We start from the raw sequence: 70575 nt of genomic DNA on the forward strand, positions 1-70575 counted from the left end.
AGTGAATGGAGCACTGGGTGTTATACACAAACAATGAATCATGGAACAGTACATCAAAAACTAATGATGTAATGTATGATGATTAACATAACATAATAAAATTTTTAAAAAAAAGAAGTAATATCATCAACAATTAACCAACTAGTTCACTGAGGACCTGAGACATGGTAGACAGAAGTCAGGGTGCGGTGGAGTGAAAATGAATAGGAGTGGAAACTCTAAGTGTAAACTAGTTAGTGAGTCTGGTACAAAAGAAAGGAAGGAGGAAGGAGAGTAATTGGAAGCAGACGGCCTGATGGCTCCAGGCATTCTTTGGCCTAGAGCTTTGGTGCTGAATTTTTTCTCTTCAGAAGATGCTTCTTACAGACATCCATGTGACTCACTGAATCACCTCCTTTCAGTCTTTGTTCAAATGTCAACTTCTTACTAAAGCCTATTCAAATTCCCACCTTTCTTCCCACCCCCCTCCCCTCCACGTGCACAAATCCCCTGCCCTGATCCTTCTTTTAAACATTTACCTTAGTAATTTTCTAAATTTTATATAATTTTTACTTTTTTCTTGTTTATTATCTCCTCTCCTAGAATGTAAACTCCATTTACCAGAAATTATTTCTGTCCGTTTCATACACTGATATATTCCAAGTACCAAGAACAGGGTATATGCCACATCGTGTTACTTGATAACTATGTGTAGGATTAAAAGAAGGGTTATTTAGGGTTGGGAAAGACTTGAGGACATTTATGTGCTAATCTTGACTATTCTCAGGAAAAAAGGTAACCCCTGATTAATGAAGCTCAGGATGGTAAAAGCAATCTTTATGACATTTCCTTTGTACCTCTTCCTAGAGTGTATATAACACATATATAGTAGTAAGCAGGTAAAAGCAGTTCAGAATGAAGAGTGAAACTGATTACCATTTTGCGCTTGCTATTTGACCTTTATTTCTGGTAACTGTCTGCACTGCCAGAACAGCTATACCAAATTCTGTTGGTGCTTTTTCTGTGGAAGATATTCATCACTTTGGCAACAATACATTTCAGAAACACACACTGTTTGAGCTGGTACTTACTACCATGGAAAAGCAAAGGTCCAGTTAATTCCATTTAATGATACGGTGTATTGAATTAGCTGCACCTACACAGTAAGATAAAGTACCAAATGAGAATTGCCAAAAAGAGCTGCTTGCAAGAACAGGTGTGTCATGAGGTTTATTTCCTTTTACAGTTTAATATTCAATAAAGATTAGGGGGAGGGAAAAATTGTATTAAGTGAAATTAAAGTCAAAACAAATATTTATTAAGGGTATCAAAAGACCTAGAGAAAACTAAAGGCATAAAGAAGATAAGTAATCTCAATCAATATTAACACAAAACAACTATAATAATATGTTGGAAGAGGTCGCTGGGAGGATGTGACTACTAGTTGACCTTGAACTGGATCCCCAAATCAGAGATTCCTCACTGCCCCCTTTGCCCCCATCCCTTGGAATGTAGGTTCTGCTTGCCTCCCCTCTTCCCAGAGTCTGCGCCAAGGATACAGCCTTGAAGTAGTGATGTGGTGTTGAGACCATCTAGATGGTATATGTGATTGAATCCAGTTAACGTATCTATATAAACTTTTAAGATTTGGTGGGCAGGTGTGGAGATCTACTTGTCTTATTGCCACCCAAGACAAGCCCCCTGCCCACCTGGAGAGGCCTGCATCTTTCTTCTGACTTTCCCTCTCCTCTGAGGACATGGGCCAGTTTCAGATTACACCTGAGAGGCTCCCAGGAGCTTGCAAACTGCAACATAACAGTAGGAAAAGTATGAACTTGCTCTACTCCATATCACCTAACGCTTTTCTAGGTTCAACCTCCTAAGATTTCTTTGGGCCTTTAATCTTTTTTCACCTTCTGATAGTGTCTTGTGGCTCTTGAGAGTCCTCAATTTTGTTTGGATTGTTTGGGGATCTTACTTTAAAGTCACTGATTTATATCTGGCTATTGAACGATGCTTGCAAAAACCTCTAGTCTCAGAGGACCATTCTTAAATGATCAATGTACCAGTACACACAATATTTGTTTTTGTCTTGTTTTTTGGTTTCATCGTAGGCCTCATCGTAGGTCTCATCGTAGGCCACTTGGATCACGTACGTAAAATGAAAAAATATATACTTAAACGCTTAAAGGTAAGTTCAAATAGTTTAATACATGAGGCTTTATTTGTATTTGGTAAACAGCCCTAATTTCATAAAGTTTACTTTAAAATTTTTTAAAGAGTTCTAATATGGGTTAGTTTGGAATTAGAAGCAAAGGATCCTCACTTTTCTAATCTGAATAAAAGTCTAAAAGTCTCAGAATGAAAATGACACAGAATATCATTTTGAAAAGAAGGAAATAATAATAGAAAATACTACATTTCACTGGTAAAAACAATTTAGGAAAAAAAGTGTTGGTCAGAAAAATAACCTAATGAGGAAGAAATTGGAACATTTGTTAGTTAAACATTAGGGAGAATTGCTAACATAGTAAAAGAAACAAGGAAATCAAAGCATATCACCGCCATTTCATAGAGCATATTACTCAAGAAACCGAAGACACTCTGCTCCATTGTTTGAAGAAATCATTTTCTGATAAACCAAACTCAAGAGCTCAGTGTTTTGGTCTCTCGAAAACTTCCATTTTTGTGCTCTTCTCATGGAGTGTCCTACCAGCTAATGTCACTACCAGCTAATATATTAAAATTTTAGGCAAGCGTGTTAATGTAGTTCCAGGCTTTTGGGATGCCAGTTAATCAACACACTGTTGGCAAAGAGCAATGACTGATACCCTGAGAACTCAGGGAGTACAAGCTCTTCTTAGATTACTCTTTATGAACTTAATTACTACTGCAATACACTTAATCATTCCATGTCATATACGAGTTAATGGATGTTCTGAGAGTCCAATCACAGTCCAACGCAATGATAAATGTGCTGGAACAACTTGCCTTGCCTGAAGGAGAGTCAGATTGAACTAATTTTCTAATTTAACAATAAAAGGATTTAAATAGGACAAACAGCCCTCCATATTAGAAAAACAAGTCAAATTGGGGGCCTGCATGGCTCAGTCAGTTAAGCAACCAACTCTTGGTTTTGGCTCAGGTCATGATCTCAGGACCCTGGGACAGAGCCCCGTGTGGGCTCTGTGCTCAGCGAGGAATCTGCTTGAGATTCTCTCCCTTCCCTCTCTCTCCACCCCGCCCCCTGCTCACACATGCTCTTTCTCTCTAAAATAAATAAATCTTTTAAAAAGCCTAAATTTATATTAAATAAGAATTTTGACAAGCCTACCAGAACCTTAGACATATCAATGTCAGTCAGTAGTTTTTATTATAACATTCTTGGATATTAACACAGGTTTGCCCAGAGCACTGATTCTCTGTGAGAACAGCAAGTCAAGACCTGTGCAGTCTGGTATTTCCCTTTTCTACAAGTCATACATGGGAAGAATTTGTAACTTGAAAGTAATTCTGTCGACTTCAAAGAATTCCAGGTTGAGTAGGACACTGTCGCTGTTGTCCAAAAAGCTCATAAGAACAACTCAACATCTTCACATAGTAACTGAATGTTATTATAAAGGGGGTCTGTCCAGGGATTTTAAAGTAATAAAGGAAAATACTTTTCAATTTTCTTCAAATAATTTCCATGAAGAAAACTGTCATAAGTGTAATCTTCTTTAATTAATCATCCATAAAGGAAATGATTAAAAGCACAGTCCCTCCAAAATTTAGTATATAAAAGAAAACTCTAATTGACAAAAAACATATCCATTAGTGTGAAAAAGGATTGGACAATACAAGCTACATAAGATACTGCTCCTCCTTGTGAAAGACAATTTGGGAAATATTTCTCTCTTACACTAGCCAATACTCAACCCAGAGTACACAGGCGAGGTCAGAGGGGACATTTCAATAAGAAGCATAAAATGAGGCACCAGATTCATTATGGATTCTGATTGTTTAGAATTATAAAATTTAAGGACTAAAATGATAGAGGAGAGAGAAATGAAGGGAGGATACAAAAAAAAAAAAAAGCAGGTACCTTGAGTTTCTTGGTTCCATCCTTTCCTACTTCTTCCAGAGAACCTAATTCTACCAATTAATATATAAATACGCTCTAGTACCTCTCATGCATGAAAACGGAAACCTCCATTATGCTTTACATGCCTTCCAAACCATTACCCTATTTCTTTTATCTTTACCACAGATCTTTTAAAAGTTGTCTCCTCTCTTTGCATCTTCCCTTGTATTCCACAAACTGGAATATTGTCTCTATCTATACCGCTCTTCTCAAATTGCTGTCATGTGGACCACAGACAATCTCTACTCTGCCACATCAGTGGACACATGTTTCAATCTTCCTTTTGTTTGATCTTTTTGTGACATTTGGAGATTCTGACTACTTAACCTATTTTGAAATTCTATCCTGGGACACTGACTTCTGCCTCTCCTAGTCTGCTGTCCGCTATTTGTCAGTTTGTTGGTGGGCACCCATTTCTCCAACTACCCCTAATGTTTGTGTCTCATGGTCCCTCCTGGCATTAGCTCTTTCTCTCATCTCCTCTAAGTTGGATGATTTCATTCATTTTCATAGCTCCATACACATTTTTGGCAGGGTTCCTAATATTCTGATTCAGCCTTATAAGAAAAATTTTTCTTTTGACTCTTCTAATGCTTCAAACTGACAGTTTCATCCTATCCTTTGGCTGCATCCCATGAAATTAAGTATGTTTTATTGTTAAACTCTAGTCAGTCATCCAGAAGCAAATAGTTCATATAATGATTAAATACAGTTTTAGAAAACAATAGAATTTCCAAATCCCTTTATGAAACTAAGAAAATCTGACAAAATAGCCCAAGCCTAGTTAAATATAATATAAAGAACAGACCTATACCACTTACAAATAAAATTGCAAAAGGCTGTTAAATATCAGCAACTTGAATTTAGCATTATGGTAAATTTATAGTTTCTTTAAAAATACAATAAGAAAAAACATGACCTTGTAAATAGATTCTCAGCAGTCATTTGATAAAATTTAAAATCCATTCTCAAGCTCAGGCTTGAAAATCAAACAGATATGATTTAGAATTATACGTTATCCACTTATAGCTGTTTTTTCCACTAGACAGGTATATTAACCTTTTTTGGGTCCTAGTTTTATTAACTTTTAAAATGGGTCTAGATTGCCTTAAACCCTTGTTTGAAATACATCTCATCCTTTCCTTTTCATAATATTCTTTATCTTTAAAGTCACACATTTAACATATGTTTTCCCCACCAGACTGAAACCACCTTGAAGATACGCATGTATGTGTGTGCATGATCATTTACAGAATTTGCAGGGCCCAGTGCAAAGTGCAAATGAAAGTCCCCTTGTCCAAAAATAATTAAGAATTCCAAGACAGTGATCAGCAGAGTATTAAACCAAGCAAGGAGCCCTTCCACGCACAGGCTGCTGTGTGACTGCATAGAACACGTGGAGGCTTTATGTGTATGTGGTATGTCTGTGTGTGTGTCTATGTTTGAAATACGTTGAGTATTATGCCTGGAAAATTAAGCCATAAAATTAAACCATAGGAACCTCAAAAAATACCCATAGACAGAAAGATAGCTAACATTCAGATCTCAGACTATAAACAATAGTCATATTAGGTTGAGCAAAAATAGTTCAGATAATTAATCAAGAAAATATTTTCAGGTTTACCACTGATTGACTAATTTGACTGAAGATTGAAAAAAATTAAAAAAACATTGATGAATCTTTAACAATTCTCCCTTTAAGTAGACATTTATATCATTTTATTTCAATGTTTTCTATTACATTGTATAAATCATTCTGAGATGATGTCTTCCCTCCTAATATGTATTGGTTGTAAGTCACAAGTATGTACTGTTTTGTTTCTGTGTTGACTTTCCTGCACAATTCATTGAGTCTATGAGTGAACATTATAATAACCACTCCATTTCTCTAAGCATAAAGCATTAGCATATAAAAATTCATAGAATGTTTAATCCTAGTCCATCTGTCTTTTTTAAAAAAGATTTTATTTATTTATTTGAGAGAGAGAGAGAGTGTGAGCAAGGGAGAACAGGAGCAGGGGAGAGGGGCAGAGGGAGAAGCAGACTCCCCAGCTGAACAGGAAGCCTGATGTGGGACTCGAACCCAGGACCCTGAGATCATGACCTGAGTCAAAGGCGGATGCCCAACTGACTGAGCCACCCAGGTGTCCCTGATCCTTGTCCATCTGTCTTATAAAAAATAATGTTTAGCTTATCAAAAATATCAACCACTAATTTAAGACTTCATTTTGGAATTCTTTCAAAATGCTGTTAATCCTCTCATACACAGAAAAATAACATTTGGGGTCAGAGTTTAGGATAGAATTTACATGTCCTCTCCTGGAGCTCTGAATAATTTCCTTTCATGATTTCCAAAAGTTTACTTATGCATAAGCCCTTATTCTGCCGGGTTTTATGGTGACTTCATGAAAAAGGAAGACAGATTTCCTCTTGAGGAAGTTATTGATGGATGCTCTTTTATCTGTCCCTGAAAAGTATTTAAAAAAAAAAAAAGTGCAGGCTGTGTGCAATTACATACCTCAACGCTGCTGTCAGGGATTTTAAACTAATAAATAACCAATCTAGCTGTGTTTAGTTATAGAATTCATTTTTAAAAGTCACTCCTGTTTTTCCACTCCCCACCTTCCACTCTAGGATCCAGTCAAATGGAAATACCTGACTTTTCCCACCCCATTCTGTCTCCTGTTCTCATTTGCTTCCCTCCTTCTCCTCCTCTTTCCTTCTATTTCCCTTCTGCCTTTACATATTTTCTCTTCATGCATGTTCTCATTCATGCATTCTCATACAGTTGTTCTCTCTCATTCTGTCACTCAACAATACTTTCTGAATACCTGTGTACTGGATACTATTCTAAGTGGACAGAGGCTTGGCTGAGCACAGGGAAGAACACAGCAGGAGCGGAGTGAGTCGTGTACCAGAGGGGGTCAGAGAAGACAGTAACTCCCAGATCACACAGGACAACCTCAAAGGCTTGGTGCACAGTGGCAAGTGGCCAGAGGGTGGTCACAGAAGATGGCATTGCATACATCAAATATCTTGCGGCTATGAGGAGAGTGAAGGGGTCCTAAGCAAGAGTGAAAGCTGGAAGATCCCCCAGACAGCAGGGTTTTAATGGTTTGCCCATGTGCAATTCACAGAGTGGACAGATTGGATTCAGGATTTATTTTAGAGGTAGAGTTGACAAGACTTGCCTATGGATAGGATGTAAGAAGTGAGACTAAAAGAGGAAATGGAGATCGAAGCTTCAGGCTTGAGCAACTCTGTCTCACTCTCATTGTTACTCTCTTCTTTCTCCCTTCTTTCTTTTCCTCTTTTCTTTGTTCACACTATAACTGAATATGGAATGTTCACATCCCTAGGTTAGTTCCCGCCTGAGTCTCAATTCAGAACTCAGAAACCCCAAAAAGCTTTCCTGAGGTCCCCCACAGTGGGGCAAAGACATACCCACATGATACCTGACCCTGTCTCTCTCCGGGCATCAATTTCCACATTGTTCACAAGGACGGCTAACACAGAGGCTGCAAGCATGAACTCTAGAGCCAGAATACAGGAGGTTTGTGTCCAAGCTCTGTTACTAACCAGCTAAGTGAACTCTGGGAAGTTACTTAAGGAAGTCTCAGTTCCCACATCTGTGAAGTGCGGATAAGGAAAGTGTCTACTCATAGAAAATTTTGCATGAGAGGAGATATATATATATATATATATATATATATATATATATATAATGCTTAACACAATATTAGTACAGAGCAAATGCTAGATAAATGATAGCTGTTATCATCATCACCCTTACTACTTTACCCACCTTCTTTTAAGCAGGGTTCCTGCAGAATATCAGAAAACAAATTCAAACAGGAAATACTAAAATAATTCAGGCTTAGAAAAAAAATTAGCTCCTCAGTAAAACAGAGTAAAAATGGTTAGTATGACTTATTGGTCAATTCAGATAAATGCATAGGTGGGAGTCATAGTTATCAACTATTATCGTCAGTCTCCATTTTCTCAACCTAATCTGGGTTTTGTGTTTCGGGTCCAAACATACCACTTACCAGATTAGATGCACCCACAGGATTATTTTTCTTTGAGGTCTCACCTGGGCAGGTGCATCTACAAAACACAGGGCAGAAAGAGACTGATGACAGAGGTTGAGGGGCGGAGGGCGTGACCCTTTTAATCTTTCTTTACTTCCTTTTTCTTTTTTTTCGAGACGACTCGGCATCGTCCACTACATCCGTGGCAAGACCTGCGACGCCTCCTTGGTGGCGTAGGCTTGCAATTGCCCGCTTTCGCCCTACACGTTTGTGGCTTCCACAGATTAGCAACCAATACATTTAGATCGCAGTCGCCTAGCTTTGCCAAGACGGTTAGAGGTCATTTGGAAAGTCTTTTGCCTCGAATTGTTCTCATTCCGAAGGCCAGCTCATTCCTCCTGTGGGTGGTGCTTCGGAGATTCGCGCCCTCCTCTGGTCCCGGTTCAGGTGCACAAGAAGAGCTAGGGGAGGACGCAGGTGCTCAAGAGAGGTGGGGCGGTGCAGGCACCTCGGTGGTGAACCCAAAGATCAAACCTGCAGACCCGGCGCAAAGTAGAAACTGAAAGTACACTGCCGGCTGATCCTACGGAAGTTATGGGAAAGGCAAAGCGCAGAGCCGGGCCGTGGTGTGTGCCGCCCCCCTTGGGATGGATGAAGCAGCAGGCGCGGCGTGGGTGAGAGGAACCAGCGGCAGAGGCCGCCCTACCCGGCACGGACTCCCGGCAACTCCGCGGAAGACCAGGGCTCTGGCAGCGACTATGGGCGGTGAGAGCCTGCTCCTGCTGCAGTTGCGGTCATCATGACCACGCCCGCCTCCCGCAGACCATGTTCCATGGTAAGCGCTCCTCTCCCAGGCGCACCAGTCCGCGCGCCCGGCACGCCGGGGGAACTCCAGGACGCGTCGCCGGGCCCCGCGCCCAGGCGCGTCCGGGAACAGCCCAGCCTTGTACTTTGGACCTGCCGAGAGCACTGGCTCTCCCACCGGCAGGCGTCAGCCGCGCTGCGGCACCCTGGCCCACAGCCGCCACTTGCAGTCGGGACTGCTGCGCCTAGCCCGCGGCGAGAAGCCGTCCCCGACGCCGCCTTCGCGTCCCGAGACGCGGCGCTGCGGCGTCCGCGCTGCTCAGCGGTGGCAGCCCGCAACCAGGTCGCAGAGGTGGCCAGTGGCTCGCCGTCGGTCTCCCCGAGCCAGCGCTGCCCTCTGTCAACCCGGCGCCCTGGCCGCCGTACCCGTGCTCCTGGCGGCGCCCAGTTACTCACTGATGCCCGGGTAGGGGCCAGTTACCTGAGCTCGTGCGGTTCCCTACTCTCTAGAGAAGCGAAAGCGAAGCTCCCACGGGACGCGCTTTTAAACCCTAGGGGGACAGGTCTCTGGAAAGCCCCGTTTTGCCCCCTCAGCGAGGCTGGGGGTTTCCGACTGGGGCAGTACCTCGTGCCCTTTGCCGGGAACCCAAGTCCTCGGGCTGGCACCGAGAAAGGCGAGTTTCGGGTTTCTGTTTTTTTCCTATATGGGTGCTCCTTGGTGGAGGCAGGATTAAATAGGCTTGAGTCTAAATTCTAGACCTTGGCCGAGATCTAATATATTTTTATTCGTGTGGACTACGGACAAGGGCAGAGCTGAGGCGAGCGAGCTGGATTCCCATACGGCCAAGGGAAAGAGCCAAAAAGTTTACTGGATGGGAGAAAAAGGAGAAAAGGAGATGTGAGGGGCGAAGATCTAGTGAGGGAAATTAGAATATTTTATAGTAAATACTTCCTCATGCAAAAAAAAGGGGGGGTGGTGGAGGAGGGTGCGGGAATAGGGAGCAAATTGCTCTTCCGTTTCATGCCTGGCCTGTGCGCTTTGCAGGCTACACCGTTAGATCAAAAGAGCCTTTCCTCCCTCATAGGTATTAAAGAATCTTGACTTGGCATAGCCAAGAAGTACCAGATCAGTAACAACATAAAGCGGGTGGGGTGGGTAGAGTATGGAAGACGATTATGGAAAAAGATTTGTAATGGGTGCCCTCCAGAAGTTTTGTATAGAATTAGAAATTAGGTATATCCCTATCTGCCTCCAAATGCCGTGGATCTCCTGCAATTCTTTCTTTCCTGTAGCTCTTGGTTCTAATCCCTGCATCAGCTCTGATTTGAAATGGCGAGGTTAAAAAACAAAAACAAAGAAAGCGAGGATGTGCATTATTAACAAGGAGCTTTATTTCCTGAAGTGTATCTGTATTATTCACCTACCAGAAGCTATTTGCAAACAAAACATTAGAATTCTAAACTTCTGATAAAAATAGTGATTATAATGTGTGGCTTTTGCATTTCCAAGAGATTTTACAAGAAGCTTAAGGATAGAGTTACTCTTTAAACTTTTCCTTTGCTGCTTCTCTGGGGAGTTGAAGTAGTTGAGGCCCTACTATGTGGTTCTCAAGGGTACTATCTAGTTTAGATAATTTAATCACGTTTGAGGACCAAAAATGGAATAGTAATAAAAACAGGGAACCGAGAGAAAGATGAGAAAGCCTGAACAGGTACAAAGGAGAATCACACATGGTACCACATCAGTGTTTCAGTATCTTAAACAAAAATGGAAAAAACTATTTCATAGGATCCATTTATATGTCATATTCACATTCATGCACATGAGATTATTTTTTCTGGTCTAACCTCTGACACATAACCTGGTGTCATAAGAGCAAATATTTAGTGTCTGTTTTTCTTGAAATAGGAGTGTATGATGCAGTGTTTCAGAGCTTGACCAGGAAGCACCTTAGTGGAGTTCATGTGGAAAAAGATGGGTTTTTGTACATTCCCTTGACTGCACACACACACACACACACACACACTTGTTTTTGTAGGAAGCAGTTCAGCTCAGTGGCTAAAAGCTGCGTTTCTAAACTCTTTAACCTGTCTCATACTATACATGTTATATATGGGGGGAAAGTTTCTTTGTTCCTTAGATTCTCCATTTTCAGAACTGTGAATAATTGGTAGTACTTACCCCCTGAAGTGGTTATGAGATTAAATGAAATATTGCATGCAGTCTCATAGGATGGCTGCAGAAATGTCTTTAAGTGTTTATCATGGGATTTGTGGATAGAGTTTACGGAGCAGTGTTAATATTGATTGTGGCAGAAATTAGATTTATTTATATGAGGATAATCAAATTTATGTTTGTAATCTTAACGAGCTGATTTCCATACAACTCATGGTTGTTTTCTGTTTATTAACTTTTTCTTCTCTTTATGCACAAATTGCCAATTGTGCAGAATTGCTTGTGCCAATTGTTCATATTAAAGCCAAGTCATATTATATATTCAGAATTCAGATAATGTTTTCTATTCCATCCTGAATATCTTTTGAGTATTTCTTTTAATTCCCAGTGAAAATGGGTCTATGAAATGTTTATAGTGGACATTCAATAAGCACTTACTTGTCTTAAAGAGGGATGAAAGATTGCATTTGATAGGCTGTAGAAACTAATTTATGTTCACTTTGACCCCATAACTTATGCAGCTGAGGATTGAATGTATTATTTGGCTTAAATTAAAAACCAACAAGAATTTTTTTTTTAGACAGCCATCATTCTGGTGTAACCAAATTCCCTGTTGAGAAACAAATTCTCCAGTTTCAATCCCTTCAGGAAATCTAAAGACAAAATTCCACAGGCCCAAGCTTGCCTTGCATTATTCCTTATGGTCTGTCTTTTCTGTAATTTAAAGAAAAGCTCAGGGTCATGAAAAGGGTGAATGTCTATGCATAATCTGAAACAAAACAGAATAAAAGCAGAGTTTTTTCCTCTTGTGACAACAATGTCAAAAGCATGCTCAAACTAGGCAATATTAATATGTTTATTCTCTGGATGGTGTGGAGAAAAGACTTCAATTGCAGGCCAAACTGCAGTTGTTAATTTGAGAGGTGGGAACATGTGAGATGTGGGTCTGAAGCCCTGGGTGTGTTTGCAGTATTGTCCATGAGGCAATTTCAAGTCTAAAGAAATACTTTATTGGGATGGCCAGGGAGATTCTTAGAATTAAGGTCTTGAAAGTTGAAAGGGACATTAAGGGATCATTTAGTCTAAAGTTTTCATTTTACAGATCAGTTAAATTAAACTTAAAAGATGCTGTCATTCACTTAGTCACACAACCCATTGTCATACAACCCCTTGTCACACCAAGACAAAAACCCCAAGTCTCCATACCCCAACCCTCTGTGTTTTGTTTTGGCTTAATCCATCTGGAGCTAGCCTATTTAACAACAATGGCAACAATGGCTTTGTCTTTATAGACAGAGCAAATTATGTTTCATTTTTTAAAAAAGATTTCATTCATTCATTCATTCATTCATTCACTTAAAGAATGCACATGCAAGAGAGGGCAGGGGCAGAGGGGGAGAGAGAAAGAGAATCTTAAGCAGACTGCATGCTCAGAGCCTGAAGGGGGGCTCAATCGCACGACCCTGAGATCATGACCTGAGCAGAAATCAAGAGTCAGAGACTTAACCGACTGAGCCACCCAGGTGCCCCAAGGCAAATTAAGTTTCAGGATTGAGAAACTAGTTGTAATACATGAAAAAGACTAAGTTTTCTACCAAGCCACCATTGAAAGCACTGGTAAATGTCATTCAATGAATAAATGGATCGATATGAACTTGGGGAGCACTTACTGAAAGTTGGGGTGAAGAGGAAACAACAGGTAGTGCTCATAGAAAATAAAACAACCTCCTTTGTCAAAACGTAAAAGATGGACCTTTAAAATAACATTTATGTAGAATAAAAAAAGGTCTCTTTTTTCATTCTAGCATTTATTTTATTATATTCCCCTTAAAACTCATTTCAAGTTATATGCTATATAAATTATCATCTACTCTTTCCAAAGTGTTCCTTTTTGGACACCTGTAAGAAGACAGAGAAAATGAAGTTTGGATCTATGCAGTCTGTACAAATCCAATTACAAAGTCAGGATCTAGTAAATAAATAGCAATTGACTCTTCGTTGAGAATCTTCAGGATGAAGGACCAATAGTACAAGAGAGAGGTAGAGCTATGTAATATTACATAGAAGTGGTTTCATTCAGAGGACTAAAGTAATTACATGTTATCAAAAGATTATGACCATTTCTGGTGAGGCAGTAAACTCAGGTTAGAATCCAGACCTGGCACCTATTATCTGGTTTTTACAAAAGATCAATTTGTAGGACTCTTTTGATCTTTACAGATAGGTATAAGGTAACAAAATGCTTAGCACATGTTGGGTACTCCAACATAACTATCATCATCATCATCATCATCATCATCATTAATCTCCTAAGTGAATTTTGCGGTATGTGTATAGACTCTTAATGGCAGCTATGAATCAATTCCATGTCTTATTTTGTTTCTCTTACTTTGTCAAGTGTCCATGATATATGGAGATGAGATTTGTGTTTGTTCTCATACCTGCTATTTAGCCTGCTTTCTCTATTTGTAAAAATATGGGTAACAAACAGCTCATCATTTATTGGGGAGTGCTACTGACTTTTATATGACAGATAATGATACAATAGATGATAATATTATTGGGAACTTTATGATGTATTTAACATATGTCACAATATTAGTTCCTTGGGTTCCAAAGAGTATTGTTTGTAGTCCTAATCAAAAAAAACACAGGTGTGGAATGTCTTGCACTCATCAAGTACAGTTAAACTTCATTTGGAAAATTAAGGAGATATATTGTCAACGTAACTCAAGAATTTGCAGAAAGATACAAACAAGACATTTTGGCAGACTTATGAAGAAATACATCTCTATATAACCACATTTTAATGTCTCTGGGAATAACGGGCTCTCCATCAGTGCATTATTACTGCCTGAAATGATACCATTTATAATTTCATTCCTTTCGATTAGACAAATGCCTCTAAGTAGGAAGGCTTATCAAAAACAGATATAAATCATTAGTTACCAGGGTGTGAAGTTATTTTATGGGTTTTTCTAACATGTCAAGAAGCTAGACAAAGCTGTGTTTGTAGAAAATATGGGTCTCTGGACACATAGAAACAAAGAATATACTGAAAAGATAGAGTGTCAAAATGTAAATGTCAGCTTTGTCACAGTTCTGGGAAGGGTTAACCCTTTAAGGTCCATCATTAAAAAGAAAGAATATAATCACAGTACCATGGAAATAAAGGTGCAGTGCTGCCTCCAGGAAGAGGCTGGGTACTTGGACAATCATCAAGGTTTACATAAATATACATGCCATAAATCATAAAATTTCAAAAATGTGTAACTGTTTTTTACCTGTAGTTTACCTGTTTACCTGTAGATGCCTTTTCTTGTAGGAATGTTCAATATAAATCAAAACTGAATAAACTAATTTATACCCTAGAGTGTTATTCAAAGGCAGAGTCTGCTTTCATCACACCTGTTCAGTGCTTTTCCAAAGAGTAATTTTTAAGTAAAAAAATAAAAGAAATCTAAACTCTAAAATGCAGCCCTACCTTGGTTGTTACATAATACTGAATTTTAGGGTCTTCCCACACTATCCAAAAGCCAAGGTGCATTTCAAAAAGTTACTAGAAATAAATGGTCAGGCCGATTGAAACAACACAAACGATAGAATGACTTACAACATTCAGCTTATTCTTACTCACTGTTCAATTTAGTTTCTTTTAGGTATATCTTTGGAATTCCTCCCCTGATCCTTGTTCTGTTGCCAGTAGCATCATCCGATTGTGATATTGAAGGTAAAGACGGCAGAGAGTATCAGCACGTTCTAATGATCAGCATCAATGACTTGGTATGTGCTTGTTTGTTTTCCTCACATTTTAACAGTTTCATATTCAAGTGTCTGTATTCCTTGAAAGAAAGTGAAATAACTAAAGAGCAAAATTTAAAGAGCTACTAGCTACCTATTTTTATAGTTGGCATCATTATATCTTTTTAAAATAATTCTTTAGTAGGCCTTCAGATTCCCACAGCTATCCATTTCCTCTCAGTTTCCTTCACTACCACATTTCTTGTAAGCATAATTTAGCACAACTACCTGCAAATCGTCACTTCCTGAAGACAGTCCCTGTAGAAGCACTGTAATAGAAGAGGGAAAATAACAGAATACAATATCAAAAAACTATCATTAAAAAAAGATGTATGGTTATTTCATCTGAATGTGTGTACATGCATATGCATTATATAGGTATTTTTATACATATGTATATATGTAATTTGCTGTGAATTAATTTTTTAATTTACTATGGACTTTTTTTACAATATAATTTATATCTTAGAGTAGTTTTAAGTTCGCAGAAAGTAGAGAATTACCATATACCCACTCGTCCTCTGTACAGTTTCCCCTATTATTAACATCTTGCATTTGTGTGGTGCATTTGTGTGGTACATTTGTTAAATTGATGAACCAATATTGATACATTATTATTAATTAAGGTCCATAGCTGACATTAGGGTTCAGCTTTTGTGTTGTACAGTTCTATGGGTTTTAGCAAATGTAGGGTCATGTATCCACCATTACAGTATCATACAGAATAGTTTCACTGCCCTTAAAAATCCTTTGTGCTCCGCTTATTTATCCCCCCTCTTCCCCTCCCTTTGAATGCATGGCAACCACCAGTCTGTTTATGGTCTCTATACTTTCGCCTTTCTAGAATGTCATATAGTTGGAATCATGCAGTATATAGCTTTTTTAGACTGGATTCTTTCACTTGGCAATGTATATTTAAGGTTCCTCCATGATTTTTTGTGGCTTAATAGTTCATTTCTTTTATTGCTCAATAAAATTCCATTGAGTGGGTATACCACAGTTTGTTTTTCCGTTCACTGATTGAAGGACATGTCTTGGTTGCTTCCTATTTTTGGCAATTATGAATAAAACTATAAGCATTCGTGTGCAGAGTTCTGTATGGACATACGTTTTCAACTCACTTGGATAAATATCTAGGAGAGTGATCGCTGGATCATATGGTAAGACTATGTTTAGTTTTATATAAAACTATCCAAGTGTCCTCCAAAATGATAGTACCATTTTGCATTTTCACCAGCAATGGATGAGAGTTCCTGATGCCTCACATTCTCACCGGTATTTGGTGTTGTCCATGTTTTGAATTTTAGCCATTCAAATAGGTGTGTCATGGCATCTCGTTGTTGTTTTAATCAACAGTTCCCTAAAGTCATAGGATGTTGAATATCTTTTCGTATACTTTATTGCCATCTGTCTATATTGATCAATGAGGTATCTGAATTCACATCTAAGCTGACATCTTAACAATACTAAGTCTTCCTATAGGGAAATATATTTCCATTTATTTAGATCTTTCTTTGATTTCTTTCTTCAGTTTATATTTTTCCTCATATAGATCCTATTTACATTTTTCCTCATATAGATCCTGTTTACATTTTCTTAGATCTATACCTAGGGTGCTATTGTAAATAGTGTTGTGTTTTGAATTTTAGATTCCAATTGTCCCTTGCAGATATATAGGAAAGCAATTGGCTTTTGTATATTAACCTTGTATCTTGAAACCTTACTATAATTACTTATTAGTTCCAGGAGTTGTTGTTCTTGTTGTTGATCCCTTGGGATTTTCTACACAATTATGTCACCTACAAAAATAATTTTTTTACAATCTAATAGCTGTATCAACATAATGGGATGTGTTGATTTAAAAGATAATCAGTTCTTGAAGTCTTAAAGGGCAAAGGAAAACCCTCTCAAATGTTCATAAGATGGGAGAAATTGTCTAATCTGCCCCCTCCCGCCATTCCACTATCATCTTCTCCACATACTTATACTCAAGTGGCATGACACTTTGGGAAATTCATTGTTCCAACTCTTGAAGGGATATGGGAAATTCAAGATAATATATTTTTTAAAAGATTTTATTTATTTATTCCACAGAGAGAGAGAGTACAAGCAGGGGGAGCGGCAGGGAGAGGGAGAAGCAGGCTCCCACTGAACAGAGAGTCCAACGTGGGGCTCAATCCCAGGACCCTGGGATCATGACTGAGCTGAAGGCAGATGCTTAACCGACTGAGCCACCCAGGCGCCCCAAGATAATATTGAACAGGGACCACAGAGGTCCCTGATTTTGCCCATTGACAAGGAAAAAAGTGTACACTAAATGGCAGTTATCCCACTTCGCATTTCATGAAGTTTTGACAGTTGACATTTGCTGCATTAATTAATGCTACTAAATTAATGTTTTTGAGTCAAGATAATGCTTTTATTTAATTTTATTACCTAGGCAAAGAATCAACTAGTGTTAGTCCTACAACACTTTTAAATAACTATATGTGCATAAAACTGCAAAGAAAATTGCTATTGGAATCCAAAAGGAGAGTTTTGTCTACCAGATTCATAGCACAATTTTTGGAAATGTGGAGTTTATCTCGTTAAAATGCACAACAGCAACAAAAACAACAGCAGCAACAATGATACTGTTAAAACAATACCTGTTGGTGCCTGGGTGGCGCAGTTGGTTAAGAGGCCAACTCTTGGTTTGGCCAAGGTCATGATCACAAGGTTGTGAGAACAAGCCCCGCGTGGGCTCAGCACTCAGTGCAGAGTCTGCTTGACTCTCTCCCTCTCCTTTTCCGTCTCCCCTCTTCCCCACTCTCTCTCTCAAATAAATAAGTAAATCTTACACAAACAGCAACAAAACCCAAAGCAAAACATGGTTACTCTTCTTAAGAGATTAATTCGTAAGACGTGGAAGAGTATATGAACTAATCAATTCACGTGAACCGTGCCATGACAGTCTCAAGAAAGTTGTCTACAAATATGAGGGGATAAATTAGAAGGAAGGAGAAAGAAGTCACCACAGATTATTCATGTCAACATGGCTGGTAGAGAAAATTCAGTCCCCTTATTCGCTCAGTGTGTACCGGAGGCTTTACAGACATTACTGGGTTTGAGTCTCAGGAAGACCATAATAATACTAACATTTATGAAGCGCTAGTTTTGTTCCAGGGACTAGCCAAATACACTTTCACAATATGCCTGTGAGAGAGGTACTCTTACTACTTTTATTTCACAGAGGAAGAAGCTGAGGCTTGTGGCCGGCCAGTTTGTAAGGGGCAGAACCCAGATAGGAGCCTTTGCGGTTAACCAGCACACTCTCCTGCCTCTTGATAGCAATATCGTGTCAGCTTATGCGTGAAACAAGCATCTCTTTGGAGCCTGTTATTATGGAAAACGCTTTCGTGTGGTAAAGTGGTGGGGACTTCAAGGTAGATACCATGATGGACGAGGCGTAGACCCTTCTTTAAAGAAGTTTTCCTTTGGTGGGGCGCCTGGGTGGCTCAGTTGGTTAAGCGACTGCCTTTGGCTCAGGTCATGATCCTGGAGTCCCGGGATCGAGTCCCGCATCGGGCTCCCTGCTCGGCAGGAGTCTGCTTCTCCCTCTCCCACTCCCCCTGCTTGTGTTCCTGCTCTCGCTATCTCTCTCTGTGTCAAAAAAAAAAAAAAAAGAAAAAAAAGAAAAGGAAACTAAATAATGCCCCTTTGTTGTTTACTGCAGGGAAGATATGATGGCATTATAGATGTCCCATAAACATGTGTATGTGAGTTTATATAATTAAGAGAGCATGAGTGTGGGCGCCTGGGTGGCTCAGTTGGTTAAGCGACTGCCTTCGGCTCAGGTCATGATCCTGGAGTCCCAGGATCGAGTCCCGCATCGGGCTCCCTGCTCGGCAGGGAGCCTGCTTCTCCCTCTGACCCTCCCCCCTCTCATGTGCTCTCTCTCATTCTCTCTCGCAAATAAATAAAATCTTTAAAAAAAAAAAAAGTTTTCCTTTGGTGATAGTTTAGTCTTGGTGTGAAGTATGCAAGTTGCAGCTTGAAAAGGAGTGGCTCCGTACTGTCATTCAAAACAAACAGACTGGGTGTGAGCTAGATTTGGGAACAGAAAAATATAAGCTGTGTCCTAGAAGGAGTTGAAGAGATCTGCTTGGCGCTAGGAGAAAGACCACGTTGTGGGATAGCGCACTGATTTCCAGGGAAAATTTTTTGAACCTACACTTCCAATATCCATTTAGCATTTATTTACATATTAGAGCATTTCATAATATTTTTGCATGCATTCATAAAGATATATATAAAACAGAAGAAAATTCACAAAGGATGAGATAAAAACTACATGTAGTTAGAATTTCTAAAATTTTCCTCCCACACTGCAATGAATGGTCCATCGTGACTCCACTTTCAAGACCAGTGATAGAGCGGAAGACATAAGGGGATCTGTATTTTATAGCAAGATTGAGAGGGGTCTTGATGCAATGATACTTAGATTTTATTCCTAGCATAATCGAAAGTCCTTAGTGATTTGATCATAAAAGTAACAGTTAACTAAAATATGAATTTCTGAGCATTTATTATGTGCAATGTAGGCCATTAAAAATTAATAGTCTGTTCTATACTCTATAAGGATGGTGGATACACATGTCACTATAATACAAAATGATAATAGCAGTACATTACAAAAAGTTTCATACACATTATCTTTTTTGAGCTTCACAATACCCCTATGAGGTGATGATAATAATAATAACTAAGACAAAATCAGGGTGTACAATGTGCCAATGCTTCTGTAAGCACTTTCTATGTATTAACTTATATAATTCCTAAAACACCTCTATGTAATGAGGACATTGAGACCTGGACAACATAGCTGGCAAGTGGCAAAACTGGAAATCAAACCCCAGAAAACATGCTCATTATTATGAGGAAAAACAGGGTAAAACTCTGCTATTGTTTTGGCTATTTCAGGTCCCTTGCAATTTCATATGAATTTTAGAATCACCTTTCAGTTTTTAGGAAGAAGTCAGTTGGGACTCTGAGAGGGAATTTTTTGCAACTGTAGATAAACAGAAGCATAATAATGCTTCTGATCCATAAACACATGAACATGGGATGTTTTCCCATGTATTTAGATCTTCTTTAGTTTCTTCTAACAAATATTTTGTATTTTGCAGACTATAAACTTTGAACTTTTTTTTGGTTAAATGTATTCCTAAGTATTTTATGTGTCTTTGACGTTAATGTAAATGGGGTTGTTTACTTAATTTCATTTTTAAATTGTCTGTGATTCTTAACACTGTACTCCTTGTATACTTACCTAAGTTTGTATCTTATTTCTCCACACTAGTCCATAAGTATCTTAAGGACAGTTTACGCTTGATTTATCTTTGTATCCCACAGAATGTTCAACAGAATACCTTGCATATACATAGTAGTTTTTCATAAGTAACAATATGAATTGTAATAATATATGATAAATAATAGATGAATTTAAAATTAATACCACAAGTTCATGAGAACCCGGAACTTGTTTCAAATAAGCTAGAAGTCTCTTTTCTTGACCATCTGTTTCTTTGGAAATTTGTTATGAATCAAATGTCAGGTACCTTTCTGATATTCAATATGTGAACTAGTTTGGGATATTATATAATATTGTTTTTTTCATAGAGATTATTTTGCCTAAACATGACTTATATGGTTGAATTACATAACTCTTAGTCACCAGAATAGCGGCTGGCTAAAAATATAAAGGCTGCTAGAGATGGCCATATACTTTCTAGGAATGACTCAGTCTAGTTAGACGCACACAAAGGGTTGTTCTTTATTGTAAGTTATTAAATTATAAAATCCAATGATGAATAGGTTATAATTGGCTTCTACAATTTTCAGTGTCTTTAACTCCATCTCCATCTCTATTCAAGGGGCCTTCACAGATTCAACTTTTGTCTTTGCATCAATGGCCCTCTGGTTTACACCCCTTTCATAAACTTAAGCACCAGATAATTTAAATATCAATTAGAAATCTTTATGGAGATGTACTGTACTTTATGGAGATGTATGTACATCATGCATAACGGAGAACTAATTATCATCACTTTTCATCTGTTCCTGCTTCTGCATTCTCTATCTTAGGTAGCAATGTTTGCATTTGCCCAGTCTCTCAATGCTGAAAGCCTGGAATCATCCTTGGCACCCTTGCTCCTTCATCTCATCCATCACCAAATCCTACAGATTAGTATACCGGCTCAACACCTGTACAAGTCATTCATTCTGTTGACTTCCACTACTATAGTTTCAGGGCAGGAAGTCATCGAACATCACTGAGACCACTTCCATAGCCTCCAGGGGGTTCCCTGCTGATCTCCCTGTGTGCATCTGTCCTCTTTGCTGGCATTTGAGTTATCTTTCCAAAATTCAAATCTGATACACTCTCTCTCCTTTTCAAAAGCTCTTTAACACCTTAAAATCTCTCTCACCTAATACCTGTCAAATTTGATCTTGCATTTCATTGGTTTGCTAACAAATAAATGATCAAATTCTTCTCAAACATTACTTTATAAATATGTCTAAATATGTTTAACTCTAATTAACATAGGAAAGAAGAATTTAAATTGTCTAAAATAAATCTTAAATTAGTTCTTCTTTTATCAAGTTATGCTGGAGGATAAAACAAATTTCCTGTGTATATAATTTAGCAGTATGACTGAGTCAGTTGCAATTTAACAAGAGAAGTTACCTTCTAAGAGGTAAGTCTTTTTGTTCTAGCAATGACTTTATTTTAGTTATAAAAATGAAATAAAAATACACTACTTAAAAGACAGAGACTTGCTGAGTGGGTAAAAAAAAAAAAAAAAAGGAAAAGAAGGCCCAACTCTATGTTATCTACAAGAAACCCATTTTAAGTATAAAGATACATGTAGATTAAAAGTAAAAAGGTTGGAGGATGATATGCCATGTTAACACTAATCAAAAGAAACCTGGAGTAGCTATATTTATTTCAAGCAAAGCACACAGTAAGGAAGACTATCAGAGATAAGTAAAAAGTAAAGTAAAGACATTAAATAATAATAAAGGGGTAAATTCTTTAGGAAGACACAACAATCTTTAATGTGTGTGCCTAACCATAGCATCAAAATTTGTGAAGCAAAAACTGATAAACAGCAAGAAATAGATAAAACCACTATTATAGTTGTAGACTTCAACACCCCTCTATCAGTAATTGACAGATTCAGCAGACAGAAAATCAATAAGCATATAGTTCAACTGAAAAGCACTATAAAAACTGGACCTAATTGACATTTGTAAAATACTTCATCCAACAACAGCATGATACACATTTTTTTGCAAGCTCACATAGAATATTCACCACGTTCTAACATATTCTGGGTCATAAAACATTTTAACAAACCTTTAGCAAATAGAAATCTGAGAAGTATGTTCCCAAATTAAAACATAATTAAACTGGAAATCAATAATAGAACAATAGATGGAATATTTGGAGGTTAAACAACATTTTAGATAACATACAGGTACAAAAAAATGTTTAGATAACATACAGGAAAATTTAAAAGGAAAAAACTAAATGAAAAGAAAATACACATTAACAAAATTTGTTGGACATAGTGAAAGCAGAGCTTAGTATATGCATTAAATGCATATGTTAGAAAAGAAAAAATCTAAGTCAATCATTTAAGCTCCCACATTAGGAAAATAGAAAAGAGAGAATAAATTAATATTAAATTAATCAGAAGAAAAGAAATAATGAAAATTAGAAAAGCAATTTAAAACAAGAAATTAATAGAAAAAATCAGTGATACCAAAATCTGGTTCTTTGAAAAGATCAGTAAAATTGGTAAACTTTTCTCTAGCCAGGCTAACCAAGAAAATACGAAAGATGCAAATTACTGATATTAGAAATAAAAGAGAGGTCACCACTACTAATCCCATGCATATTAAAAGGATAATAAAGGAATATTATTGTGTTGTTTAATTTTATGTCAGCATGGCTAGGCTGTCGTACCCGGCTATTTGGTCAAACAACAGTGTAGATGTGGCTGTGAAGTTATCATTTAAATCAATAGACTATGAGGAAAACAGTTTACTCTTCATGATGTGGGTGATCCTCATTTGTATGGACTGAATGTTTGTGTTCTACAAAAATTCATATATTTAAGCCCTTAACCTCAAGTGTAATAGTCTTAGGAGGTGGGACTTTGGAAGGTAATTAGGTTTAGATGAGATCACGAGGGTGGAACCCCCATGATAGGATTAGTGCCCTTGAAGCAGAAGAGACACCAGAACTTTCTCTCTCCATCATATGAGTACACAGTAAGAAGATGGCTCTCTGCAAGCCAGGAGAAGGGTTTTCACCAGGAACCAAATTGACTGACATCATTCAGGCACCTTGATTTTGGACTCCCCAGCTTCTGGAACTGTGAGAAATAAACATCTGTTGTTTAAGCCACCCAGTCTGTGGTATTTTGTTATAGCAACCTGAGCAGACTAAGACATCATTCAATCATTTGAAGGCTGTAAGAAAAAAGACTGAATTCTCCCAAGGAAGAAGGAATTCTGCCTTCAGACTCAAGACTACAACATCAACCTCCTTGGGCTTCATTGGCCTATCTTACAGATTTTGAACTTGCCAACCCCCATAATCAAATGAGCCAATTCCTTAAAATACACCCCCCCCCACTTCTCTCTCCCTGTTTTTCTCCTTCTCTCTCTCTCTATATGTATATATGCATATATATTTATTTATAAATTTATTTAAAGATCTCTCTATATATTATATATTATATATACATATATATAATGTATATAAATTCCTATTGATGGTTCTGTTTCTCTGGAGAACCCTGACTAATACAATTATGAACAACTCTGTAGACACACATTTGATAATTTAGATGAATGCAGCAATTCCTTAAAAGACAGAAATGATCAAAAGTCACATAAGAAGAGATAGATGATCTGGATAGGACTACATTTATTAAAGAGATTGAATCAAAAATTAATAACTATTCAAAATCCAAAGTGCCAGGTCCAGATGGTTTCACTTGTGAATTCTACCAAACATTTAAGCAAGAAAGTATATCAGTTCTCTACAAACTCTTTCAAAAACAGAGGGAATACTTACCAACTCATTCTGTGAGGCCAGGATCACCCTAATACCAAAATCTGACCATGGCACTGTAATAGAGGAAAGCTCCAGGTGAATACTTCTATGAACATAGGGGAAAAAGAATCTTAACAAAATATTAGCAAATGAAATCCTATGATGTACTAAAAAAATTATACATCGTGACTAAGTGTAATTATTCCAAGTATGCAAGGTTGGGTCAACATTTGAAAATCAATTAATGTAATTTATAACATCAACAAGTTAAAAAATAAATCATATGATCATAGCAATAGATGCAGAAAAAGGATTTGACAAAATCCAACAGGGATTCATTACAAACACTCTCAGCAAACTATGGATAGAGAATAATTTAAGCACACTGATAAAATTCACTTATAAAAATCCTACAAGTAACATATTTAATGGTGAAAAACCAGATACTTTCCCTTGAGATTAAGAACAAGTTAACAATGTACCCCTCTTATCAGTCCTATTCAACATCATTCAGGAAGTCCTAGCTAATTCAACAAAACTAAAAGAGGAAATAAAATATATTCAGAAGAACTGAAATGGTTTTTGTTTCCTGGTGACATGGTTGTCTTCACAGAAAATCCAAAGTAACCAAAAGAACTCCTGGAACTAATAAGCAGTTATAGCAAGGTTGCAGGTTACAAAAAGACAAAAGAAAATTGCTTTTTGTATACCAATAGTAAACAATTGCATTTGAAATTATACCATTTATATAAGCATCAAAAAATGAAATAATCATGGATAAATAAAATATGTACAACATATGAGAAAAACTGTAAAACCCTAGTGAAAGAAGTCAAAGAAGAACCAAATAAATGGAGAGATATTTCAAGTTCATGGATAGGAAGCCTTAATGTTGTTAATATGTCAATTCTTCAAACTTGATCAAAGCAGTTTCAACCAAAATACAAGAAGTTATTCTGTGGATATCAACAACCTGATTCTAAATTCACATGGAATATCAAAAGACCCAGAAAGGCCAACAAAATATTGAAAAGGAAAGCAAAGAGTGCTGACATTGCCCAAACTCAAGACTTATAAAGCTAGAGTAATCAAAGAAGTGTGATATTGGTGAAGTAATTGACAAATCAATAGAACAGACAGTCCAAAAGAGACCAACATTAATATAGTGAACTGGTTTTTGACAGAAGATGAAAGCCAATTCAATTGGAGAAAGGATAGTCTTTGCAACAAATAGTGCTGGAACACCTGAACATCTACATACGATAGACCATATAGTTTTCACAAAAATTGATTCAAAATAGATCATAGATCTAAATGTAAAATGCCAAACTATAAAACTCATAGAAAATAAAATAGGAATAAAATCTAGGTAACCTTGAATTTGGTGATAACCTTTTAGATACAACACTCAATAGTACAATACATGAAATAAAAAAATAAGATTGGACTACATTAAAATTAAAACTGCTCTGAGAGGTGGTGCCTGGGTGGCTCAGTTGGTTGAGTCTGGCTCTTGGTTTCAGCTCAGGTTATGATCTCTGGGTACTGGAATTGAGCCCTGTGTCAGGCTCTGTGCTCAGTAGGCAGTCTGCTTGAGATTCTCTCTCTCCCCCTCTCTCTCCCCCACCCCCCTAAAATAAATAAATAAATCTTAAACAAAACCAACCAAACAAACAAACAAAAACCCCCAGAAAACTCCGCTCTGAGAAAGACACTGTTAAGAGAATGAAAAAACAATCCACAGACTGGGAGAAAATATTGGCAAAGCACATATCTGATAAAGGACTTGTATTCAAAATATCCCCAAAAAAACTATTTAAACTCAACAACAACAAAAGAAACAATCTAATAAAAAATGGGCAAATACCTGAATAGACACCTCACCAAAGAAGACATACACATAGGAAATAAACATATGAGAAGATGCTCAAGGTCATATGTCATTAGGGAATTGTAAATTAAAAGTGAAGTAGCACTACACGTCTGATGAATGGCTAAAATCTGTCATAACTAAAATGACTAAAAACAGTCACACATCAAATTCTGACAGGCATGTAGAGCAACAAGTGTTCTCATTCATTGCCAATGGGAATGCAAAATGGTGCAGCCATTTTGGAAGACAGTTTGGCAGTTTCTTAGAGTTAAACATAGTCATACCATGTAATCACGATTCTAGGTATTTATCCAAATGAGTTGAAAACTAATGTCCACACTAAAACTGTTATGCTAATGTTTATAAAGGTGTTATTTATTCACAATTGCCCCAAAGGGAAGCGACCACCTCATTCTTCAAGAGGTGAATGGATAAACAAAATGTGGCACATCCATTCAGTGGGATATAATCAGTGATAAAAAGAAATGAGCTCTCAAGCCACAAAAGGACATGAAGGTATCTTAAGTGCATATTGTGTGAAAGAATTCAGTCTACAGGGCTACATACCATATGATTCCAACTATATGACATTCTAGAAATGGCAAAACTATGGAGAAAGTAAAAAGATCAGTGGTTGCCGGGGGTTGGGTAGGGAGGAAGGTGGGAATGAATCAGTGGTGCACAGAGTAATTTTATAGCAGTGAAGCTATTTTCTATATGACACTCTAATAATGAATACATGACATACATTTGTCAAAACCCATAGAACTTCATAGCACAAAGAGTGAACCCTAATGTAAACTATGAACTTAAGATGATAATAATGTAACAATATTGATTCATGAACTGTAACAAAAATACATTAATGCAAGACATTAATAAAGGGGAAGCAATGAATTGATTGAGGGGATATATTTGAACTGTGTCCTTTTTTCAAGTTTTTCTGTAAGCCTGAAACTGTTTTTTAAAATAAAGTCTATTAAAACAAAGTAAAATTCATTTCATTCATTCATTAAAAAATAAAAGAAGCCTACCAGTACATATTTTATGGCTCCATACGTTCTCCAAATCCAAAATCTCTTGGTATGTACAAATAGTCACTAGGGAGGAAATAATTATATTTCCATAAATAGTTTCCTGGGCAGAATGAGATTAAGAACCCAGCCTCTTATTTGTTGAGGCCCCATGATATCAGATTCTTTATGAAAGACTAAATTGTTCCTATCTGGTATCTACTGAGAGGAAGGATTCATTATGAGAGAAAGGAGTTTTGACTGGTTCCCTAGACTCAACACTAACAAGATACTTGCTTTTGTTCAAGATATTTGTTGGAGAAAGTTTACTCTGGAAAAGAGTGTAAGGATTGGCATCACTTTTAGATCTGAGTGCGCTGCCATTTTAGATGTCTTTGGAGACAATGCTGGGCATACAAGTTTGAATTAAATAATTATAAATTTGGGACCTCAGGCCTGTGCCTGAGCTTATACACATATCTGGACCAGCAAGAACATTAGACTACGTTGCACTGGTTTTTTTGGGTGATACCTTATATCTGCAACAGAAATTAAAACAGAAAGAAAAAGCATAAGCAGAAATCTGTGGATGGATCACATAGTGCTGTTTTGTTTACATGGCATATGAAAGAAAATTTTAGACTGTTTGCACAGAATAAACTCTCTACATTCTTGGCTAATTCAGAAAACTGAAAAGAGAGAATCTAATAAGTGGAAATAAAGCGAGTTTAATTGGAAAATTTGTAAGGATGTGACATTAGGAGTACTCTCAATCTGTTGAAGCATGTCATTTCTGTTTTGAAAACTATGATCTCATTACAATGAAGAAATGATATAACATATGTTCTAGCCTTCATAGTGGGCTTTAACATACTGTTTTAGATGATCACACAATAGAGTGTAAAGGTATATGTATCATTGGTATTCATGATTTTGGATGTACTGCCAGGGTGATAGGACAGATTGAAGCCCACTGAAATGAGCTGAAGTTGGGTACCTAAAACTGTACAAAAGTATAAAATAGAGAATCAAACTAATGAAAAGACACTTCTTTATGCAAAAAAAAAAAAAAAAGTCATTGAAAACTGGCAGCCCCAAAATGAGAGAAAGATCTTTCAGGAACCCACATGACTAACAGCATGTCCTAAAACAACACCCTTCCAAAAATAATAATATAGGTGGTATAGTGGTTTGAATGGTGGCACCCCAATTGCTCTGTGTACCTGAGACCTATGAATATGACCTTATTTGAAAAAAGGGTGTTTGCAGATGTAATTAAGAATCTCAAGATGAGATCAACCTGGATTAGGTGGGCCCTAATTCTAGTGACAAGGGTCCTTAGAAGTGATGAGCAGGAGAAGAGACACAGAGGAAAAGCCATGTGAAGACAGACAGAGATTGGAGTTACGTAGTTACAAGCTAAGGAATGCCAAGGATGGCTGGCACCCTCCAAAATCTAGGAGAGAGGCATAGAACTCTGCCAATACCTTGATTTTGGATTTAGGCCTCCAGAAAATATATTTTTGTTGTTTCAAGCCACCCAGTTTGTGGGCATTTGTTATGGCAGCTATAGAAAACTCATATAGATGGTGGCAAAAGTGGACAAAATTCTGAAAAAGAGCTCACTAATGCTCCATTTTGGAGAAAGACAGTGGAAAGGTCTGCTGGGGAAAGGCAAGTGAAGTGGACAAATCACTTCCTGAATATTCTACTCTCTATCAATGCTTTCCTCTTAATGGGAAGGGAACCTTGAAGGCCAAGTGACCACTCTCTCCCCAAGAAAGGCAGCTCACCAAACACCACAGTGGACTTGAAAAAGTTATTATGGAATAGACAATACCATGACCTCACCTAGAAGTGCAGGAAAGAGACAATGTTCTCTGATAGGTGAGAAGAAACATATGGGGTCAAATAAATATCAGCACAGAGTGGTCCCCTGTAAACTAAAGATGAAAAAAACATGGCAACCGTGCATAAACACCCCAGACAATAATGTCAATTTATGGATCACTGTTCCTACAAAAGAAAACCCATCAAATGGAAGAGTAAAATAACCTATGATAAAGGAAAAATTTTCCCAAAATGGATAAAGAAAATGGAATTAACAAAATTAAGGGGCACATCATGGAGCCGCCTGGGTGGTGCAGTCGTTTAAGCATTCAACTGTTGGTTTTGACTCAGGTCATGATCTCAGGGTAATGAGACTGGCCCCGTGTTGGGCTCTGTGCTCAGCGCTGAGTCTGCTTAAGACACTCTTCCTCTGCTCCTCTATCCACTCAGTATTAACTGCCTCTTCATTTACGTGTTCTTAGTGCAAGAACTACATTTTAACAATCTTCAAATTTTCCATTGTATTTTCTTATGATCAAAACTTATTGAATGACATTATCACTAGTCACATACTCCTAAACTTTCAGAGGACATCAGCTGCCATATGTAAGCTCTGAATGCTGAAATAATCCATCTTTCTGTGTGCTTCCCATTTCCCATTTATTTTATACGAGCTATATGAGTTACATTTTGAAAGCCCAGATCTCATTCTGCCATTCTGAAGCTTAACAGTCTTCAATGGCTCCCTATCACCTAGTCCTAGAAAACCAAGTCGACATTCCTCAAGTTGGCATATAAGGCTTTCCAAGATCTGATCACAGCCTAACTTCTAAACTTTCTACACTCATATCTTCACTTAAGCTTAATCCACAAAGGGCCACTGACTTTTTTTTCCCCTCAGGTTACATTTTTTAAATTTTATTATGTTATGTTAATCACCATACATTACATCATTAGTTTTTGATGTAGTGTTCCACGATTCATTGTTTGCGTATAACACCCAGTGCTCCATTCAGTATGTGCCCTCTTTAATACCCATCACCAAGCTAACCCATCCCCCCACCCCCCTCCCCTCTGGAACCCTCAGTTTGTTTCTCAGAGTCCATAGTCTTTCATGGTTCATCTCCCCCTCTGATTGACTTTTAATACAATTCCCAAGCTCCCAATATTGAATTCGTTGCTTTCTCTAAACATTTTTAACTATGATTATCAGCATTATCTCCTTGTGTTGTAATTTTTTTTAATTTAATTTTATTATGTTATGCTAGTCACCATACAATACATCATTAGTTTTTGATGTAGTGATCCACGATTCATTGTTGTCGTATAACACCCAGTGCTCCATGCAGTCCCTTGTGTTGTAATTTTTGAAGAGTTGATCTTTCTTTCAAAACTGTGAACTTCACAGGATTAGAACCCAGTCTGGAAGGCTGGTCTTTTTATACTCATGTTCAATACCTAACAGCTTACACATAACCACTAACACATAATTCATAAATGCATACAGTATTGCACTGAAAACCTTGGACTCCAAGCTTGATTCAAGTGGTCCTCTATTCCCTTTCATTTGCCTCCTTAAGACTTCCCATTCTTCAAAGCCCTATTAAAACTGTAATTTTCCCTTCAGTCACTAGAGTTCTTAGAGAGTATATGATCCATCTTTGAGTTGGCAGATTACAATTGTCAGATGCTTAGCAAATGTTTACCTGAACCATTAAGGAACAGAAGTTGAGATTTACACAGATCTGGAGAACTGATTGCAAACCTACCAATGTATGCACTTGATCATTTTGGGAGATTTTAATCACTCACCAATCTTAAGGTTAATAAGCAGTGATGATTATATACTATCTTACACATATGACAGTCAGCAATTAAAAATGTGCCAAATATGAATTTGTAATCATCAGTGCTACATACTTTACTTTCTAACTGCCTTACTACTTGCCTGAACTTTATGTATCACTTTCAACTTAAGGACTCATAGAATTTTATTGATGAGAGAATATGAGTGACCAAGTACTAGATTGACTATATTAGATGAGCTGAAGGAAAGGTAGACTCTCTAGCTCCATCCATGCCATTGCAAACGGCAAGATTTCATTCTTTTTTATGGCTGAGTAGTATTCCATTGTGTATGGTATATATACCACATCTTCTTTATCCATTCATTAGTTCATGGACATTTGGGCTCCTTCCATAATTTGGCTATTGCTGATAATGTTGTTATAAACATCAGGGTGCATGTATCCCTTTGAATTAGTATTTTTGTATTCTTTGGGTAAATACCTAGTAGTACAATGGCTGGATCGTAGGGCAGTTCTATTTTTTTTAAAGATTTATTTATTTATTTATTTGAGTGGGGGCAGAGAGAGAGGGAGAGAGAGAATCTCAAGCAGACTCCGTGTTGAGCAAGAGCCCGACACGGGGCTCAATCCCACGACCCTGAGATCATGACCTGAGCCGAAATCAAGTCAGACGCTCAACTGACTGAGCCACCCAGGCACCCCAGGACAGTTCTATTTTTAACTTTTTTTTTTTTAAGGATTTTATTTATTTATTTGACAGAGAGAGTCACAGCGAGAGAGGGAACACAAGCAGGGGGAGTAGGAGAGGGAGAAGCAGGCTTCCCGCGGAGCAGGGAGCCCGATGCGGGCCCGATCCCAAGACCCTGGGATCATGACCTGAGCCAAAGGCAGATGCTTAACGACTGAGCCACCCAGGCGCCCCCTATTTTTAACTTTTTTGATGAACTTCCATAATGATTTCCAGATTGGCTGCACCAGTTAGAACTCCCACCAACAGTGCCCTTTCCTCCTCGTTCTCGAAACATCTGTTGTTTCCTGTGTTGTTAATTTTAGCCAATTTGACTGGTGTGATGTGATATCCCATTGTAGTTTTGACTTGTATTTCCCTGATGATGAGTGATGTTGAGCATCTTTGCGTCTATTAGCCATCTGTGTATTTTCTTTGGAAAAATGTCTATTCATGTCTTCTGCCCATATTTTAACTGGATAATTTATTTTTTGGGTGTTGAGTTTTATAAGTTCTTTATATATTTTGTTTATATATATATTTCAAATATTTTATTTATTTGAGACACAGAGATACAGAGAGAGAGAGCATGAGCGTGGGGAGAGGCAGAGGGAGAGGGAGAACCAGGCTCCCCTCTGAGCCAGGAGCCTGATGTGGGGCTTGATCCCAGGACCCTGGAGTCATGACCTGAGCCAAAGGTAGACGCTTAACCATCTGAGCTACCCAGGGGTCCCAGTTCTTTATATATTTTGGATACTAACCCGTAATCAGATATGTCATTTGCAAATATTTTCTCCCATTCCATAAATTGCCTTTTAGTTTTGTTGATTATTTCCTTCACTGCGCAGGAGCTTTTTATTTTGATGAAGTCCCAAGAGTTAATTCTTGCTTTTGTTTCCCTTGCCTCCAGAGACATACCTAGTAAGAAGTTGCTCTGGCCGATGTCAAAGAGGTTACTGCCTGTGTTCTCCTCTAGGATTTTGATGGATTCCTGTCTCACATTTAGGTCTTTCAGCCCTTTTGAATTTATTTTTGTGTATTTTGTAAGAAGTGGTCCAGTTTCATTCTTTTGCATGTTGCCATCCAGTTTTCCCAGCAGCATTCGTTGAAGAGACTATCTTTTTTCTATTGGATTGTTTGTTCTAGCTCTGTGAAAAATGTTAGTGGCATTTTGATAAGGATTGCTTTGGGTAGTATAGACATTTTAACAATATTTGTTCTTCTAGTCCATAAGCATGGAGTGTTTTTTCCATTTCTTTGTGTCATCTTCAATTTTTGCCACCAGTGTTTTATAATTTTCAGAATATAAAACTTACCTCTTTGGTTAGATTTATTCCTAGATGTCATATGGTTTTTGGTGTAATTGTAAATGGGATTGTTATTAAACGATCAATAAAAAACATTTGTATTGGGGCACTTGGGTGGCTTAGTCGTTAAGTGTCTGCCTTCAGCTCAGGTCATGATCCCAGGGTCCTGGGATCGAGCCCCGCATTGGGCTCCCTGCTCTGCGGGAAGCCTGCTTCTCCGTCTCCCACTCCCCCACTTGTGTCCCCTCTCTCGCTGTCTCTCTCTCTGTCAAAAAATAAATAAAAGCTTTAAAAAATAATAATAATCCAACAGTGAATACTTTGGAATGAACCCGTTTATGTCAGGACTCACTGAACCCTGTGTGAATATTCAGTCTAAATCTGCCACTTGCTAGCTGTGTGACATTGGATAAATTACTTAACCTTTTTATGTCTTCATTTCCTTATTCCTAAAGTGGGGATAAAAATTAGTATCCACACTTCATTGGGTTATTATATGGATAACATGAATTAGTATATGTTCAGTTGATGAAACAATCCCTGGAACTTAGTAAGCATTCAATTAGTGATGGTTCTTAAAATCTTATTCATGTTAGGGCGCCTGGGTGGCTCAGTTGGTTGGGCGACTGCCTTCAGCTCAGGTCATGATCCTGGAGTCCCGGGATCGAGTCCCACATCGGGCTCCCTGCTCAGCGGGGAGTCTGCTTCCCCCTCTCCCGCTCCCCCCTCTCCCGCTCCCCCCTCTCGTGCTCACTTTCTCTCTCTCAAATAAATAAATAAAGTCTTTATAAAAAAAAAAAAAAAAAAAAAAATCTTATTCATGTTAGAAATATTTCTGCAACAATGGCTTCTAAATTTCTATTTCACACCCTTAAGAACAGAAGCAAATAAAACCTTTAATATTTTAAAATGGCTATAAATTGCTTCATTTATGAGAGTGAAATTCTATTAAAATTCAAATGTGTAAGTGATGACTTTTCATTTAAAACTTAGAAATGAACCATTAATAACTGTAGTTTTCAAATTTGTATTTATCCATGATTTTTTTTTTCAAATAAATCTTACATAGAACAGTGAGGCCTCGAGCCTTGAGTGTTCTGTATCATCTTATGCCTATTTTCAGTGGCCTCTGAGTCATTCCAGAAACCCCAGGATTACAGGGAACAGGATGTTGGAAAACCACGGCTCAAGCTCAGTGTACTCGTTTTACAAATGAGGTAATTCAAGGAGAGGCTGAATCTTGTCAGCACACTGTTACAGGGAGATTGTTGGTCTGGAAATAAAAATGCTTGGGTCAGAGGCCCAGCTTTGCTCTTTTGGCTTTGGGACTTTGAACAAGTCAATTAACTGCTATAGGGCCTCGCTTTTATAATTCATAAAACTAGAACTTTGGCTTGCATAATTTCTGAGGTCCCTTACTGCTGAAAAATTATTTAATGCCAATAGTGGAATGTTAGGATCCAACCACCCACACCTCTGTTTCAGTGTTCGTTTCATTGCATTGATGTAGGACTTCAGTCTATTTAGAAGAAACACAGAATGGTTGCCACGTATGAAACTTCTCTATCTCATAATAACATTCCTACACACCCAGAGTAGCATGTGCATAACTTTTGGATCTGTGGCACTATTACCAACTACAGGTGGATATGCCACCAGGTTTCAGTGATTATTCAGTGTCTGTACTTAATATTGCACATTGATATTTAGGGAAATCTGCCAATTGTTTAATCATAGAATTCCTGGAACACAGTTTATTATCTTCAAACTTAGATAACCACACTTTGATTAACATGAGTGAGTAAAATACCAAGTTATGTATCTAGGGTGTGTTGGTAATGCTGGAGAGGGGTCTCATGAATAGAAAATATATACTCACCTCCAAAAAAGGCGTCCAATGCATATATAATTTTGCACAAGATAAAGAATGGGCTTAAAAACGAAGATTTATTCATTATCCTTTTGTAGTGTCCTCCTTTGTTCTGCATTCATAGAACTGTAAGTATTTTTAATGAATGTTGCTGATTGTTTGATTTTTCTTATTTTGAGCCTCATCAGAAAAATTCTGTAGAGGTATTTCTACAAGTGGAAACCTACAAACACAAGTTTTCTTTTCTAACTCTTCTGCATAAAAAGCACTTTGGAGGGGCGCCTGGGTGGCTCAGTTGGTTAAGCGGCTGCCTTCGGCTCAGGTCATGATCCTGGAGTCCCTGGATCGAGTCCCGCATCAGGCTCCCTGCTCAGCGGGGAGTCTGCTTCTCCCTCTGACCCTCCCCCCTCTCATGTACTCGCTCTCTCTCATTCTCTCTCTCTCAAATAAATAAAATCTTTAAAAAAAAAAAGCACTTTGGAGGCACTTTCATGATATTATTTTGAAATATTTGATAAGACAATCATTTTCAATGTTATTTTTGGACTGATCCTCTTTGTTTTTATCCTGGTGTGCTCTCTATAGTAAATGATCATTAATATTAATTGTTAAAGCATTTAACTTTTTATTTCTGCTATTGTTTATGTACTGTGGAGACATAATATTAAACATGCTATTTTTCTGAATGTAATTAAGTGAGTAGCAAAATGACAATATATTTAATTAGAGCTGCTTTACTTGGGCTACTCTTGGTTATAGGAAGGACTGTAACATTATTAGGAAAGTAACATTATTATACTTTGATAGCCTCAGAACTTTGGTTAATAAATTTATAGTTGTTAATTAATAGTACTATATATTTACCTTAGAATTTTAGCATAAAATTTAGTAGGAAACATATTTTGGCTATTAAGTATCTCCTGTTTCTTTAATACCAGAGCATAATTAATATATATTCATTGTCATAACAAAAAGTAAATACTAAAGCCAAAAAATTTCAGCTACTCTGCACCCCCCTGATTAACCCAGCAAATTTGGGCAGTAGACAAAGGGAAGGCAAGGATACAGAGTTTGATAAGGATGTGCTTTTTTAGCCTTTGCATATACTTGGTATCTGTTGTCTTCTAAAAACCTCTCTATTGAGGGTGAATTCTCAGAAATAGAGAAATCCAAAACATTAGACAAGACAAACATAGGTGAGTGTATATATATACTGTATTTTTCTTTCTCCTACATTTTTGGTAGAAAATATAGGACATGGTTACACATTTGGAGTTGATTAATTTATCATTTCTTTCACAGTGACTATTCCAAACTAAAGAATGCCTGTTTACCTATTAAGATATTTCCAAATATCTTGGAGTCTGGACCTTTATTCAGCGAGACTTACCCCAGTTGTGTATTTCCAGTGAGACAGAATTCTTACAGCCTTCCTTCTAATTCTTCTGTATTTCTCATGTAAATTATATCTACCTCCTCACACTGCATTTCTCTCATGATTTACATCTACCCACCACCTAATTTGCTTCCCCAGGCAAAGTAGATGAGCATCACAGTCAAGAATACAGTGTGAATACCTCCCCAACATGTACTAATCATCATAAGGCAGAGTTGAAATCATGCTATATCCCTGCCCAACAACTTTCCATAGGTTACCACTTATTGGCTACTGAATGCGGAATTAATACCTTATCTGGGCATTTGGAAACCATTATCTGCTCCCAGTCTGATTTCTAGCCTAACTACCACTCCACATTGCCCCTTATACTCTCTATACCACAACCAAACTAAACTACTTACTGTTTTTCAAAGGAGCCCCAAATTTTTGTACCACCATTTTGTGCCTTTGCTCTGTGTTCTCTCATTCTGGAATTTTCTACTTCTCCTGTCTTTCTCCCCAAATAGTCACATACTCAAATTTAACCACCCTTTAATATCAAGCTCAGGTTATACTTCATTCATAAGACCAGTCAAAAGTAATCTGTTATAGCATTTTATCTTGACTACTATTAAGGCATTTATCATTCTATAATATATGCATAAAATATGAATATGCATGTATATCCAGTAAATTTTTTAAGTAGGTACATAAATGAATGTATAAGCAAACAAAAAAGATTATAAGACATACCATGTGGATAGGGTTCAGGATTCAGAAAAGAATATATTTTATTGGTTTTTGGCTAGAACTTATATTCTCAACTCTTCTATTAAACTTTGTTGATTAAAAATTTTTAATCAAGTTCACCTTACTTGGATGGCAACCTTGGTGAAGTAGAAAAAGCATGAGCTTTGTAACTGGGCCAACCTGTGTTTGTAGGCTAGCTCTGCCTATCACTAGTTTTCTCACTTGGTCTGTTTGTGACCCTGCTTTGTCTAGGATTCTGGGGTGTAATGGTGGTGGTGATTGTTGTTGTGTTGGGTATTGTTTGCACTATCAATCATTCTAGGAAGAGGACATGCCTGGGAGGATAGGAAATGTGACTGTGTTTTGTTTTTCTTTCTTTCTTTTTTTTTTAATACAGGAGGAGGAACTCCCTCCTCTGTCTGGAACTGGAAATGAGTTGCTCTAAAAATCTCAGTTAAGAGGACTAGAGACCTTTTCTAATGCTAATGGTGACCATGTGAAAGTAGGGCAAAAGCGAGCCATAGATTTTCATTGGTAGAAGCAGCTGCGTTAGAAGGGGGGGCTGTTTTTAGAACAGCCAGAGTCCAGAATATTAGTTATGAAATCCTTCAGGCTGAAGAAGGTATGTCAGTTAGTATGCTTTCACCTACAAGTAGGAGAAAACTGAACATAAATGAACTTCAACATTAAAGAGTATTTATTGGCTATTTTTAAACGAAGTATAATTGACATAAAATATCTTGTTAGTTTCAGGTGTACATAATAGTGATTGGATATTTTTATACATTGTGAAATGATCCCCTGATAAGCCTAGTTGCCATGTGCTACCATACAAAGTTATTGTAATATTATTAACTATATTTCCTATGTTGTACATTACAGTTCCATGACTATTTTATAATTGGAAGTTTGTACCTCTATTTCACCTGCGCCCCCCTAGATCTCTCCTCTGTTAACCAACAGTGTGTTTCCTGTGTATGTGAGTCTGTTTCTGTTTCATTATTTTTTTTAGTTTTCTAGATTCCATATATAAATGAAATCATGTGGTATTTGTCCTTCTCTGTATATTTCACTTAGCAAAATACCCTGTAGGTCAATCCATGTTGTGGGAAATGGCAGGATTTCATTCTTTTTATGACTGAGTAATATTTCAGTGTGTGTGTGTACCATATCTTTTTTATCCATTTATCTATCAGCTTCATTTTTTTACAGTTCTTTTCACTCTACATTTCTCTATGTGTCATTTGGCTTCATGCTGTGGCTTTCCAGTAGCAACCAGAGTTTATTGCTTCTTTCAGATCCAGAAGAATGATCACTCTCTTGCGTATAACCAGTTAGTTATATTTTTATTGGATTACCTATGAAACAGTTGTTATGACTGTAGAACACCAAGGACCTGAATGCTTTAGATCTTGGTTATTTGAGCCAATTACTTTGACAAGGAAGATCAGGTAACTCTTATCGACTTAGTGTCTAAGTCTTAAACCAATTAAAGTCCAACCCAGAAGTGGGAGCGGATTAAGTCCCAGAAATCATGTGACTGCTAAATAATGAAGAGAGGGAGGAATTGATAAGATAAGGAAAGAAAACACAGTATTCACAAACACAATGTGTTTGGAGTTCCAACAGCCAGAAAAATGCTTTGACACAAAAGGCTGCGATTCCTCTCCACAGCTAGAGGGGGGAACATTACTGGTTCTCACTAGCTCTACCCAAGAAAAGTGGTGAATTCATGAACATCATCATTTCTAGAGGAAGATCTTGACAGCAAGTTGAGGAGATCAAGTGGAAGAACTGAGGAGTTATTACAGAGTAAACATTAGATAATACCATGAGGACTTTCAGAAATAACATGGCAGGGGTGCCTGGGTGGCTCAGTCAGTTAAGTGTCTGCCTTCAGCTCAAATCATGATCCCAGAGTCCTGAGATCGAGGCCCTCATTGGGGCTCCCTGCTCAGCAGGGAGTCTGCTTCTCCCTCTGCCTCTCACCCCACTCGTGCTCTCTCTCTCTCTCTCATTCTCTTTGTCTTTCTTTCAAATAAACAAAATCTTAAAAAAAAAGAAATAAATTGGAAAATGAAAGTTTATCTCACTAAGATAGGAAGGTAAAGGCTTATATTATAATAATGTGTGTGTAAAAAAGAAGAGCGACTTTATGTTGTAATCTTTTCATGGACACACATGTAAAGATCTCCCAAAAGAAAGGAAAAGGCAAAGACTTTATGTAACTATACATATTGTAAGAAAAATATAACAAATAAAATAGAAGCAAAAATTCCAGAATTGAAGAGAGATCTCTTTTTGAATTTTAAAAATATATATATAAATTCTGTTGATAATGTCAATAATAATAAGAAACAAACACTAGTATATTTCAAAGAGATATTTTGCAAACAAGCATCATCCTGGAAAAATAAAGAGAAAAGGTTTCCAATAAAGGAAAATAAAATTGGGCTACCCTCCAATTTTTCACCCATTTTTACCTCCAGTTGACCAATCTCTACTAAGATTTATAATAACAGGAGCATGAGTCCACAATCCTACACATAGGCAAATTTTAGTCAATGTGCCAAGGAAAATAAAAATACACAGAGCTCAGTAAGGATACAACTTTCTTATCTAAAACAATCACAACAAAAATCTGACTGCAAGATTACTCCAGCCAAACAAGGTATTAATATATTTCAGTAATGAAGAAATGACGCTATAAAATGACTACTATTAAATACTGAACTGTTTTGCGATGTCTAGATAGTTATTATAAATATAAAAACACAACAATAACATGTTCTACCTAAAAACTAATAATATGCAAAACATGTAGTTACAGGAGGACTGAAAGAAAGTAAAAAAGATAATAAATCCCTCTTCGTATTTCAGAATGAACATTTATATGAGATATATTTACCATTTATATTGAGAAAGAATATAATTTTAATAGATTTTTGGAAAACACTTTTTAAGAATTATCTTTTATATGTCAAAGTTATAAAACAAATGAAAAGGAGCATAAAGAAATAATAATGGATATCTAACAATAAGTAAGAATTAAGGTTGGGCTGCCTGGGTGGCTCAGATGGTTAAGCGTCTGCCTTCGACTCAGGTCATGGTCCCAGGGTCCTGGGATCGAGCCCCACATCGGGCTCCTGACTCAGCGGGGAGTCTGCTTCTTCCTCTCCCTCTGCCTCTCCCACTGCTCATGCTCTCTCTCTCTCCCTCTATCTCTGTGTCTCAAATGAATAAATAAAATCTTTAAAAAATAATAAAATAATAAAAAAATAAAAATGTTAAAAAAAGAATTAAGGTCTGAAATTAAGACTAATTGTACAAAAAATACACATTATATGAGAGCTACAACTGAAATAAAACATGGAAAGCTTTAAAATATTTCTTATATAAAATGTACAAACTGGTTATTAAAAGACAACCTAAGACTGGATAAGAACTGGCTAGTCATATAAAAGGAAATGCAAATTGTCAGCATGAAATGATGCTCATTTTCTAATAGTAATAGACATGCCAATTTAAGCTACAATGAGGCACAGATTTTCACATATCAAGATTGGTAAAAATGTTAGGCTGATGACATCTGTTGCTGGCAAGGGTGTAACCAAATGGGCTCCCTTATTTGCTGGTCAAAGTGTGAGTAATTTTAAAAATGAATATACCATTTTCTTAAGCAAATTTCAATGAGGGGAAACAATTCTACAGAAATGTAAGCATTCAAGTCAAAGGGGATAATATGCACAGACAAATATATATGTATACACACACAAAGATGCCTATTGTAGAACTGTTTGTAGGAGCAAATATTGACTGTTCAACATTAAAAAACTTTTGAATAAACCATAGAATACACTGGATGTGGAATATAATATAGTCATGAAAAAAAATTGTTCAGATATATTTGACCTAGAATGATAGTCACTATATAAAGTGAAAATAATACATAACAAGAAGAGTAATAATATATATACCCTGAACGCTTTTTTAAAAAATGGTAAAGGAAAATATCTTCATATATCTTATATATGCAGATATATGAGTGAATTTTGTAGGCTTATATGCACATTACATACATACATAGGTTTTCTTGAGCAAGAAGGATATTTTCATCGAACTGCTAATACTTATCACCTCAGGTGGGTGATGCTAGTGGGGACAGTGAAGAGAAATTAAAAAGGTTTTCATCATATATCTCCGTATCAATCGAATAATGGCAAGCAGGTAATATATTTGACATTAAAAGTATTTTTTAGTTATGTTCAAAGTAATTAAAAAACAAAAAGGTAGGAAAACTCTATAATATGGAAACCAATAATCAAAGTACCATAGTACAAACAGGGTGAGCAAAAAATTTATTGCCCAAACTAGAACACTTTTAAGAATGCAAGAGGAAGCTAACCAATAGGCTGCCATTCTGGTACAATCCAGAATGGGTCCCAGATATCTGGGGTGTGTGGTCACCCTATGAATAAAATAAACTTCAAAAATATTATCAAAGAAAACAAAGAAGAATATTAAATTCCAGCCAGTTAACATCCAGTGCAATATTAGTTTCTGTTATAGAATTTAGTGATTCATCACTTACATACAACACCTGGTGCTAATCACAAGTGCCCTCCTTAATGCCCACCACCTGTTGAACCCATCCCATTGCCCACCTCCAGTAACCCTCAGTTTGTTCTCTGTTTCCTGGGTTGCCTCTCTCTTTTTTCCCCATGTTTGTTTGTTTTGTTTCTTAAATTCCGCATATGAATGAAATCATACAGTATTTGTCTTTCTCTGACTTATTTCGCTTAGCATAATACTCTCTAGTTCTATCCACATTGTTGTAAAGGGCAAGATTTCATTCTTTTTCATGGCTGAGTAATATTTCTGTGTGTGGATGTGTGTTTGTGTGTGTGTGTGGGTGTGTGTTATACATATAAACCACATTTTTTTAATCCATTCATCAGTCAATGGACATTTAGGCTCTTTCCATAATTTGGTTATTATTGATAACGCTGCTATAAACATCAGGGTGCATATATCCCTTTGAATCAGTATTTTTGTATCCTTTGGGTAAATATCTAGTAGTACAATTGCTGGATCGTAGGGTACTTCTATTTTTAACTTTTTGAGGAACCTCCATACTATTTTCCAGAGTGGCTGCACCAGCTTGCATTCCCACCAACAGTGTAGGAGGGTTCCCCCTTCTCCGCATCCTCGCCCACATCTGTCGTTTCCTGTTTTTAATTTTAGCCATTCTGACTGGTGTGAGGTGATATCTCATTGTAGTTTTGATCTGTATTTCCCTGATGATGAGTGATGTTGAGCTTCTTTTCACGCGTCTGTTGGCCAACTGTATGTCTACAAAGAATATTTTATTGTATTTGTTTTTTTAAAGATTTTATTTATTTATTTAACAGAGAGAGACACAGCGAGAGAGGGAACACAAGCAGGGGGAGTGGGAGAGGGAGAAGCAGGCTTCCCATGGAGCAGGGAGCCCGATGCGGGGCTGGATCCCAGGATCCTGGGATCATGACCTGAGCCGAAGGCAGACGCTTAACGACTAAGCCACCCAGGTGCCCCAGGAATATTTTATTTTATTTTTATTTTATTTTTTTAAAAAGATTTTATTTATTTATTTGAGAGAGAGAGAGAGCACATGAGAGGGGGAGGGTCAGAGGGAGAAGCAGACTCCCTGCCGAGCAGGGAGCCCGATGCGGGACTCGATCCCTGGACTCCAGGATCATGACCTGAGCCGAAGGCAGTCGCTTAACCAACTGAGCTACCCAGGCGCCCAGGAATATTTTATTTTAATAAAAATTATTGTAAAGAGCAAAGAGACTAGTCACAATCTTTACATACAATATATGGCAATATTAAAGCAAAAATTCTTAGAAGTATGTCAATCTTCTCATTCCCTTCTGTCTTGGAGAAAGACATAGCCTCCTGTATCCTTAAAGTAACAACTTTAAAAATGCACTTGAGATTTTATTCCACATGGCCTCCTCTTAGACTCAATTTGATTTAATAGTTATCTATTCTTTTTCTTGAAACATTGGCGTCTCCACTGAGAAATTCCTATCATATAACAAATATGTCATGTAACTGTTCCCAAAGAAAGCAGTTACGGCATTACAATTATGAAAAGGGCTCTGGAGTTAGATAGCCTAAGCATAATTTTTGATTCTAGCATCCACTAACTGTGCCTTTGGACAAATTACTCTGTCTCTTTATGCTTCAGTTTTTTCCTTTGAAAGAAATTGTATATTATGTCCCGGTGTAATAAAGGAGTAATGATAGCAGTGAACTCAAAGGATCTTTCTGAGAATAGGAGAGATATGTAGTTAAGCTTTGTGTGTTTTACAGAAGCACACATTCAACACTGTGATTGAAAGTACCATAGGAGTACTTTTTCATCTGTGAATCTTCAGTACTGAGAACCACACCTTAATCTTGAAGTTGTTCAGAAAATATTTATTAAGTTTAAAAAGTCAATTATATCATCATTATTACTAAGATACCATTCTTTATTTCCCTCTTTTTCTACTTTTTCCATAAACTTTCTTTTTTTTAAATCTTATTTTATTATGTTATGTTAGTCACCATACATTACATCATTAGTTTTTGATGTAGTGTTCCACGATTCATTGTTTGTATATAACACCCAGTGCTCCATGCAGTACATGCCCTCTTTAATACCCATCACCAGGCTAACCCATCCCCCCAGCCTCCTCCTTCTAGAACCCTCAATTTGTTTCTCAGAGTCCAATGGATAACTTCTTAATTAACATCTCTACTATAAATATGACAATGCATTTCCTAAGATGTTTTTTAAGATGCCCTCAATGCAGGCCTATAACGTGATACCCTATGATTCACCAAAATTTGTTGTGATATGTATGTGTTACATATAATTATATATGTTGTCTGCTTTTTGAATTTTATTTTATTATGTTATGTTAATCAACATGCATGACATAATTAGTTTTTGATGTAGTGTTCCATGATTCATTGTTTGCATATAACACCCAGTGCTCCATGCAGAACATGCCCTCCTTAATACCCATCACCGGGCTAACCCATCCCCCTCCCCCCCTCCCCTCTAGAACCCTCAGTTTGTTTCTCAGAGTTGGGGGTGGGGGCAGCGGGAATATGGGTGAAGGTAGTCAAAAGGTACAAAATTCCCATTATAAAATTAGTAAGTCCTGGGACTATCATGTAAAGCATGGTGACTATAGTTAAGAGTGCCATATTGTATATTTGAAAGTTGCTAATAGAGTAGATCTTATAACTTCTCATCACAAGAAAAAAATTGTAACTGTATAGTGATGGATGTTATCTGGACTTACCGTGGTGATCATTTTGAAATATACACAAATATTGAATCATTGTTGTATGCCTGAAACTAATGTTACATGCCAATTATATCTCAACCAAAAAAAATGTCTGGGGGGTCGATATGGGTAAGGCAGGAATCTGCCATTTGAATGTATGCTGAGCCACTTTATGTGACCTTGTGTGGAAAAAGAATGCTATACTCCTACATTGGTATTCATCTTATCTAGGTAAAAATCACCTCTGGGTGGCATCATTTAAAAACACTTAGATTCTTAATTAGTTACTATGGCTGCAAGGCTAATCATAGACGCAGTCATTAGATGATAGCATATTAATCTTCTTTTGATTCCCTGCCTATCTATGTGAACAACCTTAGTAAACAAGTCTCTAAAAAAGTTTATTTTGCAAACTTTGTTTTCAAAGAGATAGGTGTATGTGTATGTCAATATAATATAATAAATATGTAATTATACTGCACACAGTGCTGCTATATTATATATTATGTATTATATATTACATTATATACATATATAAATATGGGTAGTGCTACTATAATTACTATAATCAGGGGAAATATATATGTATATGCCTGTGTTTGAAGTTTTTATTTTAATGAAATCCAGATTATTAATTATTTCTTTCATGAATCATTCCTTTGGAATTTTATTTAAAAAGTCATTACCACTGATGTTGAGTATCATTTTGAGTTTGTTGACCATTTGCCATTTGTATGTCTTCTTTGAAAGAATGTCTGTTCATGTCATCAGCCTATTTAATTGGATTATTCCTTTTTTGGGTGTTCGTTTTTGTTGAGTTTGTAAGTTCTCTATACATTTTGGTATTATGCCTTTATCAGATAAGTCATTTGCAGATATCTTCTCCCATTCCATAAGTTGCCTTTTAGTTTTGTTGATTGTTTCTTTCACTGCGCAGGAGCTTTTTATTTTGATGAAGTCCCAAGAGTTTATTCTTGTTTTTGTTTCCCTTGCCTCCAGAGACATATCTAGTAAGAAGTTGCTACGGCCGATGTCAAAGAGGTTACTGCCTGTGTTCTCCTCTAGGATTTTGATGGATTCCTGTCTCACATTTAGGTCTTTCAGCCCTTTTGAATTTATTTTTGTGTATTTTGTAAGAAAGTGGTCCAGTTTCATTCTTTTGCATGTTGCTGTCCAGTTTTCCCAACACCATTTGATCAGGGACATACAAATCAAAACTACAATATGAGATACAACATGAGCTATCACCTCACACCTGTCAGAATGGCTAAAATCAACAACACAAGAAACAACAAGTATCGGCAAAGATTCAGAGAGAGGGGAACTCTCTTGCATTCTTGAATGCTAACTGGTGCAGCCACTCTGAAAGAGTATGGAGGTTTCTCAGAAAGTTAAAAATAGAACTACCCTATGATCCAGTAATTGCACTACTATGTATTTACCCAAAGAATACAAAAATACTAATTCAAAGGGATACATGCACCCCAATGTTTATAGCAGCATTATCAAAGATAGCCAAATTATGGAAAGAACCCAATGTCTATTGACTGATAAATGGATGAAGAAGATGTGGGGAGTATATATATGTATATACACGCACACACACACATAAATATATAATGGAAAATATATAATATATAATAAAAAAGAATGAAATCTTGCCATTGGTAACAATTTTGCCTTTTGAAAGTGGATCCTCTAGTCCTAGTCAAGCCTTAGGTGATTACAGACATGGCCAACATCTTAACTGTAGCCCCATGGAAGACAGAGTCAGAAGTACGTAGTTAAGCTCCTCCTAAATTTCTGGCCCACAGAAACTATATAGTAATAAATGTTTTTTGTTTTAAGCTACTAAGTTTTGTGATAATTTATTATGTAGTAATAGATAATGAACAAGCTGCTACCAGAGACTTATTCTCCTCATGTTGAAAGACATGAGTACAAGTAGCCAAACCCAGTTGGGCAAATACATTTCAAACCTCTGCTCTTGTCCAGTCTGCAAATGTCCACTATCCAAAGCACAGGCTTTTGGTCAAACTCAACATCAGTGGTCAGAGAAATACTTCTCTATAGGAGGCCATGGCCACTTGAAGATATCAGGTTCAAATCGTTAGAAATTTATAGGGAAGAGGAGTCTTTGCAGATGTGATTAAGTTAAGAATTTTGACATAATAAGATTATCCTGGATTATCTATTTGGGCCCTAAATGGCCATCACAAGTGTCTTTATAAGAGAAAGGTAGGGGTGGGAATGCAAACTAGTGTAGCCATTCTGGAAAACAGTACGGAGGTTCCTCAAAAAAGTTAAAAATAGAACTGCCCTGGGGCGCCTGGGTGGCTCAGATGGTTAAGCGTCTGCCTTCGGCTTGGGTCATGATCTCCAGGTCCTGGGATCAAGCCCCACATCCGGGCTCCCAGCTCAGCGTGGAGTCTGCTTCTCCCTCTGCCTCTCCCTCTGCTTGTGCTCTGTGTGTCTCTCTTTCTCAAATGAATAAATTTTAAAAATCTTTAAAAAAAATAGAACTGCCCCATGATCCAGCAATTGCACTACTAGGTATTTACACAAAGGATACAAAAATACAGATTGGAAAGGATACATGCACCCAGATGTTACACACACACAGGAATATTACTCAGCCATGAAAAAAGAATGGAATCTTGCCATTTGCAGTGACATGGATGGAGCTAGGGAGTATCATGCTAAGTAAAATAAGTCAGAGAAAGACAAATACTGTATGATTTCACTCATATGTGGAATTTAAAAAACAAAACAAATGAACATAGGGGGAAAAAAAGAGAGGCAAACCAGGAAACAGACACTTAAGTATAGAGAACAAACTGATGGTTACCAGAGGGGAGGTGAGCGGGGTGGGGGTATGGGTTAAATAAGTGATAGGGATTAAGGAAGGCACTTGTGATAAGCACCAAGTCTTGCATGTAAGTGTTGAATCACGAAATTCTATACCAGAACTAATATTACACTGTATGTTAACTAACTAGAATTTAAATTAAAAACTTGAAAGAAAAAAAAGAGAGAAAGGCAGGGGGAGACTTGACACACACATAGAGAAGCAGGTGATAAAGTTGCAGGCAGAGACTGGAACCATGTGGCCACAAGCCAAGGAACACCAAAAACTGCTGGTGGCCAACAGAAAAAAGAAGAGGCAAACAAATGGATACCTTCCTTTTGGACTTCTGACATCCAGAACTGTGACAAAAGAAACTTCTGTTGTTTTTGGTAATTTGCCACAGCAGCCCTAGAAAACTGATACATCCTCTGATGGGGTAGAGGGAAGAGTTGAATACTAGCTGAAAAATAATCCAATTTAGTTTTGCATCCCTTCAAAGTTAACCAGAAAATAACACCTGCACCCCAGTGTTTATAGCAGCAATGTCCACAATAGCCAAACTATGGAAAGAGCCCAGATGTCCATCGACAGATGAATGGATAAAGAAGATGTTGTGTGTGTGTATATATATATATATATATATATATATATATATATATATATATATGTATGTATTCAATGGAATATTACTCAGCCACTCAAAAAAATGAAATCTTGCCATTTGCAACAATGTGGATGGAACTAGAGGGTATTATGCTAAGTGAAATAAGTCAATCAGAGAAAGTAAATTATCATAGGATTTCACTCATATGTGGAATTTAAGAAACAAAACAGAAGCATAGAGGAAGGGAGGGCAAAATAAAACAAGATGTAACCAGAGAGGAAGACAAACCAAAAGAGACTCTTAAGCATAGGAAACAAACTGAGGGTTGCTGGAGGGGAGGGGGGTGAGGGGATGGGGTAGCAGGGTGATGGATGTTAAGGAGGGCACATGACATAATGAGCACTGGGTATTATATAAGGCTGATCAATCACTGACTTCTACCTCTGAAACTAATAATACACTATGTGTTAACTAATTGAATTTAAATATATATATATACACATATATATATCTGCAGAAAATAAAAAAGAAAAGACTATGCATTGATACTACCAAAATAAATGAGCAAATGAACATGTAAATAAGCAAATGAAAACATAGATAAGGAAAATGAAGAATTCCGATCAAAGATTAATTACCTATGAAAGCAGTAGAAAATGTCAGATTTTTCTTCTTAACACTCTCTAAGAAACCAAAGTAAAAAAAAAAAAATCTAAAAAATAATACAGTATGAGGAAAAGAGATAACAGAGAAAATGAAGGTGAGCTCTTTAGGTTTAGGAAAAAAGTGGAGAATAAAATGGAAACCAGAAACAAGTGCTCCATTAGAACAGGCATATGGAAGACATGGTGGAGAAAACCACAAAAAATGAAATTAAAAAAATCAAAGGCAAATATATAAAAGAAAAGGTGAAATAGAAAATCCATTGTATACACAATTAGTGTTTCTGAAGAAGATACTGTTACAAGTGCAAGGGAAGTAATTCAAAGAAGAAAACTATGCTGAAATGAAAGACATGTAAATCTATGGATTGAAAATACAATCTATGGATTGTATTTTTAGAACAATTTATATAACATCATGTTTTATACTGGAAAATATTGCGATTCACAGTCATTGTGATCCTGGCTTTTCTCTTAATTTTCCATATCCATATTAAATATGAGGAAATCTTCAAACATGTCATGATGCTTATAAGAAATTATTATTGGTAAAGTAAATCAAGTAAAGTAACTCAAGAGATGGATATCTAAGGTTCTTTCCAACTCCGTGATTCTATTAACCTTAGTCTGAGTCATCCTTCTTATCAGGCTTGAATAAAAACAATTTCAGAAACCAACTGTAATATGCACTCATATATACCTGTTAATGTATTCATAAAGGCACTGAAGTCAGTAATTGTTACCTCTATAGGAGTCAATCTTTTAGTGTATAGTAACATCTTTATATACTGTAGCAAACATTTGGCAAACAAATCAACTGGTATAACATTACTTTTCTGTATGTTATACATACATATAAGAACATATACCTACATATAAATGAGTTTTTTAAAAATTCATTGGAGCAATGGCTTAACCAAGTGGCTTTTTACATATTCATGTGCCATGCAATTTGTTAAAGTGATGCAAGAAATAAGTACTAATTCTATGCTGTATTTTTGCATAATATTTTTGGTAAATTGGAAAACATGCACATTTGTCTATCTTCTTTTTATCCTAATGTTTCAAATTTTTATCTAAATTCCAGCTAGCATACAGTGTAATATTAGTTTCAGGTGTAGAATTTAGTGATTCATCACTTATATATAACACCCAGTGCTCATCACAAGTGCCCTCCTTGGGGCGCCTGGGTGGCTCAGTTGGTTAAGCGACTGCCTACAGCTCAGGTCATGATCCCCAGAATCCTGAGATGGAGTCCCGCATCAGGCTCCCTGCTCAGCGGGGAGTCTGCTTCTCCCTCTGAACCTCTTCCCTCTCATGCTCTCTCTCTCAAATAAATAAAAAATCTTAAAAAAAAAAAAAGTACACTCCTTAATGCCCATCACCCATTTATCCTATCCCCTGCCCACCTCCCTCCATCAACCCTCAATTTGTTCTCTATAGTTAAGAGTCTCTCTTATAGGTTTTTTTTTTTTTTAATAATGGCATAGCAAAAATGAAATGCTCTATGTTTTATCAAAGAGAAATGTATGTATGATTTATTGTGGGGGTTTTTTTTGAGTTAAATGGAAACCCATAGGAAGTTGATTTAATAGGTAAATGTTAATTCTTTACTACCTCTTCAGGAATGTGTATAATGGCAACATGAGGTTAGTTATAGGAAATATATCCATTTGCACTTAAGATATTTGCAGTATGACTGAGGAGACTGGCACTAACAAATATTTTGTTTACAAAAGCATACACTTAACAAAGATAAGTGATATAAAAGTGTCCAAGGGATGATGTAGTATCTGCCCTTTATATCAAATGGCAACAAGAAACTGGGACTGTGCTTTCTTAGTCTGTTTTTCTCCTCGGGCTTGGCAGGGATCTTGCACATTGACTGATAGTAAGCGTTGGGTGATTAAATGAATGTTCAAACACTAATTCCTCCAGTAAAGCAGATAGTAAATACAATTAAAGTCAGGATAAACCCAGAGACCATTTACACTTTTCACAGGTGACCAGAGTAATGCACACTTTTCTGAGAGACAGATGAAGACTAGAAGCCCGTGACTAAAGCCATTCTTCCACTTACCCTGTTTGTTTGGTGACAACATACAGGCTAAGATTGCTTGAAATCCTTCTGGAAGCTCTGATAGCATGGCATTGTTAATTTGCTTGACAGAACTAGTCCAATCCTGTGTAGAACAGAATCTGAATCCTTAGGAAATTCTTCCTAATACCTCAACTAGATTCCAGATTCGGGTAATGCCCACCTTCTACTACATTCCTTAGAAATAAAAAATGAACAAGTATTGTCTGCTTTCCTACTCCTTTGTAACAATACACACACACTTGATCCCATTGTTTCTTAGCAAAGTTCTGTCTCAAACATCCCAGACAAATTGGATTATTAAAAATGCTGTAGAATAGGGGCAACTGGGTGGCTCAGTCGGTCAAGCGTCCGCCTTCGGCTCAGGTCATGGTCCCAGGGTCCTGGGATCGAGCCCCGCATCGGGCTCCCTGCTCGGCGGGAGGCCTGCTTCTCCCTCTCCCGCTGCCCCTGATTGTGTTCCTGCTCTCGCTATCTCTCTCTCTCTTTCAAATAAAATAAATAAAATCCTCAAAAAAAAAATGCTGTATAATAAATGTCAACTTCACTCTGTCAAGAGGTTTTCTCTTATTCTTATGTAAATTCTTTTTGTTGCTCTTTTGTAGTGGCAGGAAACTGGACTGGAAAACCTCTTAAATGCATCTCAACTTCATGATTTCAGAATTTATTGTACTTTGTCTACATAGTATAACTTCTAAAATAGGTACTTCTATTTCCCCAAATGAACCAGATCCTCTCAGTGATTTATGGGATTAAATTATGGAGTCTGGGAGAAGCTCTAAATATGTGAGGGTTTGTGTTATACTTGTTTGTTCTTTAACTATAGAAAACTATTCTTTATGCCTAGTCAGCTGAGCCATGCTAAAGTTATTTTCCTTAAAATGCACATATTAAGACCAAGTATTATAACATTGTTGTTTTTAAAATTGTTATATATTAGAAAAGTCCCCAATTTAACCATACTATTATATAATTACTTTTTACAGGACACTATGATAAAGAATCGTACCAATTGCCCGAATAATGAACCTAAAGTTTTAAAAAAACATGCATGTGATGATAATAAGGTAATAATTATTTGGAATTTATATGTCATTTAAGCTTGATTTTATAGAAGCTTGTATTATTTGTATGTGTTAGATAATTATATTCATTATATTAATAACATATTCTTTTCGTTCTAACCAGACAATTCCCACTGACCTATTAAATTATACTATTGTCTTCTTTTATACTTTTATTTTACAAAAAGCCCTATGCTTATTTTGTAAATATTTTTTTCTACTTTAGCATTTCAGTTTTCACTTTGAAAATACTAAAACTGCTGAATTCAAAGACACACATATCCCTTATTCGTGACATTCTTATGCAGGAAAATGCTTGTTAGAGTGATTGCTTGCCCACACACACACAAACATCAGTCCTCAGCATAATTTACTTCTAGGACTTTGGATTTTTTTCTTTCAATATTTGCTTATTTTCAAACAACTACTACCTCTGGTCAGTGGAATATTAAAATTTACCAACCTTACAACAAAAGTTTGTGTCATGTCCTTCTAGAGAAACTAGTATGATATTCGGTAGTCTTTTTAAAACTCATAGTAGCTGAGTTAACCTCATAGTATCACACTGTATATTCATAAATTCTTTTTATTTTAATTTCTTACTTTAAATATTTGAAAGACTTGTTTGAGGTGAATATGGACCCTTTTTTATCATTGTCAGCTATTCATCCATAGCTCAAAAGGTACAAAAATAAGAAGAGAAATCACATACCTTTCATTATTGTTGCCTCCAGAAGCCCTCTCCTTTGGTTGTCTCGTTTAAAATGGAATAATCTTGTTAAATGTTCATCCATAAGTGATAAGATCATAAATTTATATTATAAAGAAAAGAGACTTCAAAAAGTCAAATAACCATTAAGCCAAATTCTAGGCCCTCCAGACTGTCACTCAGGAGCTAAACAGTTTTAGTCTAGTTGCTTGTCAGTCATGTGATTAACTGGAATGGAAATCTGGGGCGGAGGTGGGGCATTATTGGGCAATACAGCTCTGGCTTTTGGCTCTTTAGGAAAGCTTGTCATTTTTTAATATTTTATTTGAACCACAACGCTTCTGATTTTTTTTTTCCTGTAATAGGAAGGTATGTTTTTATATCGTGCTGCTCGCAAGTTGAAGCAGTTTGTTAAAATGAATAACAGTGATGATTTTAATCTCCACTTATCAAGAGTTTCACAGGGCACATTACAATTGTTGAACTGTACCCCCAAGGTAAGTTGTTTACTTTGAACAAGAATATCAACTAGTCCTGTGATAGGATACTATAATTCTCTAATGATCATTATCTATTATCATAGAATTCTAACTGCTTATTATTACCTAAAGTTGAAATAGATTATGGAAGCAGAGTAAAAATAAGTGAGTGCATACCTCATTGCTATGATAACTTTGAAGGAGCTTAATGTGATAACTTGGGTGGGAATGGTAAATTTTTACCTCTAAATCTCATTAATAATTTTAACCCATATGTACACATTTATAAGAACTCATAGAGAATAAGACAGATAATCAAATGTATTTAACAGATATCTTTACATGTTAAAACTTTACCTGTTAAAACATATATATATATGTCCAATTATTTTTTTTGCTTCAATAATTTTGTTAAGTATAGGGCTAATTTTTCCTACTTGTCTGCTAGTGGTTATGAAATATAACAAAACAAAATTTGGAAGACACAATCTTGATACTAAGCCACAGTATGGAGAAAAATATAGTATCTACTTTATAGGATGGTGACAGGGTTAATTAAATAGCATAATTCATGTAAAGTGCTTAGTACTAGAAAGGTTTCAATAAGTGATATATTATTATTACCACAACTCCCACTTCAGAAATTTTACCAGCTGCCTCACAAAGCCAAAAGGTTTCTTATGATTTTTTAAAAAGAAATTTTTAACATTTTCATGACAGAAAAAGGGTCTTGTGTGTTTTTATTTTTTTTTAATACCAGTAGTTGCCCACAGGAGGTAAGATTTAAGATTATCCTTGAGCCCTGTTGACAATGATGAAGATGATAGAATGTGAACCACTTCATTTATCATCACATTATCTATTTGATGCAAGCCAGTCTCCTCTTGGTGTCCTGGATTTGCCAAGTTTATTTCCAGTTTTGCCCCCTTACTTATGTTAGTCCTCTATATGAAATTTCTCCTGTTCTCTTTTCTATAAATCTGTAAGGGAAGAATCACTAAATTCTACACCTGAAACCAATTTTACCATATATGTTAACTAACTTGAATTTAAATGAAAACTTTGAAATAAAAAAAATTAAAAATAAACATCCTAAATTGTTAAAAAGAAAAAGGAAAAGAAAACTAACCTGTCTTGCTTTTTCCTTTTCCCTGATACTCTATTTCTAAATGAAATTATTCTTTTTTCATACTATCAAAAAATAGATTCTCAAAGAGATTAGATGAATTTGACAGCAATATAAAATTTAGCAATGCCATTAATGAAAGGAGCAATAAAGGAGCAATGCCATTAATGAAAGGAGCAATCTAATAAAGATTAGATGAATTTCACAGCAATATAAAATTTAGCAATGCCATTAATGAAAGGAGCAATAAAGGAGCCATTAATGAAAGGAGCAATAATATTCAATATTATGAATGTGACTTTGTTTTTAAGGAAGGAATAAAACTACCTTCCCTGGGTGAAGTCCAACCCACTAAAAATTTGGTGAGAGTGATTGTATAATTTTCTTTCTTCATCAGCTTTTTATTCAACTTAATTCCTTTATGTTTCCCTTTGAATTTTTTCCTTTTTTACGTTTCCCTTTTCCTTTTTAATGGTTCGGTTTGAAAATATTCATTATAATGTTAATAAAAGGAGACGAGAGGTACCCCTTAGAAATTGGATCCCTTTAAGCTACACTTTTTAAAGCCACTCCTTTATTTTTAATTTTTTTGGAGTTTTATTGATTTATTTATTTGAGAGAGAAAGCATGCAGGGGCGAGAGGTGGGGGAGAGAATCTTAAGCAGGATCCACATCCAGTGCCTGAGCCCCATATGGGTCTGCATCTCACGTCCCTGAGATCATGACCTGAGCCAAAATGGAGAGTCAGACACTTAACCGACTGAGCCCCCCAGGTGCCCCTTAAAGCCATTACTTTAAAATAAAAGAAGCTAGGGAAAATATCAGAGCACCAGTTTTTTTATAAAGCAACAAAGTTAGAACATCAATAGGTAATAAGCAAAAGACATGAGTGAACTACTTTTATAGAACATAAACTAGAAAACAAGTATATGAAGAAAATAGCCATCCTGGTCAGTCAGTAAACCTTCAGCATAACCTAACATGATGGAAATTAAAGATTGAACATTTTAAAATGTGTATTTTTTAAATAGAAATTTAAAACTTTTTTTTATATATTTTCCTAGGAAGACAATAAATCTGTAAAGGAACAGAGAAAACAAAAGAGCTTGTGCTCCCTAGGGATACTACTACAAAAGATAAAAACTTGTTGGAATAAAATTTTGAGGGGCCCCAAAGAACATTGAAAAATATGGAGTGGCAATATAAAGACACATGAGCTTCAGTTGTATCCTTCAAGAATCTATCTTCTCGTACAATTCTTGGGGCGGGGGGCGGAACACCCTAGAAGTTACAGAATGCATCCTGGTGAAAGCGGATTAGAGCAATTTCTCAACTGCTACTAGAAGATGGATATAAACAGTGGAAACCAAAGGCTGCAATCGACAAACCTTCATATGTTTTTCGACATATATCAATCAGTATTAATTCTGTGATTTTTGTAAGACAATCCAAGTAAGGTGTTAGTTGCAATAATACTTTTTAAACCTGTTTTAAAATTTCAGAAGACATATAAGATCTGTGAAGTATATAAGCAGGAATTAAAAATTAACATTGCTTTTATTATCAAAATAATTGTATGCACCAGCATACTACGATGAGAGTGGAAATTGTCTTCTGTGCTGGAAATGTTTCCGAGTTAACAGATGTGGATAATGCCAATGAGAGTAAGAGTTAGATACCTTAAAGAAACAGTGGTATGAAGGAGTCCAAGATCCTTAAGAGAGATGAAGACATGTAGTTAAACTTGAATGCATAAGACAGTGCCTCCATTAATGGCATAGCAAATGTTTTAAGATGACCACAAAGAATGATTTCACAAAATAGCAAGTCACCTGTTCTAAGGATGCTAAACCATAATACTGAGTTACTTTTGTCATTTATGTGTAATAAAATTTGTCTAAATGAGTTTGCAATTTGGGAAGTATATTTTTAACAGAATAATATATGTTGTCCTTTTAATTAATGGAATGTGTATTTAATTTTGACACTGTATCTGTATTATATAAAAATATTTTCATACAGTATTACAAACAAATTGCTGACTTTGGATAACATTTCTCTTTTGATAATAAATGACCTATGTAGTAACACTGTCAGATTCACTTCATGAATTTTTAAGAATTTTTAAGACAAGATTTTTAATACTGCACTACTATTTGATCTCTCACTGTCATCGAATATGTGACTTTTAAAACCTTATTAATACTCAGAATGTAAATGAGACCAAAACTATATAAGAACAGGAACATTACTTTCTATGTTAAATTTTAACCTTTTAAAAGAGACTTTTGTATATACCAGATCCAGTTTAGAAAGGTCTGTCAACAGTCTTCACTTACTTACAAAGGGAAATGAAAACCCTAGTCGAGAGCCAGAGTCTTCCCGCAGCCACTCAACTCACATCCTTCCTGCTCTTGTACACCTTCATCAGCACCTGACCGGCTTGATTTGAGCTTCGGGTGATGCACTGTGTGGTGGGGAAGGCCTTCCTCTCAGTCCATGTTTATGTCTCTCTCTCCCTAACCCTTATGCCCTTCACCCTCACTAGTGCAGATTCCTGTGTAGAACTGTACAGAAAGTTGTACAGAGTTCACGGATTGCTCCACTCACAGGGCTTTGAATCAAGTATGTTTTCTGTTTGGTTTTCATTATTGACTCCAGAAAAGGGAGCTGACGAGTACTTTTAGGAGCAAACGATTCTTCACCACGCTCTTTCTTTAGAGGGACTTTTCCAAGTAAGCTGTGCTTCCTTCTACCATAAAACGTGGTCAGCTCTGTGATACACCTCCACCCTGATGAACGGGCGCTGCTGGTAAACCATTAGCTATAGAAATGAGGGAACTTTACGTTTCTAAACGTAAACTCTTAAAACTGTCCTTGAAAGTGTTTCCATAAAGGCTGTCTAAAACATCCCTAACAAGTATTGAAATAATTCCAAGATTGTGGTAAAATAAGGAACAATATCTTTAAATGCTTGCTAAAAGTTATTAAAATTTTCTTCCTTGATTTTCATTTGTTTATGGTACATCTGAATTTCAGAGAAAATTCACACTCAAAACAGTATTCAGCATACACTGTTGTGTCAAATGCTTGGGGAAAAAGCCACACATTTATGGTTATATTTGCCTTCTTTGTTTCCTACCCACTAGCAAGGTAAGTAGAGACAGGCAGGCTAATTAATAATGAACTTGGACATTATACTTTTATTATTTATACTCCCCAATTAAAGAGTTGGTTTTTTTTTTAAGATTTTTTATTTATTTATTTGACAGAGAGAGACATAGCGAGAGAGGGAACACAAGCAGGGGGAGTGGGAGAGGGAGAAGCAGGCTTCCCGCAGAGCAGGGAGCCCAATGCGGGGCTCGATTCCAGGACCCTGGGACCATGACCTGAGCCGAAGGCAGACGTTTAACGACTGAGCCACCAAGGCACCCCAAAGGCTTGTTTTATTTCAATGAATGTTTTCTTTCAAATATGTATGTGGATGCTTTAAATCAGCATTTTCTAAAGTTTGTCCCAAGAAACCCTAATCCTCATCAATGCTACAAAAAAAGAAGACAATGACAACAAAGAAGATGAAGAAGAAAGAGGAGGAGGAAGAAATGAAAAAAGGACAAAGAAAAAGAGGGAAGATTCTGTATTCTGAGGTCAGATAAATTTTCTCTTGGAGAGTCACAATTTATATAAGCATATTATAAAAGGCTGTGTAAACTCAATACCGCTTAAAAAAAAAAAGTTTAACACTAACATAACATTTCCAAAACTTGACTAGAGAATGCTAGTTTTATGTAAAAACCATTACCTAAATGTACTTCGGGGAATATTGCATTATACAAAGGGACTCAGTTAAAAGTCTTTTAAAATAGGCTTTCAAGGAATCTCTTGAAGGAAATAACTCCTTTCAGGATTAAGATAGTTCTATTAAAACTAGAAAAGTTTCTTTGCCTTAGGCCATATTTTCATTGACAGTTTACAAAGGACATTTCATCAAATCTACTGTAAATATTTCTCTAGAAACATACATCCTCTACTCTAAGTCAGATAGTCTTTATGGTACTCTGTCCATGCAGTCTTCATGTCTTTAGTTATTATGCTCTTATTGCTTAGAAAGTTCTTCCAAATTCTTTCCAGATGCTGCTCAAACTTCAAGGGGCATCTCAATTCCTTTCTCCTCAATTGCTATGGCTTCCATGATAATTCTAGATAATGTTAATATTTCTTCCTTTAGTTGCCTAGCACTTACTTGTATGTATCATGCATTATTATCAGATTCATCTTAATATTTTATCTTAAATACAACTATTATTTACATTATTCTATTTATGTTTTCTCCTGAAAGAGTGTATGATCTTTTATGTTCCCTTCAGCTCCTAACGGGAAAAGCCAGGCATATTATGGTTAATAAGTAAAGACAAATTGCGTTAAACCAGTGTATTAATAAAATGTATTTAATTATCAAAAATTACATTAGAATAATAATAGGAAAATAAAATCTGTGGAAATATAATAGGACAAGAGAAATAAAATAGGTAGGTACATTGATAATCACCAATTGCAACAGTTTTTAACATCTCAATATCAAAATATATGTATGCACCTAGATTCATGAGTTATTTAGTATTTAAGAAAGATGCAAAATAGTTACTTTTGTTTGGGAATAACTTGGGATTTATTTTCACTTGTTTGTTTTACATCTTCTCCATACAAAATGCTAAGAAAGAAGTGCGTTTTTTCTGTATATAAGTGGGGGAGAGGTTAGATACACTTTAGGATCTTATTCTCAAAGTGAATCCATTTTTTTAAGTGGGGCTTGAACTCACAACCCTGAGCTCAAGACCTGAGCTGAGATCAAGAGTTGGACACCCAACCAACTGAGCCACCCAGGTGCCCCATTAAAGTGAATCAATTTTCTATCTATATTTTACATGAATAAAATTAAGACATGGCAACATTTACAATTTAGGATTTACTGCTCTTGCTTGCTGATTTTTTCCTTAAGACCTAGTCTACGGATTCCTCCTTTCTGACGCCTTCCCCCACTTCCCAGGTGGGGTTAAGGATTCCTTCATTTGTGCCTCCATTGCTAAGCTCAACAAATAGCTCAATAACGTACCAGGTACGACCATGTGAGAGACGGAAATGTGTTTGTTAATTTCTACCTCTGATGTTTATCACAATTTTTTTTAAAGATTTGTTTATTTGAGAGAGAGAGAGAAAGCAGTGGGGAGGGACAGAGGGACAGGGAGAGAGAAACCCTAAACAGACACCATGCTGAGCACAGAGCCCATCATGAGGCTTGATCCCATAATCCCATGACCCTGAGATCACGACCTGAGCCAAAATGGAGAGCCTGATGCTCAACAGACCACACCACTCGGGCACCCCTGATGCTTATCACAAATTTTATGTTTGAAATAATCTGATTGAAATGGAAACATTTTACTTAAAAAATTAATTGGGTAGGAACTCTTACAAATTGTTCTGGAAACGTTTCAAACACTATCACAAATAAAAGGACCTTGGTTTGCAGAACATCTAATCAGGTAAAGTAAAGCTTCCTAGGAGAATCAGAAAGATCTGCCAGAAAAGTACAGAATGACCGTTATCTACCCTATCATCTCCTTGCCTAGCATTCCCAGCAGAAAGGAAATCTTTAGCTGTGAAAAATCTTAAATGTGTAGACAAATACATCTTCCTACTTAAAAAAGAGGTATTACTTTCACTAAGGGTAAGTCAGATACCAGGGTTGGGACTTATATCTTCACAGCCAGTGGGTTTAAAGAAGTTCCAGCTTTTGAATACAGACCACTTAATGGGAAGATGCAACACAGATACAGATAATTAAATCATTCAACAAATATTTATTAAGTATCCATCTCCAATGTGCCAGTTCTGGTCCTAGGGGTACAACAGAGTCCCTGCCTTCAGGGAACATATATTCCAAAAGAGGAGACAGTCCACGAGTGAACAAAATTATTACAGAAAACAAGTTCTATGGAAAAAAAAAAAAACAAAATAACAACCCGAGATAGACTGACTGATGGAGACAAGGGGTATTTTAGGTTAGATGATCAAAGAAGACCCCTTTAAAGACATTTGAAAATATTTTATTGGTCTCAAAAATCTCAACATATATCACTGGCAATATAAGTTTCATTGAGGGATTCAAGTGTTTTACAAAAGATCAAAACAATACTTCAGCTATAAGACATAGTACACTGTCATAGAAATAAATTATGAAAACATCAAATGTTTGAAGTAGTATGTTGGCCTTAAGTAGTAATGTACAAGCTTTACTTACATATTTTGAAATAATTTCAGATATATGGAAGACTTGCAAAAATAGTACAGAGTGTTTCTGTATGCCCTTTACCAAATTTCCTCTAAGGCTAACATCTTACGTAACCATGGTACATTTATCCAAACCAAGAAACTAGCATTCTTTGTTGTGGGGGTGGGGTTGCTGTTCATTGTGGAATGTTTGGCAGCATTCCTGGTCTCTACCTACTAGATGCCAGTACCATCCTCCCCCAAGTAGTGACAATCAAAAATGTCTGCAGACATTGCCAAAATGTCTCAGGGAAAAAGTTGAAACCAATGTTCTAGAAGTTTTTGGTTTTACATTTTACAGTTTAGGTCCATGACTCGTTTTGGGTTATTTTTGAATATAAGGTATCATAGGGGGGTTTTGTTTTTTTTATTTTGTTTTTCTGCATAGGGACATCCAGTTGTTCCAGTACCATTTGTTGAAAAGACTACATGCAGTTGGCCTTTGAACAACATGGCCTACCGTCGACCGAAAGCCTTACCAACAACAGTCGATTAACACATATTTTGTATGTTATATGTATTATATCCTGTAATCTTCTAATAAAGCTAGAGAAAAAGAAAATGTTAAGAAAATCATAAGGAAAATACATTTACAATATTTGTAAAAAAATAATCCATGTATAAGTGGACACATGCGATTCAAACCTGTGGTGTTCAAGGGTCAACTGTACTTTGTCAACTGAATTGTCTTTGCCCTTTTGTAAAATTCAGTTTATTGTATTTTTCTGAACCTATGGATGCTCTATTCTTTTCCAATGATGTGTCTAACTCCAAATACCACACTGACTTGATTACTATAGCTTTATAATATCTAGAAATTGGGTAGAATAAATCTTCAGAATTTTTTCCAGAATTGTTTTGGCTATTGTAATTCTTTTGCCTTTCCATATACATTTTAGAATCAGCCTATCGTACCACAAAAATCTTGCTGAAATTTTGATTCAGAGTGCACTGAATCTATAGATTAAACTGGGGAGAACTGACGTCTTCACTACATTTATTCTTTGAATTAATAAACACTGTATTTCTCTAGATCTTTTGAGTTCTTTCATCAGTGTTTGAGTTTTCGGCATATGTATATTTTGTTAGATTTATGTATAACTATTTACTTGTGTGTGCGTGTGCATGCCCACAGGCTACTGTCAATGGTATTTAAAGTTCAAATTCTACTGTTCATCACTGGTATATAGGAAAGACTTATTTTTTTATATTTTCCTTGTATCCTATAATCTTCCTAAAACTAAACTTATCAGTTCTAGTTTTAGATAGATAGAGTCCTTGAGATTTTCTACATAGACAGTCATGTCATCTGCAAATAGACGTCGTGTCTTCCATGAACATAGAACTTAAAATCTCATTTTTTAAATTCTTAATTTACTTTTAGCACAGCCCGACCAGCAGAGATTTTGTCAAGCATTACTTTCTGATGTCTGTATTATGAAAATAATAGGCATAATGAATTAGCCTTTTAAAACTATCCAATGCTCCATCTTCACAAATTTTTGGCTATATATTTCCCAGGGCTTTATCTCTCCCCTGCCATTGAGAATCACTGCTCTAAATTAATACTAATAGTTACTGATACATTTCTGCATAAAACACTTTCACTTCAATTTTCAGATTTGCTAGTTTGAAACTATTACAAATATAAACAAATCCTTGTTTTCTAAATATGTCAATCATTCCCTGCAATGTCCATACCTCATGTAAGGAGTTCTCCAACACCTACGATTTCTTCTAAGGGGCTATGTTCTTTGCCATGTGAACTCATACCTCTATCCCAACTAATACGAAGGGAGTAAAAGGGAATCTGCCCTAAGTACAACAAATTGATAGACTGACTAATGATCTGTGATGTAGGTCATAGAGCTTGAAAAGATAGAGTAATGCGGGTGCTCTGTGTTAGAAATTTGAATCACAGTCCTAAGTGAATTTGCCCAAAATGAGTCTGAAAAAGAAAGTTGTGAGGTTTAATTAAGCTGGATACTGACAAGGTGAATGAATGGGAGACCCAAAAAGATACATAGCAGTGAGTGAGGAAGATAGACAATAGATAATGGACAAATGAGCTCTGAGAAGAATAGAGGTTGGCAGTTAGACCAATTAATTCTTGGAGCTGCCTCAGCACCTAATGACCTTCCATTTTTAATTCACATGCATCTTATATTAAACCCCCTTTCTCAGGGTAACTTAGAAGGATATCTGTCCCTTACATTTGAAGGTTCTATTCAGATCATTTGACATTGATGAATAAGGAAATAAGAATGAAAGACAAGTTTATGAATATTAGGGACTAAATTCAGAAAGTAGAATTAATTGCTAACTTCTGCCTCCTTAAATGAGACAAAGGAATTGTCAATAAAAAAAAAATAGAGTTTTACTCCTAATGAGTGGGACATTAGGGAACTGGATGGCCATCTTGAGAAATGAGGATACTTCTCCTTTTGTTATACTCAGGTGGGGTTGAAAAGTCTGTTTGTTTCAATCTAAATTGTACATAATCAAATACCAATCTACGCTGTAGAGTGTGACACTTTTCTGAGAGTTGAGTGTTAAGACTACTTAATTTGAGGGGCGCCTGGGTGGCTCAGTTGGTTAAGCGACTGCCTTCGGCTCAGGTCATGATCCTGGAGTCCCGGGATCGAGTCCCGCATCGGGCTCCCTGCTTGGCGGGGAGTCTGCTTCTCCCTCTGACCCTCCTCCCTCTCATGCTCTCTGTCTCTCATTCTCTGTCTCTCAAATAAATAAATAAAATCTTAAAAAAAAAAAAAAGACTACTTAATTTGATCAATACACAGACACTTTAGGGTGAAACACGCAACAGCTATTTCCTCTTGCCTTTTATTTTGCACTAATTTAGGGGTCAAAGAACATATACAGAGATTATATGTCTAAGCCAGATCATGTCATTCCCTGATTCCTATCTTACTGAGTAAGCCAAAATCATTTCAGCGGCCTCTAAAGCATACACAATCTGGCTGCTGCATTACTGGCCTTAATTTTCTAATCTCTTCCTTCCTCAAACCATTTTAGAGGTACTGGGCTCCCACCTCAGAGCCTTTGCACTTTTTACCCTCTGCAAAAAATACTCTTTCCTCTCTTTCCCACTTGCATGCTTCAACCATATTGAATATTATTTTTAGCAGAAAACACTGAACATTAGGGTGAACAGTTCAATAAACTATGCAATACACGAAAGAGATGAACAATAATGCCTCACTCCTCTTTCAGGTCTGTGCTCAAATACCACTCTCTTGATGAAATCATCCCTGAACTACCCTATTTAAAATTGCAACCCACTTCCACTCTCCCTCATCTCTCTCTAACCACCTCTTCCCCATTTATTTTACTCCATAGCACTTGTCACATTCTAATAGTAAATATGTTTACTAATTTATCTACTATATTTTCATATTCCTCCACTAGAATGTGAACTTCAAAGGGACAGGGATTTTCAACTGCTTCATTCACTGCATGTAGAACAGTGCCTGGCACATCATAGGAATTAAAATATTTGATGAACATGTAACATACATATATATCCAAAATTATTACTACTACTAAATAATTGATGCCATTTACTGATAGCCTGTTAAGTGTCAAACATTGCACAGAGATTTTAGACACATTTCTGATAATCCTCAAATTAGCCCTGCCCAATAGGTATAATTATGCTTACAGCATATTTCTTAAAATTCATTTTCTGCCATGAGAAACTCTTGACCCCAAGAAACAAACTCAGGGTTGTGGGAAGGGAGGTGGGTGGGGGGATGGGGTAACCAGGTGATGGGTATTAAGGACGGCACGTGATGTGATGAGCACTGTTACATGCAACTGATGAATCGTTGACTACTACATCAAAAACTAATGATGTACTATATATGTATATATGTTGGCTAACTGAATTTATTTTTTTTTAACATATACTGTATTATTTGTTTCAAAGGTACAGGTCTGTGATTCAACAGTCTTACACAATTCACAGCGCTCACCATAGCACATACCCTCCCCAATGTCTATCACCCAGCCACCCCATCCCTCCCACCTCCCACCACTCCAGCAACCCTCAGTTCCTTTCCTGAGATTAAGATTTCCTCGTATCAGTGAGGTCATATGATACATGTCTTATACAATGGAATATTATGCAGCCATCAAAAGGAATGAAATCTTGCCATTTGCAATGACGTGGATGGAACTGGAGGATATTATGCTGAGCAAAATAAGTCAATCAGAGAATTTAAATAAAAAATAAAAATAAATTAAAAGGTTTCTATCTTCATGAAAAAAAAATTCAGTTTGTGATTATTTATCACCATAATTGGGATAAGGTTGCTCTTGGGACCATAATTGGGAATCAGCTGCTCTTAATTCAATATGTTGAAGATTCCCTCCTGTAGAATATGATTGTAAGCACTTTTCCCATTGCCATGGCCATTATAAAAGGGAAGCATGAGGTCAGGTCAAATTTTATCACTGAAGAGTTTTAAGTACAAATAAGAAATCTCAGTCCAGTTAGCTTAAGCAAAAAGGTATCTATTAAAAGCTGTTGGGTAATTCACAGAATCTCTAGGAGAGCCAGATAATCAAGACTGGTGGCTCTGTAGCCAGAAACAAGGCCCAACTTAGACTGATAGACTACTCCAGAGTAGGAAACTCAGCTCAAGTGCTACCACAGGGCATAAGTCACATCTTGACTCTGCCACTGCTACCCTGGAAGCTCGCTGCCTCTCCAGCAGACTTCACCATCCCCACTGGAAAAGAGATACTGCCGCTTCTGTGGCTGCTTCTTCACGTTGCTTGTTTCAGAATCCAAGTCTGTTCAGTTGTCAGATGATATGACCACTCCCTAGCTGCGAGAAAGGATGGAAAACTAAACTCTGGCTATGATCTTCTTGAGGCAGTGGGATTCAAAACAAAAAACTTAACCACACACGGAGGAGAATTTCCAAAAGATGCTAGCCACAAATGTAAACAATGCCTATTACAGACAGTAACAAAATTTAGATTGAAAATAGGTCAAAATCTCTCACTACTGGGTATGACTTGGGACAGTTTTTAATTTCTAGTATTGTTCAATGTTTTCTACTTAAACTATAGTTAAGTATTTAAGGCAATGAATAACTGCCCCTCATCTTCATACAAGTTTTCTGGTAATGGCATCAGTGAGATACACTGATACAAGAGGGAGAACTATACCAGTGCTGACCGAGGGAAGGCCATGGGGACACAGTGCCTCACCGGGGATAGACAGCTGCTCTAGCATACATGCTGCTCATTCAAAAGGAGTTTTGATTTTATCTGTAGTGAGACATATTAAAAAACAAACCTATTGTTTTAAATTTTCAAATTAATTGTTAATTGAACAGTATGTTTCCAAAGAGGATCACCCTTGAGGAATTAGGGTTTAAAATAAAAAATTCCAAATGTGTCTTGTGGGGTTCACATGAGTTTTCCCCAGGAGTATAAGTTTGGCAATATTAGCAAAAATTTTTTAAACTTACTGATTCTAAAATTATTGTTCTTGACTAAAATAACTACAAGAAAATAAGAAGATAACATTAAACACATTTTAAAGTTTAAAAGATAAGCCTATAGGTAAATATGTGAAAATGGATGTACTTCAGATATATACTTATATATCCCCCTCCAGCTCAACAATAAAATGGTCTTAAATATTTAGACCAGTTTAGTTTTTATGTTCTGCGGAGTAAAAATTCACTTGCATACCATGGACTCCTCAAATCATATGGGTAATAATTAGAAAGGGGGAAGGGACTATGTTAGAATGTTGTTTGGGGCGCCTGGGTGGCTCAGTTGTTAAGCGCCTGCCTTCAGCTCAGGTCATGATCCTAGGGTCCTGGGATCGAGCCCCACATCGGGCTCCCTGCTCTGCGGGGAGCCTGCTTCTCCCTCTCCCACTCCCCCCTGCTTGTGTTCCCTCTCTCTCTGTCTCTGTCAAATAAATAAATAAAATCTTAAAAAAAAAAATGTCCTTTGCATGAAATACAGGAAAAATAATCTCATGAAAATTATACCTGCAGTTAACAGATACTTTCAGCAACCAAGGTATTATAAAAACAAACTAGCTTAACTTGATCACAAGGGTTACCATCTGTATTTTGTGAATGCTATAACATAACTGAAGATGAGGTCGTGACTTTAAACAAACTACTACTATCACATGCAAGTGATTTTGAAAACATAACCCTATTTTTAAAAGATTATTATATTAACAGTATAAAAAACATTAAGAAAATATAAAAACATCGAAAAACCTTCCAGTAGAAATAAGTACAATATACTGAGGAATGTATTTCAAGCCTTCATCTGTGCAGTTCTTTACATATGCACTCTTTTAGACTGTCTGTCTTAGTGGTAAAACATAACCTTGTTATACCATTCAAAATTATTTGAAAGTGCTTTAATTATTAACTTACTAAATGACTGAATTTTTGTGGTTTCAATTGGCCTTTTATTTTTTTATTTTTTATTTAAGTATGGTTGACACACAATATTACATTAGTTTTAGGTGTACAACATAGTGGCTCAACTTCTCTGTCCATTATGCCACGTTCACCGCAAGTGTAGCTACCGTCTGTCACCGTGCAACATCGTCACTGACTATATTCCATATGCTGTCCCTTTTATTCCTGTGACTTATTCATTCTGTAACTGGAGGCCTAGATATCCCACCCCCCTTTACCCATTTTGCCCATCTCCCCACTCCCCTCCCGACTGGCAACTATCAGTGTGTTCTCTGTGTTTAGAGGTCGGCTAAATGGTTTAATTTTTGTCACAACAAATAATAGTACTATTAAACACAGTCTGCTTAAGTATTTTTCTGTACTTCAGATTACTTCCTCAAGAATCAGTGTCTTGGAAACAAAATTACTAGGTTATGAGGCATGACTATTTTAAAGGCTTTTAAAAAAGATAAAATCAGTCAACTCTTCAAAAAGTATTATCAATTTTTATTTCCACCATTAGTGGATAAGGGCATTCATCCTGGTGCACCATGAAGTTTTCGGTTTTATTATAATTTAAGATTGTTGATTTGATGAATGAAAATCAGCGTTTCATTGTTAAGCATACTCACCACTACTCAGAACTATCGGCAATCTCCAACCTTATCAGTGCAATTCAAAACAGGCATAGAAACAAGTATTGGGGCAGAGAAAAAAGGACAATGAAAGTGGAGAGTTACGTGAGGTGAGATGAACAGTTGGAATTAGTAATTTTTACTCAGCATCATTTTTTCTCAGTCTTCAGGACAGTCCCAAGTAGTTCACACTTTACATTCCAATAGACCCCACTGCACACTCATCCTATCCACTGCCATTGCCTTTTCCCCAGCAAAGGTGGGGAAGTGCAGCTCTTGGTCCCATTCTACCAGGCCTCCTCTTAAGCACTGGGATAGGGAGGAAAAGAAAAAAAGCAAGAAATGGCCAGCTGTATAACTTGTGGTGATGAGAAGCTCTATCTTCAACATTTCTGCAGTATTTTGTTGGTACTTTATAATAAAATTTCATGAAAATGAATCCTCCTGTTTGTCCTGAGTTGTAATTGTATGTATATCGGCTTCTCCAAATAAGTTACATCAACTTTATAGCATAAGGACTTAATCACATCTTACTTATTGCTCTCAATCCCTAGTATATCAGAGAATGAAGAACATGTAAAGCTTTTTTTTAATATTTGTAAGTACAAAGTTTTAGTTTAAAGTATAAAGTAAGTATAAGTTAAAGTTTTAGTTTTGTGCATCTCATATTAGTTGGTCTAACAACTTACTTAGCTCTTACTTTAAATAGATGTCACTCTCAATCTTTCCATTTGCAATGACATGAATGGAGTAAAATGATCAGCAAAATAAGTCAGTTAGAGAAAGACAAGTACCATAGGATTTTGCTCATATGTGGAATTTAAGAAATAAAACAAATGAACAAAGGGGAAAAAAAGAGAGAGAAAGACAGAGAGACCAATCAAGAAACAGACTCTTAACTATAAAGAATTGATGCTTATCAGAGGGGAGGTGTGTGTGTGTGGGGGGGGGAATGGGTGAAACGAGTGATGGGAATTAAGAAGGGCACTTGTGATGAGCACTGGGTGATGTATAGAAGTGTTCAATCCCTCCCTATATTGTATATCTGAAACTAATATAACATTTTATGTTAACTGGAATTAAAATAAAAACTTAAAAAATAATAAAAAATAAATAAGTAGATGTCACTCTCCTATATAAGGTATCATTAAGTTAGGTTAAAAGATTGAAAAAAATTATCTTAAAAGGAAATGAAAACTCTTGTACAACTAAGATGAAATATTAAAGTAATAGTACAAAGAATATCTGGTAATATTTTAGTAATATGTTTGAGATGCACAAATTTGCTAACAAAATATTGTGAAGAGTAAATATTAAACATTTCTATTAATTACTACCACCCTGGTACCCAAAACGAGCTAGACTAAAGTTCTTAAAAATCAACATATGAGGGGCGCCTGGGTGGCTCAGTCGTTAAGCATCTGCCTTCGGCTCAGGTCATGATCCCAGAGTCCTGGAATCGAGCCCCGCATCGGGCTCTCTGCTCAGCGGGAAGCCTGTTTCTCTCTCTCCCACTCCCCCTGCTTGTGTTCCCTCTCTTGCTGTGTCTCTGTCAAATAAATAAATAAAATCTTAAAAAAAAATCAACATATGAATTGTTAAAATCACAACAAAATAAAAACAATCTTTTATAAATCTCTGTAAGGCCATGATATATATATCTATATCTATCTATATATATATCTCATACTTCTACTGCTGAGAGGCCTTTAAAATAAGAATTGAAAACTGGCAATATTAAATTATCTAAAAGCACCCTCTAGTGGCAAAAAAGCAGTTCACCTATAAGACAGACAAAATTATCTATGAGTATCCTGACAGTAATAACCTGAAAAATTTCTAAATGAAAATAATGGCTATCATTAACTTGGTTTTAACAATTTTTCCACTGCTCTATTCAATATAGTCAGTTAGAAAAGTTAACCTATCTTAGTACTAAAAATGTATCCACCATATAAAATACATATACCTGCAATGCAAATAAAGATACAGTTCTGCTGACTCTTTGTACACAGTTATGTACCTCTTCTATTATTTTTCATTCTCTGAGCTTCTATTCATGGTAAAAGTATTTGTCTCTAGAACAGGGAAGATTGAGTACAAACCAAACATGTCTAATTTGATTGTATTTTTACTAGAGACAGCTACTGTTTAAAATTTTAAATATCGGGGCGCCTGGGTGGCTCAGTTGGTTAAGCGACTGCCTTCGGCTCAGGTCATGATCCCGGAGTCCCTGGATTGAGTCCCGCATCGGGCTCCTTGCTCGGCAGGGAGTCTGCTTCTCCCTCTGACCCTCCCCACTCTCATGTGCTCTCTCTCATTCTCTCTCTCTCAAATAAATAAATAAAATCTTTAAAAAATAAATAAAATAAAATAAAATTTTAAATATGATAGTCTAAATCACTAAGTATTGATCACAAACCAATACTATTTGCTATTAAACTGTATATTTCCTAACTAGAAATATCCACAATGTTTCCTAACAACCTTGACTTCACTCATGTTTTCAACTGCTATATTTTACTGGACATAAAGAGAATTTTTCTAGGTCTTAGAAATCTTGTAATGAAACATATTTATAATACTTTGATGCCATAAAACACTTCAATTCAAAAAACAATAGCAATTTCTTTAAAAGCTGATGGCACAAAAAACCTGCCAATGAAAAGCTATTATCTCATTTAAAAAATCTGTATTTTAACTTTGAATATTTTCTTCATATTTCAGTGTGCTCTTATCTTTCTATTACCTATGTATGGCTAAAAGCTAAGACATCAATAAAGACCAATTGAAAATTTTTTTGCTATATGTCTTTATTGAATTGTTTCAGAAATGAAGACAGTATTTGTAATAAAAAACAGAGTGAACAAGAGACAACAGCAACCATAATAATCTTACTTCTTCAAGCTAATGACTTTCAGAATAATATATAAGCAATTTTTACATTTTTAATTTAAGCTTACAATCATTTTTTTATTCTACCACACTAGCAAATACTTGTGAAAATAAATAAAGTAAATGATGCATAGATCTAGGAAAATTTCTTATAAACTGAACTATTGCACAACAAATCAATGTGAAAATAATATAAGTAATACAAAAATGCATTTAAATACATTGTCACAACATGTTTCATAATTCATAAGTATACTTCACCTACTTACTGTTTATAATAATCTCTGGGTTCTAGAATTGGATGATTTTTATACCAACTCATTTTCCATGTAGTACATTATAACATTTACTGGCTACCACAAAATTCTGTGAGGAACAAACATGTGCCACTGTGTTTAAGTTCATTTACCTACCCCTTCCTTGGGCAAAAATTACGTGGTCTTAAAAAAAAAAACTTGGAAAAAGAAAAATAATGCTCAGTTCCAGAGAAAACAAAGTTTAAAGTTCTTCATATGATTTATAACGGGACAGAGTAACATATATTATTGAAATGAAAATCTAATATGTACATTATTCTCCTAAATTAATTACAGCTTATTCTAGCTAATGGATTCCTTTTTTAGACCAATATGACTGAATAAAGACAACCAGATTTTAAAAAGTTAATGAAAAGTCAGGAAAGAAACTATAAGGTAAATAAAACGACAATTCCCATTACCTCAAAGTTTATATCCCCTACCTGAATGAAAAAACA

The 70575-nt window shown here is 36.4% G+C and overlaps 1 protein-coding gene across 1 annotated transcript; it reads left to right on the forward strand.

Moving 5' to 3' along the window:
• Positions 1–8347: 8347 nt before the first annotated feature.
• On the forward strand, positions 8348–60680 carry IL7 (interleukin 7). Its single transcript, XM_045896341.3, has 5 exons — positions 8348–8968; positions 14763–14896; positions 51106–51186; positions 52258–52389; positions 54562–60680. The coding sequence occupies exons 1-5, from the start codon at positions 8959–8961 to the stop codon at positions 54679–54681; spliced, it is 477 nt and encodes a 158-aa protein (XP_045752297.1). The 5' UTR covers positions 8348–8958; the 3' UTR covers positions 54682–60680.
• Positions 60681–70575: the final 9895 nt, after the last annotated feature.

Source organism: Mirounga angustirostris, unplaced genomic scaffold, assembly GCF_029215605.1.
Source record: "Mirounga angustirostris isolate CCGP_5_RB_7025 unplaced genomic scaffold, mMirAng1.0.hap1 SCAF_4, whole genome shotgun sequence".
NCBI lineage: Eukaryota > Metazoa > Chordata > Mammalia > Carnivora > Phocidae > Mirounga > Mirounga angustirostris.

Coding starts and splice junctions, on each gene's coding strand:
- IL7 (XM_045896341.3), top strand. Junction 51,187..52,257: donor ATGCATGTGATGATAATAAG/GTAATAATTATT, acceptor TTCCTGTAATAG/GAAGGTATGTTTTTATATCG. Junction 52,390..54,561: donor TGTTGAACTGTACCCCCAAG/GTAAGTTGTTTA, acceptor ATATTTTCCTAG/GAAGACAATAAATCTGTAAA.